At 41.3% G+C, this 72,089-nt stretch overlaps 2 protein-coding genes across 2 annotated transcripts; one reads left to right on the plus strand and one right to left on the minus strand.

The window, feature by feature from the left end:
- Nucleotides 1-1,473: 1,473 nt before the first annotated feature.
- Nucleotides 1,474-9,429, plus strand: LOC104579872 (melanocortin-2 receptor accessory protein 2). The gene is made up of 3 exons (XM_010227327.2): nt 1,474-1,615; nt 4,888-4,987; nt 9,011-9,429. Exons 1-3 carry the CDS (start codon nt 1,489-1,491, stop codon nt 9,402-9,404), a joined length of 621 nt encoding a protein of 206 aa, XP_010225629.1. The 5' UTR covers nt 1,474-1,488; the 3' UTR covers nt 9,405-9,429.
- Nucleotides 9,430-15,021: 5,592 nt separating this feature from the next.
- On the minus strand, nt 15,022-48,769 carry LOC148595729 (centrosomal protein of 162 kDa-like). Its single transcript, XM_088519754.1, is given in 30 exon segments — nt 15,022-15,509; nt 17,166-17,300; nt 18,976-19,074; nt 19,443-19,578; nt 20,289-20,959; nt 22,147-22,371; nt 23,080-23,184; nt 24,706-24,869; nt 25,710-25,836; nt 26,673-26,778; nt 27,409-27,521; nt 28,431-28,568; nt 29,254-29,388; nt 29,390-29,482; nt 30,239-30,367; nt 30,913-31,179; nt 31,705-31,814; nt 31,817-31,858; nt 31,861-31,970; nt 32,414-32,495; nt 32,992-33,183; nt 33,842-33,973; nt 34,350-34,377; nt 34,970-35,037; nt 36,237-36,289; nt 36,595-36,784; nt 37,051-37,203; nt 43,231-43,369; nt 47,785-47,888; nt 48,691-48,769. Coding segments are annotated over 29 exon segments (4,224 nt in total). The 5' UTR covers nt 47,845-47,888; nt 48,691-48,769; the 3' UTR covers nt 15,022-15,287.
- Nucleotides 48,770-72,089: the final 23,320 nt, after the last annotated feature.

Raw genomic sequence — 72,089 nt, forward strand, 5'->3', positions numbered from 1 at the left:
CTCTTCCTGGAAAGATGCAAGGTCTCTGAATTCTCTGACTCCATTGCTTGTTATATTAAGATACTAACTTCTGCTCGTGTATGAGATAGAAGAAGGAACATTTTTTGGGCTTTTCATATTCTGTTTTTTTTTTTTCCCACCTGCAGATTCCTGTTCAGCTTTTCTTGTAGTACTAAAACAAAGTGAGGAAGTGACAATGAACCCTGGTGAAGCCATATAATAATATTTAAATAGAAGATTCATCTAGAAGTCCATTTAAAAAATAAAAGCGCCTCCAAAAGAGGAATGTGCTAATTAAATTGGATAAGAAACAAACTATCAAGACAACGTTGAGGAGAAGGAGAAATAGATTCTGGGAACCTCATACAGTCCCATGTGGTCTGTGAGGGCTCAGTCACAAAAGTGAAACAAAATCTTGTAATATATTGTTTTAAAAAGTGGCAGAGCTCCTGAGCTGGGAGAAAACCAAGATGAGGAAAGCTTAATAAAAGATGATCTTTCCCCTTTCATGAAAAAAGGAAACAAAAAGTTTGAGTCACTGAAAAAGCCAAGGAGAAAAGTGCTTAACATTAGGCTTATCTTTTTCAATTGTTTTCCTTAGCAGATGGAAGTAGAAAATAGGAAACATTCTCAGTCATGAACTGGATTATCCATTATAGTCCCAAAGCTTATCTTGTCTTCTCCCCTTTTGTGCTAGTTAGTCTTAGGAATTTGAAAGTGCTTATGCTCCGCAGGTGAATTCATTTTCCTTGCTTTGTGCCTGATTCATGTTCTTTATGCATTGCCTTCCTAGTACTCGAACAATGTACTGTATTTGCATGGCCCTATTAAATCTAATTACCTCTAGCTAAAACTTCAGTCCTTCTTGTTTTGAGTGAAATGACCGTTTAGAGCCTTTCTGTTCAGGAAGCTTTATTTGTCTTTGACTTTGTGCACTGAGAAGTTTCTTGTCCCCAGAATAACTAATTGTGATAGTTTTATGAACTGCATGAAGTCTTCAACCTGCTGGATTTTAATCAAATGTGAATTTACTCAAAACTCATTTTACTTTTAGAAAAACATTGCACAGTTTCTTAGGGAATGCTATTTTGTCAGGCGTTGCAAGCTAGGTGGTTTTGGCCAGTCGTTCACCATTAAGGAGGTGATGAAGGAAGGGAAGTGATTATCTTATCTGATAGGGTAACGATATTTTTTTTAAAGGAATGGGTGAGAGAGCCTTTGTAAGAGCGAGTGAGTGGCTCTTCCTTGGAAAGTTGAAGAAGGGTTCAAGAAATGTGTAGATGGGGCTCTTGGGGATGTGGTTTAGCAGATGTGGTGATGGGTTTACAGTTGGGCTTGATGATCTTAAAGGTCTGTTCCAACCATAATGATTCTGTAATTTTAAGAGTGAATCCCATAAATAGGGAAGGAGTCTGTGCAAAATCAGAAGATGTGCTTATATTTACTATTCATACATTTTGTATCCTCAGGTATATATTCTGGTTCGAGATGTCTGCCCCGAGGTTTGTTTCTAACAGGACCTCCCAACAGGCCTTGTCTAACTCCGATTACACTTGGGAGTATGAGTACTATGAGTATGGACCAGTGTCTTTTGAAGGCCTCAAGGCTCATAAATGTAAGTTTAGTAGAGACAATATTTTAGCTGAGCTTTCTCATTTTAAAGTTTAGTCTATTCATTTGTAACTGTGAATGTTCCATAGAAATCTCTGCTAATTTTGTGAATTCATAGCTATTATAATTTTTATTCTTTTTTTTTAAGAGTATTGTAATTTGTTTTTTATTCTGTTTTTTTATTAACTGTTTTTTTCCTATGCATAGGAACACTTTTTTGTTTTCTTTTTGGGAGGGGGGAATAGGGCAGGACTTGGTAGAGATTTATACATATTAAAGAATCTTGGACTGTTACGAGCTGTTTCTAGCAGCAAATGCCACCCCTGCTGCCTCTGGTGACTACTTTGTACAATCCATGCTGCTCTGTCAAGAAGTTCTTGTAAAAGTTAAGAGCTATGATGAGATGGTGAGCAGGGTTACTGCCCTTTTTTCTTTTTTGTGATTTTTTTTTTCTCTTGATAGAAAATGTATCAAAAGTTTTAGAAAACTTTAAAACGCAACCAGGAATTTCTTTTTCAGGAGAAACTTTTGTAAATAGGTCATGCTTCAGAGGAGAAGCCTGCTCAATTCAGTGTCCTATTGATACTGGATCTGTTAAACTACTGTACAAGTAAAAAATGCAGGAGAAGGACCAGAGATGAAAAATAAGATTCACACTGGGGAAGAGGAGCCAACCTAGTGCCTTCAGTAGCCTGGAAAGGCCGAGTTCCTTTGGCCCTGTACAAGAGTCAGGAGGTAGTTGCAGGGAGGTTATGGAGGTTGAAAGAAAGTTGTAGTCCTTAACATTTTTAAAAGGCAAGACTAGAACAGGAATTACTTTTTGTGCAATGAGCTATACTTTACCACTCCAAATTCTGATTACTGCCTGTATTTTTAGAAATGGTAGGCACTTGAAAAAAAGTGGCACAGCTGTTATGTTCCTAATCTATATTCCATTCTTGCACTTAATCAGAGACCAAACGGGATTACAAAGGTTACTGATTACAAAGTTGAGCTGTGCTGCTACGTACACTACTTTTTAGCTCCATGTGTCAAAGGGTGATGGGAGAAGACAAGGCCTAAATCACAGTTAACTGGATTGGAGAAAGTCTTGTGGCAAAGCAGCTCTTGGATTGCCTGTGGAGTGCCTGTTACACTGGGCACAGCAGCTCAGCATCACTGACTGCTTGTGCCCATCCTGGAGCAGAAAGGGTCTCTGGTGTTGCACTGTCTGTGCTCTCAGGATAGAGAGTAATATAGTAAAGGTGTGAGGCAAGATGAATTTTGCAAGAAAAAGCTGGACGCCACGTTGGGATGAATGCTGATTTAATTAACTGTAACTATGTAGAGAATCCTAGTAGTTAAACACATACAAAAGAATTCAGAAGCTGAAAAACGGTTATGCAAATTGATCTCTGAGTAAAAATTTTGAGAAAACAATATGCAAAAATACACATTAAGGAAAAAAGGGGAGGACAAGGTGCCAGTGCCACAATGTTTCCTCTAATATACAACTTAAATAAATAGAAAAGTTTGGATAATTTGCACCTAAAGGGGTGAGACCTGAATGAAACTCTGAGGAGACCTCTGGCTGCTGTTTTAGTCCTAAAGAAACGCTGAGGATGCTAGCGAGGCAGCAGGCAGCTGGAAGTGCGTCAGCAGCTGCAATAAAGGCAAAGCAGACACAGCTTTAGGCCAAGTGAATGTAAGAGCCCTTTCTGAAGGGGAAATAAAACAGTCCAAATCGCAGCTCTGTGGTGGGTTTGTTATTCATGAGTTCTGCAAGAATATTTAATGCCAGCAGATGCTATTTTATGAGAATCAGGAGTTTATCAGACAGTCTTGATTCTTCCTCACTGGTGAGTTAACGAGTTTTGCTGAAAGATGTAACCTGATCGATACAATGTATGTGCATATTTTACATGCTTTAAAACACCTCACTTGATGAGTAGCACAGCTGTAAATCTTGAAGCATGGTAGGCTAATTGAGAGATAAAGTGGTAAATTGTTTAATGATTTTGCTTTTGTTTTGAGTATATTGCTTCCAAGGTAAAAAATAGCAGGTAATGCAAACTGTGTAATGATAAAAAAAGATCTCATGTGTATTAATAAAGCTAAATGCAGGATGCATCTTGAAACAGTGAGTACAGACTATGCTTATAGACTAAAACATTGTGTTTTTGGAAGACAGTGACTCTGAAAAGAATTTAGAGTTCATAAGGCACAGAATTAATACGCACAGCTAATTGCCCCTGTACGTTAACTTTGGTTAAATGGGAGAGTAATGAGTGTTGTTGTCAGGTGATTTTTTTTTTGTTGTTTTTTCTCCTGTACCCATCATAGAGAGCTGTACTCAAATGCCTTCCCCCCTTTTCTTATAAAACGATGTTGAGAGGTGGGATAGAGAGAGAGAGAAAAAAAAACCTTGCAGTGAGGGACCTGAAACTTAACCTCTTTAGCTCACCGGAAAAGGGATTAAGGAGCGACTTGATTGTGATAAAGTGTTTTCACAGGGAGAAAATGTCAAGGTGCAGCAGGCACTTCGACTTCACAGAGAAAAAGCAAATGGTTTGATTTCCAGTTTTCAGCTGTGCCTTTAACATGGAAGATACTTCACAGTGGGAGTGTGATTAACCATTGGTGCTGAGGACCAGGCAGGAAAGCTGATTCCTTGTTTTAGTCCTACACAAAACTGAGTATCCAACATACTGGCTAAAGTCTTGCCACTGAGGGTCAGAGAGATGATCAAGTAGCTTTAAAGCTCATAGGGGTCTTTGAGGATCAGGAGTGGCTGTGTAATGAGAGGTTGGGAGTGTGAGGTAGACTGGATACCTGTCCTGACCCAGACTTCCTTCTTGCTTGTCTCATATATAACTTTTTGAAATTCTACAGTGCAATTTTTGAGTATTTGCATTAACAAAAAATAAATGACTAAATCAGCTATATAGCAACAAGGGGATATTCTACCATCTCAGTTGTGCCCAAGCAATATTTGGAGATAGGTCAGTTGAAACAAAGGTAGCTGCTCTCATTTTATTAATGAAGAGAATCCTCCCCTCCTTCAGCTAGTTTCTGGTTTATCCATGCATCTGTAAAATTAGGAATTCCTTCAATAGCAGCAGCTGCTTAAAACCAGTTGAGGATAAATCTGATTATTCTTACTCTTTGCCATCTCTGTGTTTTTCATGAATAAGAAACAGTCTTTAGGAATTTGTAGTTATGCTTCACGTGGAAGAGAAATTCCTGCAAGTATGTGTGAAATATTGATCAGTTTGTTCACTCTTTTTTTTTTCCCAGATTCCATTGTGATTGGATTTTGGGTTGGTCTTGCAGTTTTTGTCATCTTCATGTTCTTTGTCCTGACCCTGCTGACAAAAACAGGAGCACCGCATCAAGAGTGAGTCTGAAAACTCTGCCTTAACAAATCCAGCCTGTAGAGTGGAGTGTGTATTCTTCATCAGCCCCCAAGCAAGTGGTGACAGTGTTGATACTGTGCACAGCGTAATATTTTCTTGTTCTCCACTGTTCTTATGAATGAGTGGCAAGTGTCTTTATTTCAAATAATCTGTGTTCCAAGATCTTCCAGGAGAGCAGTTTTGTCAAGGGTGTCTTAATGTGTTCCCCATTCCACAAACTGTCAGCAGTGCTGCAGAAAAAGCAAGGGCTGGCTAGTCTGTGCATGTCTTCATGCTAGAGGAAGGTGGTAGCTAGATCACCAAGCACAAATGGCTTTAGATTGCTCTTTCTTCAAATAAATGGGGTAATTCTGGGTTCATCTTTTGGTGGAATAGAACAGAGAAACATGGATGTTGGCAAAGTAGATACACAAATTCAGAAATTTAGGTAAGGAGGCTGCAGTCTCAAAAGTTTTGGCAGTTCTGGCATGTTTGTGTGTTCAAGACCAAAATGTAGATAGTGACAGTAGTGAGAAAGTCTTCCCTTAACCCTGTAGTTTCCCTAGTGCCTCTGAGATTCTGCTGAGAAATTCCTGTTAGTGCTGAAGTCCATAACAGCTCCACACTTGATTAATGCCAGAGCCTACTGAGAATCATAGAACAAACCTTTTTCTACTGCTGTCTGGCTGATAAGCATGTGCAGGCCATGCCTTGCCTCACCCTTGTATCTGGAAGTCTGGGCATTATGCTATTGGCGTCAGGGCCCAGCATGGCCCAGGGGCAGCATGCAGGCTGTCACGGACTCCTCTGAGACAGTTTGAACCCACTTCTCCCCTCAGGCTCACATTTCACAAACCAGAAGTGTAAAGATCCTCTCTGGGAGATGAGATTGCTCACAGGCAGACAGCAGTGATGAGAAGCTGATGTGGAAGGGCAGTTTGTGCTTGTCGCTTCCTAAAGCAGCTTGCCTACCTCTGCACATAAACTGTCTGAAATAGCATGTAATAGCACATCCCTGGAAGCATAGCCTTATTAAGGTGAGATCTACATATGTCACGAGTCCTTTCCTTGCTTCTAAAATTTTGCTTCTGTGGAAAGAGAGGCAAATGAGTCTGGCTTCCCAGAATTGATTTGCTGAATCATTTTATGGATGGTATTTTTGCATGCCTTACATATTATCATATAGTAACTAGACCCTGCTCCCAAGTATATTTAGAGCCTAGAGTGCTGCCTGTCATGGAAATCTTGCTGGTGGTCTGTGTATCTGTGAGTGTATCCCATGTGAATAACGAATGAGGGGGAAGAGATGATGAAGTGAAATATGTGACTGCATACTATGTGTAAAGGGTTTGTGAAGCCTTTGCCTTTGGCTATGCAAGTCCACCAAATGAGGCTCATCTGACCTCCTGTGACTTTGATGTTGACTTTGCTTTAAACAGGGCATTGGACTAGAGACCTTCAGAAATTCCTTTCAAACTAAATCCAATATGATTTTTGTTCAGACTTGTTGTTGATATTTATTTTAAATTTCCTTTACAGCTTTGGGAACTGTGTGCTTGAATGTGTGCAGAGTTGGCACATTCAATGCATTTGAGCACTGTTTTTTGATAACCCACTGGTCACAGTACTGGAAACAGTATATTCCTGGATGTTCTGTAAAGGCAGTGAAAACCAGTGTCGTCTCAATTTTGATAAATACTTAAGCAACTCGAGAAGAGCAATACTTACCTGTAAGGCTGTGGATTTAGTTTGCCTGTATCTTTTCTGTCTCTGTCCCTGACTGGATTCTTCATGACTCATGCTTTCATTAGTGCTGCAACCCCATTAGAAACAGATGTTCATGTTCCCTAAGGCTTGGGAGAAAGCCAGCCTGACTGGCAGACACATTTTTGATTTCAGTGAGCCAATTAGGCTGCTCTTGAAGGTCCCATTAATGTGAGAGGTAAATGTAACTGGATTCAGTTGGATGGATCCAAAGTACTCAGATTTTTCTGGTATTACCCTTTTCTCAGTATAAAGGGGTCTGATGGCATGTCTCTTTCTAAAATCGTACGAGATGTACAATGCTGAGCTCTGTACACCCTCACTGTAGAAGGAAGGAGTCAGGTTGTGGATGGGCAGAGGTAGAATTTCCATCAGTTACGGAAATAATACCCATTGCACTTTCTCCTTTCTGCTTTTGCATATTAGTGTGTGTAGAACATTATCTTAGCAATCAAAAATATTGTTTCCTTTTTGCTGTATTTAATCTTGAAAATGATTTTGGTCCTTCACTCAGAAGACAGGATGCCAGTTTTGTCTGTGCCTTTAAAAATGGCCTGAAGAAAACCGTATTTGCAACCTGTGAGTCTATTCATGTCATCTATCTGTACACAATATTGGCCAATGTAATTATAAAGCTTCTTAAAGCTATTGAGACAGGTTAAATAAGTAGGTGTAGTCATGGCAAAATGACCATTTTTAAAATTTTATTTCCTTTAATTAAATCGTTAAGTACACTGGAGTGATATCCACTTAGGAAAACTGGCGATTCATTCAAACAAGAGCTTTTGCTACAGAGATGTGTTTGTTTACTGTTACTTACTCACAAGATTTCTCAGCTTCAAGAGTAGAATTTCTGGATTAATACTAAGATCTTCTCTAGATGTCCAGATTCCCTTTATGATGTCAAACCCTGCAGGATTTGGAGGGTTGTCTGCTCATTCCCTTTTAGGTTGGCCTCTGTGCTCAAGATCACCCAAGGGAGCACTGATAGGAGGAGTATTTGATCTCTAGAAGAAACAAAATGGTCTGTACCCCCACAATGCACTCAAGTCCTGTGGGCAGAGTCCAGAGCCTGATACGGACTGCAGGGGAATTGAACCCAAGACTATAGTCTGGAAAACTCTGGCAGAAGGAAGGCCTCTTGTTGGGACTGCTTTTCTTGTTTTATGGGTGTTATGAAAAGATACAAATTGAGGTCATTCTTTCTAGACTTTTAATGATTGCTTTTTTTTTTTTTTCCTATGCTCGTTCACCAGCTCCCCTGTCTGTGCCACAACATTGTATAGACAGATTTGCAAAACCATATATGTAGCTTGCACTGAGTGAGGCTTTCTGTTGCATTAGAAATACATAAATATGTAAGATTACTGCAGTATTAGTCCATCTTTTTGTTGTCTTGTGCTGTATATACAGTAGACTATTAGCTACCTGTCTGTGTTTCATGAATTTAAATGCTGTGTTTCTACATGCTGCAATTTGAAATGCACAAGCTGAATGTTGGCTGCGTTCCACCCTTTTTAACTGCAGGACTCTTAACATTATTAGCATTTGACAAAGTTAGAGGACTGTTAGGTTTTGAAGATGGTATGTCAGTAACAGAGCTGATTTTGTGACGATATAATCCTTCTATAATGTAATGAAAGTCAGTTAGCATTTGAAAAGCAGACATCATTATAATTAGAGATGGGCTGAATGACTGGAATGGTTTGTATTCTGTGAACACAGCTGTTAGGGATTGATTCCTTGCAGGCCCAGGAGTTGCTACCATTTCAGATGCATTTAAAAGGCAGTGGAGGCATTCTGAGATAAGTAGTGAAAAATCTGACACACTTTCAGAATAGAATGGTTTTGTTAAGAGTAAGTAGCTCATACAATTTAAATTGCAACATGTAGTAAATGACTCTTGAGCCAGATACTAGACTTCTGAAGGCACGTATAATAGCTGCATTCAACTCACTGCAGTCTGTGTAGGAGTTACGTTACTCCGTCACCGCAAAGTTATGCCATCACCACAAAGCCAGCCTGGCAAAGATGCATTAGCGTCCATACAACTTGGAGCTGGTTCTCCTCTCACCCTTTTCGCCATGGCAAATTATCACAACAAGTTCAGTCACAAAGTCTAAAATAGCATAGGCTTTTCAAGCCTATTGTAGATAAAGTGTTGATTTTCTTCCTGATTATGATGCTTGATAAAACTTTATTTGCTGTGAATGCCAATAATTCTATTTTGATTCCTACTTTTTCTTTTTCTCCCTCCCTAGCAATGCAGAACCTTCTGAAAAAAGATTCCGCATGAATAGCTTTGTGGCAGATTTTGGAAGACCTCTAGAATCGGAGAGAGTATTTTCTCGTCAAATAGCTGAAGAATCTCGGTCGCTTTTCCATTTCTGCATTAATGAAGTGGAACATTTGGACAAAGGAAAGCCAAGTCACAGAGGGATGAGCCTGGAGAGTAATATTCACTTCCAGGAAGTGCCTAGGAGCAGTGGAAGACTTGAGGAGGACCTAAATTGTCTTACAAAATTTAACATTCCTAATTTCGTGAATACTGAGCAGAACTCTTCACTAGGTGAGGATGATCTTCTCATCTCAGAGCCACCTATCATTTTAGAAAGCAAATCTGTCATGCAATCTTCCCATCGGATCCTTGACTGAGGTAAAAATTGAAGGTAAAAATTCCCATTAATTAGGGTTTGAAAGCCCTTCTCCGCCTTTTGGCTCTTCTAAGAGAAGCTATTCAGACCTGTGTCCATGTATCATGCTTCTTATTGTGAATGCTGGCTGTGCTGACAGAACTGTTTAGACCAGAAATAAAATACTGAATGCTTTACTCTGGCATCTGCAGTCCCAGTCCCTTTCTCAGCATTGTTTTTGCTTCCTGTTTTTTATTTTTAAATGACTGCTCATATCCAGCTTTATAGTCCCATAATGTTTTGTGGCAACTGTAAAAGCTGGAGCCTGGCTTTGGGAGGGATGTGAAAACTCTCCTTGGCCCAGAAAAGTGTAAACTCAAATCAAGCCTGAAGCAAGGAATAAACAGGCAGCCCTTGGGGCCCTTCTGCACTTTCTGCTGCCCCCACCAAGGATGACTGAACCCATGAGCAGCATGGTGTTACCTGCCTGGCATTAGTCTCTGCTTCTGATTCCTAACTCTGTTTAGAGTTTACAAAGCACCCGAAGGGACTGCTTTGCATATTAAATTGTTCAGCTAGTGTTTGCAAAATGCTCCCACCATCTGCTGCTGAATAAAAGGAAAATTGGGGCCTGCAGATACAGTGTTTCAGCTTGATGTTCTGACAGTTGCACAGCAATGACCTGGAATTCATGTTCTGCACAAACACCAACTTGATTTTATTGTCTCTGTGAGCATCTGATTTGCTAAGTACAGGATTCCATAGCAAAGTCATGGAAAATCAGATGGAAGTTCTTATTTTTTTGCCCATAGAATACTGCCTTCAAATTGTCAGGGTATGGTAGGCTGGCATTTTGCTCTGCTTCTAGGCTGGGCCTTTTTAGCTCTGAAAAGTACCATTTTTTGAGCAGTGGTGCAGAGAAGAGTGAGGAGGCCAGTGAGGTGGTTTGAGGGCCAGCTCCAAAAATGTATTTGAGCTGCGCTCACTCCATCATCTCTTTGTGCTCAGTTGGGATGGCACTGCAAGCACAGCTGTTCTAGGGAGAGCTTGTTAAGGAAATGAATAAGTGGAGATTTTTTTTTTTTTTTTGTTGTTTTGTTTTGTGTATATTTTTAAGATGAAAGTTCTGAAGTATAGCCAGTACTGGAAAGTACTGTTCAGCTTTCTGCTCAGCCATGGAGCTGATGCACAAGTGGCTTTAGACAGCAAGCATATGGGATGCAGAAGAAACAGGTTCAAAGCCTTTGCTGGGTTGCAGGGTGTGCTACAGGAAGCTCCTAGCTCAAATCAAACTAGTGGATTCAGGATACTCTGCCTAATCTGGTTTTCTTGAAAGTAATCTGCTTTGTGGACATAACATGGCCTGTGGTAGAAAGAAAATAGTGGCCTGTGCTTTAGACCTTTGATGAATTTTTCCTTCTCTTTCATTCAGCAGCTGAATTGGGGGAGTAGCATACAGGAGGAAAGAAAGAATGCCTCCTCACTGGTTTTAATCTCCTGTGCCTACATGATAAATCACTTGCACCTACCTTTTCTGTTTTCAAGCATAATTTCTTGCAGCACTTCCCTGTATTTACAGTAATGAGATTACTGTTAAAGGAAAGCAGAGGCTATTTAAAAAAGAGGAAATCATTGCTTAAAGTGCTCTTCTCAGGGGAAGGCTGAAGGGACGCCTCATACACCACAATGTCTGGCTCTGTCATCCTTCCTAAAGTACAGAAAAGGTCCCTCTTTTACAGTAAATGGTTAACAGTGAGCAGAAAGGCTGTAGCTTTTCTCTCCCCTGATGAATCCCTGCCCCTTTCTTTAGCACTTTCTTATTCTGTGCTTTGGCTTTGGCAGATCTTGCTGTGCCACTTGCTCCCTTGAGCACTGTGCTGAGCTCCTGGTACTCGCAAAACTGTGGAGTCCAGAGGCCGCACGGCGCTGGGCTCATCTCCCTGCAGGCAAAGTCCCTGTCCTGTGCCTCCCTGGGGTGTTCTCCAGTGAAGTCAGAAAGTCTGCAGCCTCCCATTTGTGACATTCAGCACTTCATAGTGCTTTCAATCCCAAATATTTAGAATACAGTTTTGGAATAGACCTGGCCTTTCATTATGGCCTGTGTGTGTCGGGAACTCATGTTGCCAGAAAATTCTGAAACCCTAGTGCAGTTGGCCCTGTCTGTGCAGAAATATTCCCTGCTGCTTCCAGCAGGTCGTTTGTATTTGCTCAATTTCACAAATATACAAGTGTTCAAGTCTTCTGAGCAAGGCAGCTGCTCCTAGGGAGGGCGCTCAAACAAATATTAGCTACCTCATGATTAAGCTTCTGTTTGAATTGCAGATTGTGGATGATGCTTTTCTTCCCAACAAGCTCTGTTACCTCTGCTAAATGCAGCTCCTACAGGCAACTTCTGTGCATGTGATCTGTGTTCACATTTGATCTGCATTTGATCTTTTTTTTTTTTTTTCCCCCGGCCCTTTGCCAGGGTTAAGAACAGAAATACTGCTTAAGAAATCTTGTGCCAGAACAGCACCTCTTCTCTTAGAAAGATGTCTCTTGCTATCAGGCAATGAAGCGTCTCACTTTTAAACCATTCTTCCCTCTATTATAACCAAAAGCTTTGTTGTTAACCTCATCTTGGGGGCTTTGCTTTAGGTGCATAACTGCTGCTTTGGGGGATAACTGCTGCTTTGGGGGAGACAGGAAAAGCAGTAATGCAAATGAAGGCTGATCACACTTACTGGCTAGATAAAATCATCAAGGCATAACACAAACTTAAACACTTTCAAACTGTATTTTTAGTGTTCTTCTGAAGCATGGGCTGGGGCTGTGAAGGTACCTCCATGTTTAATACCTGCTTTTTTTCCCTGATGCATCTTAAGTTTCCTTTCTCACTTTGTCTTTACAAATTTGTTTAAGCTGCTTCCCCACAGGTCCCCACACCTGTAACAGCAATACAGCCTAATTCAGAGGTTGCTCTGTGTCTGCTTTAGAACAGTAGTTAAAGGCAAAACAGAAAACTTTCTGCAGTTTTCATGAGCAGTCTTTGCAAAGCTCCTTACCTATTAGCTTGCATAAAGAACAGAAGCTCAGCAGCTTTGTCTTACAGGAGTGGTGCTTTGTGTGACCTTGGAGAAGCTACTAAAGTAGTAAGAAGCCACCAAGAGGCAAAGTAATGAAAAGTGTTTTGACTGAGGTAATCATGTAAACATAATACTCAGAATTTATGCTGTTTATACCTCATCCTTGAGAATGAAATTATTGATAAGAGGTTGGGCTGTTTGCCCCTTCTTGAGGGGCCTTTCTCAAAATTCACTAATTTTAAATATATCACCAGTGATAGATATAATGCATTTAATACATAGCACAGCTGTTGCTGTTATGTATGTAACTTCAGGGGAAGCACGCCTGCTTCAGACTGCCCCATGTTCCTGTGTTCTGCATCTAGGACACCTATGTGTAATGTGTTCCTTAACAGAAACAACCTGGGAGGTTCTGTTTTCCAGTTCCAGTTTTCAAATATTGAATTTATTATATATTACTTTATGTGAGCAAGTTTTTTCTGTGTACTTTAAAAAAGTCTGTAGCAAGAACCAAGAAAGAGAATATTTAAACCATAAATTCTCTTAAAAGGTGGGGATGTGGTCAATGAGATTAAAATTCAAAGCACTGGGTATTTGTCATGCTAGTTAAGTATTCATGTATTGGAGCTGTAGAACTTGACGTGCTTTAATGCATTTTGCTACAGCATGGTTAAAAAGGGAACACAAAAGCCATATGCCTGGGCCCCGGCAAAGGAAGAGTTTAATAAATGAGCTCTTCCTCCTTCCTCATGCAGCCCTGAGCCTGAAAGAGGCACTCACGAGAGGTTGAAGCTTTACTCTTGCTAGCCTGTTACCTGTACACAAGACTAATGGTTGCACTTCAATGTTACCCCAGGAACTTTCTGAAATCTGTCCAAGAGTCAGTCTGACCCCTCTACCATCCCTTCTTCCCTACAAAATCTGAGCAGCACTGGTGCTCCAGGTACACAAAGCAGAATTCCTTCTTTTCCAAGCCAGTTAAATGGTAGATTTAATGGCAAGCTTCAGAATGTAAATACACTATCAAATAAAGCTTTCCTCCGTGCTAACCTGTTAACTTTGTTACATGAATAATCTGGAAAAGCATTTCAGCAATGTGGGAAGAAAGAGCACTGCAGGAAGCAGCTGGTGGTGCTGTGCACCACCCCTGTTCTCCTCTCTGGAGGCAAGGACCACCTCTCAAATCTAGGGCAACAATTTCCTGCACTTGAGAGTTGCTGGATGTCCTAAAAGTATCAAGTAGGATGGATCAAGCTCCTTGCATTCTTAATGCTGATGATGCGGTTTGTTTTAAACAAATGACTTCCAGCTCCCCAGCAAGGCTGTGTTCCAAAGGAATCAATGTTTTAAGGTTCTTCTCTATCCATTCACAATAATGCCTTCTGGAAATATATAATGAAATAGTATGGCAGGGCAAAAGGAAAGAAAAAAAACCTGTGGCTTTATAATGAAATTCAGCTGTATACAAGTGTGTCCAAGTGTACATTTTAAGAGGGATCTTCAGAAGAACCACCCTGAAATCCTTAGTTGAACAGAGTAAAAACAGGTGAGCTGTTGTGTCACCTTCTGCTCTGCTCCAGGGCACTTTGCCCTTTTTGTACCTTTAAGACTACTTTAGAGGACTGATAATACCCTTCTTTAGCTGTTAGCCTTTAACATTGTCCTGTTACTTCAGCTGCTCCAAACAACAACTACTCCAGCATTGGGTAAAGTAGCTTTGGGAAAAAAAAAATGCTTCAGTAAATGTACAACTACAAATGTGAGAAATAGTATAGAGCAAATAAACGAAATATGCAGGCATGAAGACACACTAAGGATTTGTGCACGCTCAAGAGTTCAGAAATGACAGTTTCCAGCACATGAAAATGCTCCCACTAGGGCTAGATGCTGCCTTGGCCTTCCTGAGGACGCACCAAGTCAGAGTGGCTCGAAACACCCACTTCTGGTTCCATCCTTTATTAAAATGATGCGCATACTGCAAACTGTACAGGAAATAAATAAGTTGAAATGATGCAATTTTACTTTGCCATTTGCAAAACAGTCCCAAATCTTCATAATGAAAATGGAGCACACTCCCTCCTAGCTGATGCTTCATATACAAAGCATTTACATACTTTATAAATATAGACTTCATTATTTGTGAACAAAATCATCCCTATTAAGAATAGGGGAAATAAAATAACAAGTAACCAAGCTTCTACTGAACCCAAATTTCCCATTCTTATTATATATCCTATTCATAGTTGCACGTGTTCTCTCCCCCTTCCTCCCCGGCCAGTCCCTGCAGGTGGCCACTACCTGCCTAGAGGGTTGAATGTGGTGGGTTTTGTTCTTGGTGCATGCGCAGCCACATGTGTACAGACCAGCAAGCTACAGTGCATTTTCATCACAGAAGGAAGAGCTCATGCCCTGTGAAATTAAGAATACTGGTAACAGTATTTCTATTAAAAATATTAGCTAAACCAGCTCATATTATTTAAATCTTTCATAAGGGAACTGATACAACATGAAGCTATAAAAAAAAGATTAGTCAGGCATGTTCTGCCGTATTTGAAAAGCATAACATGGAATTTTTCAGTAGTAATTGAGTTGCTGGAGTAACTTCAATCATTGTAATAGTTTAAAAAAAATACTTTTGTGCAGAACTTCATTACCAGCAAAATAAAATACGTACAATCCGAGTGGGGCATTAACCAACGCGAATCTTCCTCTCGCCAAACACAGTTTCGATTTCAGATGAAATCAGCATGGAACTCCACTTCCAAGTGTTACATTGGAGACTTGCAATAATGTTTTCCAGAGCAGCTTCGTACACTGAAATTCTGCTTCTCTAAATGCAGTCACGTCCTCCAGCAGCCGTCTGTGAGGCCGGCCCCGCCAGAGCCGGGCGCTGGGATCACCACCCCCTGGCGCTGCAGCTCCCGGAGCACGTCCAGCATGGAGTCCAGCTGCGCGCGGAAGGCCTCCAGGTCGCGGTTCTTGCGCTGCGCCAGCCTGCGCCAGCGCTCGGCTTCCCGGCCCTGCCGGGCGTCCCCCGGGGGCTGCCGGGCCAGTCGCGCCGCCTGCGAAGCGCAAGCACCGCCGTCAGCTGCAGGGGGACACGGCGGCCGCCTCCTGCTGCCTCCAGCCCAACACAGCCCCCGCGCACGGACAAACCACGGCATCACACGGAATGCCCACAGCCCAGTGCTGGTGCTAAAGGGGGGACAATTTGATTGGCTCCAAATTGGGGGAAAGAAAAACCAACCCACAAATGTTTTGATAGTAGCTATAAATCCCATTAAATACTTGCAGTAATGACAGCGGAGTAGAATTCATTACTGACTAAAGAGCCTCAGGAGATTTGGACTTACTTATTCTCTCCGAAGCAGCACTGAGAAGTTTAAATCTGTGAGCAAGGCTGAGCGTGAAGAAGAGCCCTCTGCATGCAAAACAAGCCTCCGAATTTGCTCTTAAATGTGTTAATTAAAAGAATACTCTGCAGCAGAAACAAGCCCCATCTGAACTGAATGTTCATGTGCAAGAGGTCCTGTGCTATTACTGTGCTTTTAAAAACCACAAAAATGGTCAGAAAATTGTGGCACATATCCTGGAGCTATTACTTATTCTAAATTATTCTCTTCATTATCAGTAATTTGGAGGACTTGTTCAGTGCCCCACTGCATATTTGCTGCCATTAAGGTGCCAAACTGGAACACACAAAACCTCAAGCTTAACACGTAACATGGCTACTATAACTCCAGAAAGATGCAATTACTTACTTAGGAGTAATTCTGCTGCTTAGAATAATAGAACAGTCCCTTTTTTTAAAATAAAAAAAAATACTTTACAAAACATCTTGGGAAACACAGGTCAGGCCTGGATTTCAGGGGAGTTAGTTAGCTTGCAGGCCAGGCAGCAGCACTTTACAGAAACATTGAAGAAGTCACCGTTCTTACTCCGCACACTTTATGCCCTTTTTTTTTTTTTGGGGGGGGGGGTATGAAACAATTAAACGTTTGATATAAAAAGCTAATTTCTCTAGCAAAGTAAAACCTCCTACCAACAATAATAATTCTGTGAAGAAAAATGAACTTCCTTGACATACAAAGACTGCAGAAGAAGCTCCACAAACTGAAAATTGCTACAGTTTCAATCATCTTCTAATCCCGCTGCGCTTTTTTGACTTCATCAAATAAATCAGAAATTAAAGCACTGATGGAAGACACTGAAATATTTAAGTGATTAAAGTGCTGAGAAAGCCTCCATGGAACATAAAACTGTCTCTAGATGATACAAAATCAGAGAGAAATCTCCAGGATGTTTCATGATGAAAGCAGTAGCAGAAGATGCAAGAATTAATGCAAAATTGTTCTGCCCATTCAAGTGATACAACTGCCACATACGTGAGGCTATGTCAAAATCTAACTCTCAAACAACTATCAGAAAATCTCCTTATCCTGCTGCTTGAAGCAGGGCCTCCTTGGGAGCAGGCTGAGGGCAGCTACAAGCAGCAGCCACCTGAGCGCAAGTCTCATGCAGCTGGTCTTGGTAACTGCAGGTAACTACACCGATTCGCACCCGAGAGCACCGCAACAGGAGCTCATCAAAAGGTGGCTTCACCAGAAAACACCTCTGTCCCCTTGAGTGTGAGCTGAATAAACCTGGAAGTGCTGCAGAGACCTCAGCTGAGCCGGCACCTCCTCCTGGGGAGGCCGAGGCCACGCGCCCCCCTTTACCTTCTGAAGCTCTTGCTCTCTTTCTGCTCGCCTGCTCTCCATGTGCTTGATTTTCTGCTCTAGGCACAAGAAGTGCTTCATTTCAGGACTCTGCCTCTCCTTAGCCTCTCTCAACTCTTCCGAAAGCTTTGCCACCTAAAAAGTGAGATAAAACACATATTGCTAAACACATGTGATTAAACTCCTTTAGTCTAATAATCTGCAGGTCAAATCAGTTTACCCAGTAAATTGTAATTTCACAATCCTTCAGAAATTCTTATACAGTTCGCTAATTTATTCTTATTCTTTGCATGTTTCAAATAAGCTAAATAAAGAAATATCAAGTTAAGTCTTTTTTGCCCAGTATCTTAATGTGTATACGTAAATGACATGGAAAGCTCTGAAATTCTCAGTCCTTTGCCACAACCCTTGGTTCTCAAAGCCCGTAGCTGATCACTGCTAACCCTCTTCAGGTGTTTGGGCAGCCTTGGCTCCTTGCTGCTGAGTTTAAGCAGCTGAAAGCACAGAGTCCTCCTAAGAGGCTCTCGCTTTTACTCGGCAACGGCTCGCGGGCGACTTGCCCGTATCTCTGCTTTAACACTTCTTCTGAAGCACGGAGGCCTCGTTGTGTCGTTTCTGCCTCTGCTTCTGCAGCAGCTTGGAGCCCATGGGCAGTAGCTGCAGGTGCCCGGGCCCTAACGCTTCCAGTTTCGTAGGCTCAGTGACAAGGGCTCCCCGCTGCTCTGCGGGCAGCACCAGCGGGCAGGAGCGCAGCGCCGGGCGGGCGCCGCCACGGAACGCTTGTTCAGTACAAGATCCTCCTCCTCCCCTTACAAACCCTGACTTGTGTAGCAGGATTTTTCACAACAGAGTTGGAATTCTGTGTCAATAAATATTGAATGAGCTTACTGAGATTCAGATTAAATGACATTAGGTACTGAATGCACACTGATGCTTCTTTCATTTGTTCCAAAGGAGGGCACTAAGCAAGATTAAACATATTAAGTACTCATTTGTTTGCAGAAAATAAGAATTCATTTTAGCAATACTTGTGGTTAACCATTATACTATAAAAATAAAGTTAAATTAGCAATATTCATACATCAAGGAGTTGTATTGTCCTCCTGAGCAGCAAGCAATAAAAATAATATTGGCAGCACCTCAGGAATGAAGAAAAAAGAAAAAGCATAAAAAAATCGAAAAGCTTGAGATAAAGTCTCAGGAAATTTTGGCAATATTAACCCCAAAATGAAAACATGAGCAAGTGTAATTTTTAGATTATCAAAAGAACAAACAGAAAATAGATACCTGTTTCAAAACAACAGAAGTGAATTTCAGAACTCTGCGAATTCAACTTCTCTTCATGGAAGACCAACTTTCACAGGCCAAGAACATAACCAAGAATACACTCACCCAGATCAGGTTTGCGGTAATGAAGGATGAAGAAAAGGAAGACTTTGTTCTGATTCTAGATGTATAATTAACAATGAATTAAAGTACCCTTTTAATAAGGTCCTGGGGGCTGTTTCTTACCCACAACTCTCAAAGAGACTGTCAGTATTTGATTTAACCTTCTGATCAGTTTTCACACAGATGTCAGATGATTTCATGGAAATCAAAGGAAATCAAAGTATAATCTCCTATGACCTGTGTCGCTTTCCTGTTCACATTAGAAAAATATATTTCATTTTCATACTCAACTCATCTAGAAACCAACAAATATCCCGTTCTTTAGACTTGTTTTACTATATAATATTTGAAAATGTAAAAGGACAAAAACAAAGAGGGTTTCTATCAGTATAAGGTACCCCCAACCCAAATTCAGATATACCTCTTTTTGTAGGAGTTCCTCTCGCATTTGTGAAACTAGAAGGGCTTCCTGCTGTCTCTGTTGCTCACCGATTTGCTCTTGGAGATGTTTTATTAATACCTGCAAGATTAAAGATTCTTCATTAACACAAATACCTACGATGTCATCTGAAAACCTATTCAGGAAAATTACACCCTAAAATGTAAGTAATGCTGTAAGAGTGCTGGTATGAGCTATGTATATTGAGTGCACAGTCACTTGACGTGTCTGACAGCAGACACGCGCACAACGCCTGCAGACCGGCCTTCACCTGCGGGTCAAAAGCCGAAGAATCCGAATCCAGCAGCTCTCACTGCTTTCTACCACCACAGGGCGGCACAAGCTCGATGGTCAAACAGCACGCCCTCCTCCCACGGGAGTCAAAGCAACCCCGCAGCTAGCAGCTTTTAAGGACGGCTGCGTAACACGCGCGCTTCGCGGCGCGGCACCTCTTGCGTGGAGATCCTGCCGTGCAGCTCGGCCACCCGCGCCGCGCACGGCGCCGGCCGCCGCAGCAGCCGCTCCACCTCGCGCTCGTGCGCGGCCTTCAGCGACGCGACGTACTCCGCCGTCTCCTCCTGCAGCCTGCCAGCGGGAGAGGAAAACAACAGGCATAACGCGGGTACGGGCAGCTCTTCGAGACGGCGAGAAGCCCCTCGCCTGAGCGCGTGTTAACGGCGCGGAAAGCTTGGTGACCGCCGCCTGCAGGACGAGCCCGTCGTTAACAAACGGGGCGGCAGGAGGGCCGGCCTCGGCACGGGCCGTGCGCCGCACGGCGAGGCGGCCGCCACGCGGGCGCCTCCGCAGGCTTTCCCTGCGGAGACGGGGAAAAGAGGCGCTTCCCAAATCACAGCCCAGCAGTTAGACTTAAGGCATCTCTTTTAGGATAAAATGTGTTACAGATGACCATTTCCTCTGCTTTGAGTGAAAGGGGAGCTAGACAGACTAGGTGAAACAAAGTTTCTGCTTGGCCAGGTAAATCCCAGGAAAGAGGGTCCCAGGTTGCAAGCAGGTACAGATAACAAATGCTAGCACTGCACAACACATGAGATGCTTTTACTCAGAACTGTGACATTTTGGAGCATTGATAAACAGGATGAACACAAGCCTGCCTGGCAGAAGAACCGTGACAGCACACTGTGCTGGAAAAGCAGAGAGCAAAACATGAAGTTTACGGAGACCATCAGCCATAAATAAGCTACGTTGACACGACTGGTATGTTAACATGTCTCACTGCAATCCTGTCTCAGCCAGTACTCCACCGAGGTTTTTAAAAGAACACATCAAACATTTACCTTCTTATATTATTTTCGGAATAAGCCAGTGTTGCTTGAGACTTTATCCTCTGCTGGTTCATTTCCAGAGACAGTCTCTCCAGGTCGTCTTTTAGCTGTTTATTTTCCTGCAGAACTTCCGAGATATCGGCATCGGGAGAGCCCCGTGGCCGGCACACGCTGCCACCACGGAATGCTCCTGCCGAGGACTCGCTCCTGCTGGGACTCCTCGCGCCTCCTGCTAAGCTATTCTGCTTCAAGTTCTCTGTAGGGTTTTCCTTATTAGCGGCTTTATTTCTGAAATTATCGTCAGACAGCATCACCATCCTTTCTTTCTGAAGTTTCTCTACAGTTTTTGTGAGGTTTTGTATTTCTCTATTCTTGGTGATCAGTTCTTGATTTAGTTTTAACAATCTCTCTTTTGTATTAGCTTGTTTCACTTGAGAATCTGTTGACTGCATGTCTTTGTTTTCCTTTTTACTTCCAAGTGTTAGCTGTGAATTTTGACTTTTAAGATTTTCAATTTCGGCCTGGAGGTTTTTAACAGTGACCAGATGGATCTCCTTTAGGTTTTGAAGTTCCTGTTCAAGCTCTGTAGAACTGGCTTTATCGCTGCTCAGTTTTGGTGATTCACTCATGAATTTATAGGCAAGTAGTTGCTCGAGCTCTACAAGCCTTTGCTCGTACTGCACCTGGGAGAGGGGAGCAGAAAGCACTTTCCTCAGCCACACGCTCCGTGCTACCTTTTTATATTATTTTCTAAAGGTACTGCATGGTTCTGCAACACAGGGTACGTATCAGCATTACTAGCAACACTACGCTCAATTAGTTCAGAAATTAATGCATTTTAGCCAATAAACTACAGCACATAAATCAGCTGTAAAAACAGCATTACTCAACACATTTACTACAAACTCATCCTGCTCTCACAATGAAAACAGTAGCTATGAGAATGAAAATTAAATTAGCATGGAACCCTCCATTTCATTTTTATGTAATTTAGTCCTGTTCAGATGGTAAGAAGTTGGAGATCCAAATTAATATCTCACTTTGCTGCCAAAAGAAATATCAAAATAAATCTTTATCTTTGTTTAAAAATCCATTCTGCATCACCCATAAGTCCGCTTGCAATTATTACTGTCACATACTTTAAAAGTTACACTTCATATTTTTTACATCATCAATAAATTTAACAGGACAGCTTGCTGTTGTGGTCATTTCTTTTCCCCCTCCTTTCTGAAAACAGAAGTGTGAATTCAGAGAGACAGAGTCTTTCTTCCAAGAAAGCTGGGGAAAAGCTGATGGGATTTTACCTCTTGTAAGCCTGGAGAGCCTCTGGCAGGTCTGAGAAGTTACCCACATGGGAAGAAAGAGCAACAACTGACCAAGGTTTTCCTCTCCTTTTCCCTAAGAGCCTATGCAGTTCACCTTGCCATAAAGTAAAATGCCAAATTTAAATGCTTCTTAACACAAATTTTAAGACTTGCTATCAAATAATTTATGGATAATAGAACGATTAGACATTCTTTGTAGAAAAGAAAAAGTTTATACAATTTTTGAAACAACAGCCTTTGATACAACAAGGAATGGAGCAAGCTGCTTCTCTGCCTCACAGGATGAAACCCACGTGTCCTATCTGTAAGGATATTTTAATGCCTTTGGCATTAAACGTCCTCTCGGTCTCAAGCCTCTACACTAAGAATTTTGGCGCTATTTGTGTTTCAGAGGCAGCAAACCATTAATATTCTGGTCACAAATTTTTCTGAGCATTTTTTCTTTGAATATGGTCTTTGCCTTCAATTTTCACCACTGGTCTGTTTTAAACTCCACTAACCTCAGAGCATCTCTTGTGGCTACTGAATACGACTGCAGTTTTTACCTTTATTTTCTGAAATTGTTGTTCCATAGCACGGAGACTCTTTTTAGCTTCATCATCTTTATTCTCCAGTTCTGTTTCTAACTTTTTTATTCTTCTCTCCAAAAAATCAATTGTGTTTGTTTTAGCTGAAAGATCATTGCTTTTCTCAGCAGCAGCCGCAGCATAAATCAAAGCAGGCAAAGAATTTGGATACCTTCTTTTTAGAATCCCTTCCATTTCTTTGATCTATCAAAAAGAAAATTAAGTTAGAAGTCAAAAGAGAAAATCCAGATGAAAAGCAAACTGAAGAGCACCCACAGAATGCTAACAAAGGTAACCCACCTAAAAACTGGGTGAAGACTGGGCACCAGAGATGCACATTTTAGGGCTTTTCAATATAGTGTTTTTTCACACTGCTTGCATTTACATTCTAAAAAGAGAACTTTAAGATCAAGTTTTTAAACTACATGTACATATACAGAAGAGAGTGGTAAGACTAATGAGTGTTTTGGAAAGGATCTTATAAAAGTAAGATTGATTAAGCTCAGCCTTTTCAACATTAAATAAGCAGGACTTGCTATCTCTTACTGGCTTTTCCAACATCTTCTATTTAAACAGAGTATGGTTCTATTTTATAATCAGATGGATCTTTTATTTACCTTTTTTAAAAAAAAAAAAAAAAAGTATTAACAATATTAAAGGTCAAGACTTAAAACATTTACTGTTTCCTGAAATTAAACTCACACTTCCACATTCCACTCCAATTTTCAACTATGTTACAGAGATTTCATAATGTTATTGAAATTATTCCAACATCAGATTACTGTATGTTATTTTATTGTGTTCATTAATTTAAAGGAGATATTAATAAACACTTCATTAGAACATCGAGTTATTTATGAAGTACATTAGTAAATGTTGAGAGAGGTTAAGGCACGAGGAGTAACTGCTCACTTGTCGCTCGAGATCCTGAATTCTTTTAGCATCTGCTGCTCTGTCCCTCAGACGTTTCTTCTGCTGCACACACTGATCTCCAGCTTCAGTTCTGAGCTTCTCGACCTATCCAGTTTATGAGAAAATAAACTATAATTTATATTCAGAGATACTTTCTTCTAATACAAAGATACAAAAGTTTCAAATCAACATAGTATAATGGAAGCACCTACAACTTAAGAACTGATAACAGTATTTTTTAAATAATTTCTAATTTTTCTTCAGATTCCTAGCTACACCTTAATATCAAAGAAACTGAAACAAGCCACAGGCAGAGAACTTCAACTCAGGGGCACTCTTGTTGGAAAGAGAGTAAATCTCGTGCTCCTTTTTCCCACCCTCCCAAAACACGGGTTTGGTTAATATGAAATAATGTAATGGACATTTGTCTTGCTTGAACACAGCATCAGGTAAGGAAACAGTTTGAGTTATGCAGGGCTATGCTCCATGATAAAAGAACAAAAGAAGGACAATATGTTGTGCCTAAGTAAATGCTGACTCAGGATCAGGGGAAGAAGCTGGATATTTGCAGTTTCTGCTCTCCCATAAAACCTGGCCATGAAGACTCAAAGCTTCAATCTGAACTTGGGCATGCTACATGTATCAGCCACTGCTGCCACTGTACAGGCCCATTACAGGTTGTAAAACCACAAATATTCCTATCCTGGCTTCTCTCTGAGTGATGCTGGATTGGAAATGTGCCCACAGCAAAACTTGGGGGCCAGCACAGAGGTTTTGACTCTTCTGCTGCTTTCTATGATAGTACAGCTCTTCACACCATTTTCAAATATTGGCCTGTCCTGAGGGGAAAAAAAAAAAAAAGTGCAGCAAAACTATTCTCTCTAAAAGCCAATGACCTATTGCTGAGATTTGAACGGGCACCTATCATACGGGAGTACAAGCTTGATGCAGTGGCCTTTAATGGACCTCCTCTCCCTGGCTTCTCTTTCAGAAGCACCTCCTTGAATCTGATCTCACCCATAACAAGCCATTAGGCAGCCTCCCAGACCAGTGATATTTAATTGCTAGGAATATTCTTTATTTCTGGGAACTTTAAGTCAATTCTACTAACAGGCAATTCAAATCTCAGATCTATTCAGGAATAATTCACTGGTTTCACTTGCTTTTTATGTTATTTCTTTTTAGCTCCCTTCTCTTGTAAACAATCCTGTCTGAGGAGCTTAGAGCTGATACTTGAGAGAGGAAACGTTGCCTGCGCTAAATGGGGGAAAGAGAAGGGCAGGAGGGGTCTTCTGAATTCTTCATGTAAAAATGGATTTGCTCTTTGAGGGCAACAAATTTGCAAGTCTTAAGGAAATGACATTGTAGCTGTTTCCAGAAGCATCATCGAAACACCAGCATAAGGAAACTGGTCCTAGGCAGGAGGCACTGGCAATTCTGATTGCAAAGGCATCGAGCGCTCATTTTGAATATAGAGCCAGGCACGTTTGATTGGAAGTTATGAATTCACATGTGTATTCTTAAAAAAGCTGGAAGCACTGTGAAGCACAAAGTTCCAATTCTTAAAACTAGAAAGCTCCTATTTCTTAAAAACAAACAAACAAATTAAACACTTGATATTATCACCTCTAGCTTTAGTTTCTCAATTTCTTCTTTCGCATCTTTAAGACGGGCTGCATCTTTATCCAAAAGATCCTGATTTTCTGCATACCATTGAAGTCTTCTTTTTAAATGAGCAATTTCCTGCTTGTATGAGTCTTCCATAATTTTCAATTCATATGATTTCTCACCTACAAGACACCTCAGTGAATACTACTGAATAATTTTTAGAAACAATTAGTCAACACTATCCTTTTGGGGTACTTTCCATACATTTTTCGCCTTCACAATTGGTAAAATTTTAAGACCAGAGCAAAACCAGATTTTTTATGTAAGTGTATTTCAAAAAAACTCTCTCCCCCTCATATGCAATAGTGTTTCACAATCTACCACAGAAAGTATTTAAAGCAGGATCTCAGATGAACCCATCCTTGGTCAAGTTATAGCAAACAAATCCTCAGTAATCACGTGGACAGCAGAACACACGTATTACATGTATTAGCCACACTTGTTTGGGATCAAGCTTTTGAGAAGACACAGGGTGGAAATTAACTTTCAGCACTGTGATGTCTGATATTGGAAGATGAAGGAGTCCAATTTGGGGTTGCCCTCTCATTAGAAGGCTAAAGTCAAATGGGAAAGAGTTCAGAGGAAAAAAAAAAAGAGTTGCACAGCATAAGTTATACGTAAAACTAGTCAAAATTGTGGTAAGCAGATCTAAAGAGGAAGACAATGTTCACATTAAGTCCTTCCATATGAACACAGTTGTCTTATTCCAGTTGGCATGAAAAACAGATTATTTATATGAACAAAGTCAGTAACCAAGAGTTTGGCTAGTTACCATAAAATGTTTTCTAATAGATTTGCCAACGAAATACTCTGCTATCTCTTTCACTGTATGTTTTTGAGAGGTTTAGACAGCACCTGGAAGTAGTCTAGATATATTTGATTCTGAGTCATATTTTAATAGCATATTTTAATTAAAGAAATATATATGAAGCACAATTATTAGCAAAATAAGGATCCTTTACCTGATGTGGAAGCAATCTGCACTTTTGCTAGATCTCTCTCTTTCTTTGCTTGTCCCAAGTCTACTTCAAGAGCCTGTTTTTCTTGTTTAAGCCGTTTTATCTCTTCATGTAATTTAGTTTCTTCCTTCTTAATTTTAGAGAAAGTTTTAAGGCAACAAAAAATACACACATTATTTTCATACAAAAAACGAACATACTTTTTCTCCATAGAGAGACTGACTCACACTTGTTGTGTCAAACTACGGTAGCAATTAGATTTCTAGGCTTGGTATTATTCTCAGTTCTGGCTACAGTACGACACAGGAAAACCGAAGTCAGACACAGGGAAACCTGCCACCTCTTGTAGGTAAAGACTCTCTTAGAAGTGTAAAACATTCCAGACCTCTCCTTGGAAAAGGTCACTGAAGAAGTTTTATTTTCAATACTAAAGAATACAACTTCAATGTCCTATCTTTTCACAAAGCCACAAGCTAGATTAAAATGAAGCTCTCCTTCCAAACCTTTACATCTCTCTAGGACTATACAAAACAACAAAGTCTCAAAAGAGCTGTTGCCTTAAAAGCTTTTTGCCTGCTTCTACACCCACCACAATTTACTGCCTTGCCACCAAATGAGGAGGTTTTGCTGTTAGGAGCAGGTGGTATTTGGTGGGGAGCAGGGATCCCTTCAGGACCTGGCTCAGCAGCTGGGGAGTTACAACCCCCCCAGGCCGCCCCTTCCTGCGGGCTCCCACCAGCCATTTCCGAACTGCCAAGGGACACGGAGGAGCTTCCAGTGCGTCTGTGATTACTTCCGAGTCTCCCTTTGACCAAGCATTTGCGATAATCAATTGTGGAAAATGGTTAACACTGGAAAAATATCAGCATGCTCCACCACTTTATTTACTTATGTTATTGCTCCACTGTAGGATGGTCATGCACTGTTTGCATGAGCAGGTTAAGAGCGTGCAGGGCGTGGAGCTACCTGTGCTGCTCGGAGCTCTGAAATCAGCTCTGTGAAACTCTGATTTCTGGCTGGTTCAGGAACCTGCATCACCCGTGGCTGGATATTAGTCATATTCACCTTTTCTCTAAAAAACAACCAAAAAAAGACAAGAGCAAAAAGTTACACGGTGTGGCAATTTAGCGTATTACAGTTGTTTATTAAAAACAGAACAAAACAAAAAACAACCGAACTCCAACATCAGCACAACTCGCCTAGGACTTCTCACAAGCAGACACCAACAAATTAGGAACAGAGCAGCTGTTCAGCTCGTTTCTGGCTTAGAAAGCAAGTCTTACAAGACCTAGAGCTCTCCCAAATATCCCTTTGTCCTTCAGTGTAGTGACCTCCGTATCTACCACATCATTTCCAACGATATCAAAACATTTTGACACTTGAGCAGAACTGTAATATCAGAATGGCTACAATATATGTCCTATACATTCTTGTAAGAATAGGAGGGATATTTATATTTTAGCACTGGAATAATCTGACTATGGAGAACAGCCTTCCCCCAGGTCTGTAAGATCAAAAGAGAGAGTATGAATTAAGTGCCTGTAATCAACAAAATCAAATCTCACAGAAGGGTCGAGGTTAGAAGGGACCCCTAGAGACCATCCAGTCCAACCTCTGGCAGACTGCGGCAACTCTCTAGAAACAAAATAAGCCGTGACTGAAAGATAGAGACACTTTAGATTAGATGCTTAAATAAGCCTACCTTAGAGCTATTAATTCAGACATTAAACACTGATTCTCCTTAAACATTTGTTCCTCATTTTTCTTGTTTTGAATTTGTAGCTCTTTCATTTGTTTGTATAACTTTTCATTTTCCTAAGATGAGACAAAGAAAGTTCATAAATTATTCTTTCACCCATTCAAAAATCACTCTCTGTTTGCCTTCTGAAACCCTGCAGCAGTGAAAGCAAATAACAGTTTTATTACCACATTTCTAAAATAGGCATCTACTTTCATTAGCTTTTTTCCTCAAGTATTATGTAGTGGCCTCTGCAACCTAGGCTGAGTGCTCCATGGGTACTAAGATTAACTAACAACAGGAAGAAGTTATTTCTTAAGTGATTAAGTTATTTCTTTCCCTGCAAAGCTACCTAGCCATATGGTTAGAGCACATACAGGATGGGTGCAGACAGAGCACAGCTCGGCTTGCCCACCTGCCGCTCCTGGGGGCAAAAAGTGTCACCGATCTGGGAGCTCCACAGCCCTCAACCAGCAAGATTTTGTGCCTCTGCTACTAAAAGTTGCTCAGCACTAGCCCGAAAAGCTGGTTAAACTGACCAGCAGCAAGTACTTCCAAGGGTCATTTAAGCCTGCAACATCTATTTATGTTTTCAACTAAAGAGAAATACGTGAGGCACCTTGATATGGTTCCTTGTCTTTCACATAACAGGAGCAGTTCATTGCATCTCAAATACAGAATCCTCCAGAATTATAATCCTGCTAAAAATTACTGTATTTTTCTACTACATTTTAGAAAAAAAAAAAGTATCTTCATGTTTCCATGAGGTGAGAGGTCACCTTATTTTTACAGTTTAGGACAATCATGTGCAGTTGGGGAAATAAATATTTTTAATGTGCAATATATTTTGTGCCCTTCATACAGAAAACTTCTTCCACCCCGTAGATACCAAGATAACTGTTTCAAACAGAAAAGTAGTAACCACTGTCAAAGTTGGGTTCTGAAACACACAACTAGCACACAGCACTCCATGCCGGGCAGCATACCTGTTGATAGCCTTGAATAATGACCTCTTGATCTTCAATTTCTTTTTTAATTTGTGTCAGTTTTTCTTCAGTGACAGGAACTGTTGCTGTACCATGGATCCATCTGTTTCCTTTAGCTAGCTCTTCCATGCTTCTTAACTTTAAGAAATACATACACAATTAACAGGAAAGTTTTGTTACCAACACAGAATTCTCCCCAAGATTTTACTTTAAACTCAGAGTATATTATAAATAAATCAATGTACATTAAGGCGTGAGCCAATAATAATATTGGCTCTTTATTCTGCTTTCATGATAAATAGGAACGATATAGGCAAGCTGGGAAAAATTAACAATGGAACTAGACTTCCTTTTTTTCCTAAAGTATTTAGGCAGAGAGGTAGAGGGGAATAATCCTGTGAATACTATTTTGCTATATAGCCAAAATGCAACATAGAAAAATGCAGCAAAATAACAAACTCTATGTAGAGAATTTCTCAGTAACAAGCTGTATCACTTAATCTGGTATTTTTTTTTAATTAAAAAGATTTATTAATATAAAATGTTAAATCTTTGCAAAAAGCTTGCTGCAGAACTGCCAAAACAGCTAAACAAGAGAACCTGGGATAACAAGATTTTAACAGGATTTCTGTAGGAAAAAAAAAAAAAAAAAAAAATCACATCTTATGAGGAATAACTCCACTAGTCAGCACACACACACAAGCCAGCAACAGATGTATAAAAATGCATTTTCTCCTCATTTGCAGTGAACTGAAAACAACATGACTGAATGTTCGCGCTGCCCCTGTTCTACAGCAGCAGGAGAGGAGATGGGATCGAGCACCTTGCTCTGGAGGAGGTAATTCTCTTGCCCCAGCTGGGAGAGCTCCCTGTCGTGCTGCGCTTGCAGCCGCAGCAGCGCGGCCTGCGCGTCCTGCTCGGCGCGCGCCGCGCGGCGGCCGAGCTGCTCCATGGCCCCCGCGCGCCGCGCGCAGCTCCTCCTCGGCAGCCTCAGCTCGGCGCAGCAGGCGCAGCTCTCGCTCGCAGCCTCCGGCAGCAGGAAAGGGCCAGTCCTGCTGAAGAGGAAAGCAGGGCAGCGTCACACCGAGCTTACCGGGGGCTTTTGTTTGACCGGCTTGTCTGACTCTTCGTAATGTGCTTGAGGGGGAAAAAAATACACTACCAAACCAACACCAAACAAAACCACCCTCAACATTTTCACGATTTTCTCTAATGATCTACTTTCCCATTTCCTAAACACGTATGGGGGAATAAAACCCCCAAGCACACAGGAAATAAAGCACTCTGGGAGCCAACAGCCACTAAACAGCTACCAGGGTTAATCTACTATGCATTTTGCCCACTGAAAAGAGCAATGATCAAGGGATTCATTAAATAAATGGTTTTCTATTTATACTAAGGCAGAAAGAAAAGCCGTGACTACAAATTCAGTCAGCTGAGAAAACTCACAAGTTTTTTTTTTTTTTAAACGTTCAATGCAACAGAAGCACAAAACCAAACAGAACTACTAGTTAATATTCTTGACAGAATACTTATACTTACCAGTTTCATTTAAAATTATATCCCCCTCCAGCGAGATAATAAGTTTTAAGAAGTTAAACATAAGAGAACTAGCCAAGCAACTGAAAGCAGTACATTTATACTGGCACATGTAAAAGCAAAAATCAGTATTTCACTAGATTTTGTATTCAATATTTCAGCATTTGCCAATCTTGTGATTATTACATAATTATTAAAAGAATATGACAAAACAGGCTTGCAAATCAAGCTATAGGGACTACAACTAGCAGCAACACTAACTTACTCACATGCTGATACTGGCTGTGAGAGTCCACGACCTGCTGCACACCATCACCAACAGCCGAGTCGTCAGGTGTAACTTGGTTAACCCCCTCCTTGGGCGCAGACCTGATAATCCTAGTAGCAAATAAGCCTTCCTCATTCAGACATGAAGAAAAATAGAACAAAATTACATTCAACACTTTACTCATTATAATGTTCTTTAAAATATATTCTCCTGACCCATCCCTGTGATCCCTTGAGAATGCAACTAGAAAACAGACCAGGACTGTGAATAGCTGGATAATAAATCCTTCATGAAACAAGATTAGTCAGTTGTCTGGCCAGCTATCTAAGTATACACAGATACACATATTCCAAGCCCTGCTGAAGATCAGACACAGCAATTTATGAAGGGGACTTTGGAATGGAGATGGCATACGAAGAGATGGAACACCTGCTTGGGGCAGCTATGCCTCCTTGGGGCAGCAAGCAGCAACCTGAACAGGTTTTTAAAAAACAAAAAAGAAACAACAAGGAAAAACCCAAACAGGGAAGTTCACCCTAGAGAGCAACTAACGTATATGTTAACTGTTTATAGTTTAGTTTTCTCATATAAGGATACTGAAATAGAAACAATGAGATGGTGATTTTGTTTTTCCCCACGAGTCCATTTGAAGAGAGAATTACCTTTAGGTCCTGCTTTATCTGCTGGGCTTTTGGCTTTCAGGCTGGACTTCTTGAAAGTTTCTTTCAGTGTTTTCTTTTCGCTAGACGGGGAAGGCTGTTTGGAAAGTGAAGCTGACTTCCCATATCCCGAACTCCTAACCAATCCACGAGGACTGTGCAATGGCTTCTTTTTATGTAGGGGTGTTGTACTTCTGATGCTCTTGTACGTTTGTTTAGTTGTCACTGATCCCAGTCCTTTGCCCTTCGAGGACGGAGACTGCAGTGCCTGTAACAGAGCATACTTTTTAGAAACCAGACTTCAGTTTTTGGTGTGGCCTTTGCTTGGAAAGGGTAACCTTCGCTTCTACAACAGAACACAGAGCCAGTTACTAGGATAACACAACAATAAGAGCAGAAAAAAAAATGAGAGTATTTTGGAAAGTGTGCCTAATATAAACCAACACGAACCACTTGTTCAGATGCCCTGGGGAGTCTGGGCCCTTCCCTTGATCGCTGCAGCCTATCCTCTCTATCCTTGCCAATTCCATCGGGGTCTATCCTTGGCATGGGGGGGCTCTCCAGCCTGCACCTCTGCACATTCACACGAGGGAAGGCCCCTGGGATGGGGATGCTGGAGCTGGGCGCACAGGGCTGCAGCAGACTCCAATGCACTGGGCTGGAAAGCCCCAAATTGCACTAACAGCAGCAAAGGTAACTTGAGCGTTTCAAGAAAATACAAGCTGCTTCTTGACTCCTAAGCGTACGACAGTAATCTTCAAGTTACAGGTGATTCAAAAATCAATATTTAAGAGCTGTTTGATATGACCTGGTTATTTTTGCTGACCAGCTGTGAAAGCAGAGAGTCGTGTGCCATCTTTTCCTTCACTGAGCCAGGCTGTGTTTCATCCATCTCGGCTTCCTTCTCCGTCTCCCACAAAGGTCACCCCCATTCACAGCTCTCCGAGGAGAGAGGCTCTCTCTCTGCTGAACTTTTCGAGCAAGTTTGTCTCCCAAACTGTGTTACTCTCATGCACCTTGAATGGCTCGTGGCCGATGAGCTCCTTTGCTGGGCTGCCTGTCAGTTCCACAGGGCTATGACAGAAAGGAATAAAGTCACATAAAACAAAACTCTTGTGTTTTGCACTTCTGTTGCTTCAGAAAAATAGGGCGATTTTCCCCTTAGGTATGATCGGTAGAGACTGCTTGAAGCTGAATGAGATTCTAGCTACTTTTAAGAATAATACTCCACCTGATCCAGTTAAAAAGCAAAAAAGACTAGGCTAAAGATTCACTCCCATAAAGCAGGAGCAACTGCTTTTGTGGTACTGAACAAAACCAAGCACAGAATTAACGCTAGTGAAACAACGAATGGGAACTTCTGCTGGGTGCAATCACACGTTCAACTCCCAAAGCTCATCTGCAGAGCATAACCTGTTCCCAACAGCTCCACGACCTGCATGCCATGCTCTGGACACAACAGCAAAGCAGGACTTAAGTTATTACAATCCTTAAAATACATATTCTGAGATAAGTACCTTCCAGGCTCCAAATTGAAACCTCTGGCATCATAGGAATCTCCTTTAATAGGTTTCATCAATTCTTCAACAGTTGGTAAATCTAGTAAATGCAGAATAAGTTAAAAACCTTATAAAATGCACTTGCAAAAGGCTAGTATTAAAAATATTTAATAAATAGAATAACCAAGATCACTCATTTTCATCTTTCTCATTCTACATCTTTATATGATAAATGTCTTCCTTCTAACCACCCTGAGGCTGTTATTGCTGAAACAGGCTCTCACTTTACATGTTTAGATACCATTTAAAAATTTTTCATTTAATACAGAGGGTGTCATCAGTGTACAGAGTATGAATGATTAGCTCATTTTAATTTCAAGGATTTTTTGTTTGATACCCATATCATCATTACACACCCCCAGCTTATAAAAGCTGTATGTTTGAAGTGAGAAAGCCAGATCACAGCACGCTCCTGATTCTGTCCTGCAGCTCCTTAGCAACATAACCAGAAGTATTACAGCTCTTTTTAACCTAGACAGAAGAAAATGGGAAAACAGCTTGGAAATCACAGCTTTGTCTTGCTCTGTGACATTCACCTGACTCAGTAGTTGATACATGTCTGGAGCAGATGTCATTGCTCTGTGAAGCACCTGGCACCACGCACGGTGCCGCTGCCCCTGGAGCGCCGTGCGCTTTGTGCTCCTCGGCGTCTCCCCAGGACTGCTGCACGTGACGGTACGCGTCGTGCAACGCCTCCACGTCGCTGCTGGCTTGCCCATAGGAAGGGCCTGCAAGGTAAAAAGAGAACAAAAGAAAAAAAACCAAATGCAGGCTCACAAGGGACACTACAGAATTTTCTCTTCTGGAAAGTGACCCGCCAGAGCCCACATAGCAGTTTCTAGCTTTGTCTATTATCAGGTAAGAACAGCATTTTCAGTTCTGAGAACAACAATAACAAAATCCTGATTACTGCCACAAAATTAAGCAGCTGTCTTACTAAGCAGCACGTGCTACTGTACCTTAAATAGCCTCATCTCCAGTTGGCATGCATTTGTTTACAAGTACATTCTCATTAATAAACTAAGAGCATATGAGTCTACTACTTTAACAGATGCCGTCAGAGTCACGTTCTGGATGTAAACAGGGAACATTCTCAAACTGATCTTCATACAACCATTTATTTTATAACTGTGTTCAAAGCAAAGTTCTAGATATGGTCAATAACACAGGGAAACCACACTGAAGTCACCAACAGGCTGCGATGGCAAAAGCAACTTTACAGTAAATTTCTAGCAACCCACAGAAGTACCAGTTCTCCCCAGAATATTTCCTTCTCAAGATTTGTTACTAAAAAGTAAATGCTTTATGTTCACTGACAATCTAAGACAACCTTTTTTCCATGTTGCTAATACTCCAGAGCCATCATTAAAAAAATGACAACTTTACCTGTTTCATTCATTGCAATTCCAGTAACTTCTTGAGGCAGACACTGTTCACCCACATCTGATGTTTCAGCTGCATCTGATGTTTCAGCAGCCTTCTGAACTTCTGTAGTTGAATCTTGTGAGTCAAGTAATACTATTAAATGCAAGAAGAAAGACGTTAAAATTCTCTCATTTATACTTTATCTACAGTGGAAGTAGGAGTTTATCAAACCTTATCTTAATTCTCTAATCATGAAAATAAAAATAGATACATTATTCCGGTGGCATTAATGGCAGTAAGTCCATCTGCAAGCATCAACATCTGAGTACTGACTGGATGTAACAAAACAAAACACTACATTGATGATTACTGTAAAGTGCTGACATACTGATATATTTTTAATCACTTCAGTCCAATGGACTTTCAGTAGAACACACTGAAATCAGCTAAAAAAAGGTAATAAGATTAGATAAGAATGTTTCAATAAGGTACAATTAGTGTTCTCCTACTAGTTGATGTCCATACTTACCTTTAGCCAGCATGCCAGTATTTGCTTCCTAAAGAAGAAAAAAGTAGTATTAATTTTCAAACTTCCTTGAAAAAAAACTTCAAAAAAACCCTCAAACTTCAAATGTTGGTCCAAAACCTAAGAATCAATGCAGCTTCTGGTGCTCTAAGAACTTGTGCTTCTCAAAATCTGCCTGCAATGCCAACAGGTCCTCGACACTCTCTACGCTGGCACCTCCAGTCACCCAGAGGCGCCCACCCCTGCACCCCAGCCCAAGCTGGCCTGTGCTACCTGCCCCAAAGCACCCTCAGAACAAACACAGGGTCTCCTGACCAACTGCTTCTCCCACAGATCTGCTCCCAGCAGCCTGTACCACTTGCTGGTATAGAGAGCACCTCACCAGCCCCAAAGTGAGAGACCAATCACCCCCATCCCCAGGCTCCAATGGGAGATCCTTTTTCTGGGCTGCCCTCTCCAGTTCTTTATGCAAAGAACGAGTAAACAGGCAGCTCTGTGAAGAACTTAGACCTTTCAAATATAAGATCACTGAAAAGTATAGGCACTTAATAGAACAATGTAGTCCCAGAAAAGTTGTACCTATTTACATTTAAATCTACTCCTGATTTCATGTTCTGATTTACCTGATTTTCTTCAGTTTTAAAGGCAAGATTAACATCTGTCTCCTCTTCAAAATCTTCACTGTAGCTGCCTGACAAGAAAAATAAAGCATCAAATAAAGTGAACATTAAAAGAAGATAAAGCAGTCAAAGGCAAAAGCTATAGCATCCTGTACTCCAGTCCTTCCACTAAAAACAGCTACTGTTGCTACTACTCCTTTCACAAACATGACAACAAAAAAATGTTTCGAGATTGTGAGGTACAAAAAAAAAAAAAAAACACAATAAAAGTCATACACAGTGTCTCCAAATTCAAACGAAATTTGTCTTACAGACATTTATGCTGTATTTCCAAGCCCTCAAGGCCTCCTTATGTTTGTGGCTGGTGTTCAGTCACTCTCAGTTTGGTAGGAATCAACGCAGTTGCCCCAGCACCAGATGAGCAGCAGCTCTACATGTCTCTTGACCACTCTAGCAGTTTTTAGGCACTGAATCTGCAGCTTTTGCACTATTTCAGCATTCACTTTGGAGTGAAGAGTTTGCTGAGAGTGCTCACAAAGGAAAGAAAACTCTGTGTGTTGAAATAACTCTTAACATTTGGTGTTTTTTCAGTATTTTAACTCTGTCATCTTGCTTATTTTTGTTCAGTTCTCATGCCTTCTTCAGTTTCTGGGGGACAGCTTTTTTGCTGTTTGTCTTTCAGACAAGAGCCAACAGTTAAAATTCCCTCCACACAAAACACAACCCCCACCTCCAAAACCCAATCTTCTGTCTGCACAGCAGCTCCACAGCCTTCACATAAAAACAGACCAAGTCTGATAGAAGAATTGCAGATAAATGTAGATAAATGCAGATAAATCATTATGGGGGGGGGGAGTCACATTAGCATTCAGGTATGGTTTCATCCTCAAGAGTCGAGGTGATTTGGGATAAGCCAACTTTAGATACTACTCAGAACAGAAAATTTCAGAAAAATTAGGGATGCTGTACTGTTAGAAGCTGAATCCCAGAAAGAGTCACGTTTCCAGACTAGTTCCAAAGGCAACCTTGAGAAGAGAATAATGTATGACACTGTGGCAGGATTTCCTCTTTCCATCAAATTACACCCCACTGTGGTGCATCCCCCATGCCCTGGTTTGAAATTTTCTGAAGAGCCTGCACTTTTACTGGAGCACTATTTCTCAGCGTTCATTTGCGTTATTCAGTTTAATAAAGTTCTTCCAATTCTCAGCATGCACATGGTAAAAATAGGCAAGAATTTTCAAATGTATGATTTAGAAAGTAGTATTACCAGATTTCTCTTCATGCGCAGATTCCTCTTCTCCTTTTTCGTTTTTTTCATTTCTGAGAAGTAAAATTAAAAGGTTACTGTCCCCTCCTGGCAGCAAATAAATATTTTTAGCCAATAAAATGTTGATATTTCTTACAATCAGCAATAAAATTAAAAGCCTGAATTTTTCTATCATATCAAATCATATATAAAAAAGAAACCAAGTGTCAGCAGTGATAAAAAAACTCATGTTTTTACAACTGTCCACAGTTAAAATTGTCAAAGCAATTCCTAAAGTCACCCCCTTTCTCATCTTCAAATGCCCAACTCACACATGCCCATTAATAAGAGTCTGTAACTTTCCTTCTCTCTAAATTACCGTAGTACAAATGGTGCTAGTATTACAGAATCATTGGAATCCAGCTCTTTATTTAATCTTGAGTAGTCAATAGTAGATGATGCTTCTTGCTCAAGCTTGGCAAAGAACTCTTCTTTCTCTTCTTGCTCCTCCAAGGTATCCAGGCCAGCTCCCAGTATACTTTGATTAGGCCCCGAAGCGACAATTGAATCTAAATTTGAAAACACAGAACAAACTCATCGTAACTGCATAGTGCATCTACACAGAACAGCCGTAACAACATAACAAGCACTGCTAGATACAGCTCATAATACCTGGCTGGTATTAAACACCAGCAGCACGCAGCTGAAGCCATCAGTTCACCTGACAGACCTGAACACCCCTGACGTGCAGCGTAGGACTGTAATGAAAGAGGCTGGTGGGGAGAACCAGCCTCGCTGCGGCCAGCCCCACGGCACGGCTGCTCCCAGCTCTCACCGTGTGTCTCCAGGCTGTCCCTGCCCGCACACACCGACACGCCGCCGCCGCTCGGGAAGGGCCCCTCTTCTGCGTGCGCATCCTCCTCGGCTTCCCCCGCGGGCTGGCCGCTCCTCGGGAGCCTGGCAAAGCTCCCACCGCTCCCCAGCATTCCTAGGAAACAGCCGCTGCGTTGCCGACTGCGCCTCGCGGCGGTCGCAACACGAGAGCAAGACTGATGGTCCTGCAAGAGCGCTGAGACACCCCAGCACCACACAAACAGCTTTTACATGACAATCTACAGGTCACGCACAGCCAGTTATTTGGTTTCTCCTGCGAGACATTCAGAACCACCTTAAATACAGTATTTTAAATTACTTTGTTACATACCTTTTCTTTACATCCTTCATACTTGCTCACAAGCCTGAAGTTCACCATGGGGCAAACATAACATTTGGGAAAATTGACTTGAAGACAGTCACACACAGAAACCTTGCACAGAAATTAATATTTCTTATCTGAATGCAAATGAAATACTCTTAAAAAAAGAGTAACCAAAATTACAAATATACAACCTCAGCTCTTCCAAACTGCAGTGTGCAATTTCTTCCTCATAGCAAGAGTTCAATGTCACCTTAAATAACTCTGTGTATGGATTCTCCTCAGGCAGAGCACCGCCTTCCTTTAAGAAACTTCCTTTAGGAAACAAAAATTACAAGCCCAGTACTGCACTAGTTGAACAAACAACACCAAGTCCCTTCTGCTTGCCCCTGAAACGCACACTTTTAAGCCTGGATTCTTTAGAGGGGCTGTTCGGGAGAATTGCTGGAAAAAAAGCTCTCATGCATTTAACCATAGACTGGCATAGAATAATTTAATAGCTCTCAGACGGGAGTACAAACGTTTGTCTTCTCCACTTGCTCTCTGCCCAAGGGATGTTCAGATTGAAACTGTGCAAAACACACCAGGAGGAGGAAAAGCACTGACAAAGGCATCAGCCCTACTGACTCCTGAGAGGTTTTACTGGGGTATTTGTTACTTATGAAAACAAGTTCTTGAAGCAGCAGTCTCCTTAAACTCCAAAGATTTCACTGCCCCTATCTTGATATTGCCAATCCTTGCAGCATTTTGCAAGGCTCAGCATACATGGCATTCTTCCTTAAGGTCCTGAGCCTTCAAACCAAATACAATAAGAACCTGATTTCATTTAGAAAGGGATTTTCCAAACATCACAATTGCAGAGGAAAGTTTAAGAATGTGAATACAAAAGAACTCAAACATTAAGATGTGATGACAAGTATCTATTAAAAACCTTCCTAACTGAGCAATTTTCTTTTTGTAATTCTATGAAAGACACAGTAAATTTGTTACCCTCAGAATTGTCTGGACTGTCAGAAGTGAGGCTTCCTTCTTCTTTGTTTAAATATGCATCTTTCTTGTCCATATGAAATTTCTCCAACATTTTGAATTTGGACAAAGCCTTGCTGCGAGAGGCACTGGAAGAAGGTTTGGAGGGAACTACTTTTAAGTGTACACAAAATATTTGAGTGTTTATATACAGTGGACAGGGAATAAAGAGAAAAATAAGATGTGAGAATACAAATGACCACTTCTGAAAAAGTAATACAATCCAATTCCTTGAAAACTGAATTATCTACAATTTTGTAGATTAATAATTAAAAATTAAAATAATTATAAAATTATTCTCAAAGATGAAAATTATTTTTAAAGCTAAGTTACTACTTATTCTATAAATACACTGTTCAAATACATTGCTCTAGGAGCTCAAAGTATTATCTGAGGACAAAGAAAACTAACACTGATACAACTGCTCCTACAATTCTGTACTAAGAATTTTCAAAGAAAGCATCTAGGTCGGTTCCAAAAATAGGCAGAAAAAACACAGATACAAAAGATGCAAATTATTGTGTCTCTATCACTGTTATTTACAAGACTGCCTATCGCTTCTTAAACTCTTAATAGGGCTTGCTTAATTGCCACTGAAGTCAAACACAGTCTATTCACACTATTGGAATTTAATTGCAGATGACAATTACCTCTGCTGAAAATGTCTCTCTCACAGGACCTAGGTGGCATTCACAGAATATGCTGTACATATAGTAGGCAACAGCTGCACTGTAGGAGGCTTCTCACTGTTCAAGCTTTGAAGTCAGGGGAATAACAAGTCTTCTAAATTGACTGATTCAGAGAGACCTCTTAGTTACAGAAATTATGAATTTGCCTTGACACGGGAAGGAGCAAAGTGTGTCCAGAGCATCTTGCCACGGCCGGTTGCTATCTAGAAACAGGACGATGGGGAGACGTGACCAGGGGCTACTGCAGCTCAGGAACATACAAGGTGACTAAGGAAGCTGTAAACATGTGGCAGACGCCAGCTGAAGGACAGAAAGAGAAGAGGTACGAAATGCTTCCCGACCCAATACACATGGGCTTTATTCCTAGACCAGCACCCAAGTCCTCCACTGAGGCACTGCTCATCTGGGAGCTTTCTATTCTGCCAGTGGGAAACCAAAAAAGTTGCCTTTCATTAAAAATAATGCAAACACCAGATTACCATTTTTTAAATATTAATTTAAAAGGTAATTTCCAAATTCCTCCTATTGCTCATATTCCAAATGTTAAGCCTCACTTGAGAAATAAGCACAAAAACTGAGCCTATCTCCCAGACCGAGATGCTTTATAATCATCCTGGGTGAACGAAGCTTATGAGAACAGCAAAGCACAGACCCCTAGAAAGCCAACACATGGGAAATGGTCTATGGGCTAGGGAGTCATCAACGCTGCGCTACCGACCAAGAGCCAAATACTTCTTTGTCACAGCTCTCCAAAATATTGTGGGATCTGCTTGGATTTGAAGCCAAAGCCACATTTAACCTAGTATCTACTAGGTTAATCACTGAGGTTACTAACATTTAAATAAAATAATCACACTTCATTAATTATGAATTATTCCCTGAGTCTTCTCTTCAGATAACTTTAGGAAAAAAAAAAAAAAAAGAAAAGAAAAAAGCCCCAGCTACAAGGTTGAGTCTAAAGTTGCATTAACCAAAATCATCCTGCAGATTAGATAGAACAACCGAATCTGTCACTATGACAAATACTTCACTGTTTCTATTCCAGAGGCAGGATGCACAGAGCAAGGTACTGCTGAGCAGAGGGAGCAGAATCACATCAGTATAAAGTATCCAGAACGCTTAGTGTGACTGGAGACTTTGAGCTTACACAAATAGATCAAAAAACATTAATACTTCTCGAGTTTGAAATAGAGACAACTAAATAAATTATTATACAGAAAACCTCTTACAACAGTACAGGGCTTTCTTTAGATTTTAACAATCTTCCCCTCTACTGGCATTGGCTGGCATTTAATACAGTCTATCCTCCTGCATCACTACAGCCAACGATGTTAGAACAAAAGCTGACATGGCAAATGAAGTAAGTGACAAATGAAGTAAGTGGCAGCTTGTTTTTATAAGAACACTAGGGCTAAATGAACTAAGTAAAAAGGATTTTCTAACTAAGTAAAAAGTAAACACAGCAATACCACCACACTGACATTAAATAAATTGACCTAAACATATTTAACCAAATACCAGATTGGAAATCTGAATGGGGAATCTCTTGTTCATTATTTCCAACTATTTCAGCACGGCTTCCCATCATTTTCTTCTTTTTTCCCAGTTTAACAAATCTGCTTTGAAAATCTTGAAGAGAAAAAAAACAAACAAACAAAAAAAAAACAGCAAGAGCAGACAAGCAAGAAAAACAGGACGAGAATTCTTACCATCTTTTTTTTTGGAAAAAAAAAAAAAAAAAGGCAAGTAGAAACAATATTAGTTGGAGGTCAGTTTCTAACCTATCAAATATGGAAGACACTACTTCGAATCATGATTTAAACATCCTAATGTAAACCCGGAGAAACAAGAGTTCAAATGTGTCTAGAAACACAAGTTTAACTATTTTATCATGTGCTTTATTTTTCTCATCCAAATAGACAGAAATATCCTATGCTTCTTACCATGAATCTACAAAACTAGTGAAAACTGTCTCTTTATATAAATCTCATCTTCTGCAGTGAGATGCATTGGCAGTAAGAATCAGATAACAAATGTATAGTATGCATTTAGTCTTCCACTTGTCTGTCTAATGTCATTGAAGAAAGCACGAAACAGATGCTTAAGGAGGTCAAAATGAGAATTTCAAATGGCAACAGCTTACCAGTACAGTACTTTGTTCAGACTAACTAGCCAGAATATGGACTATATTAATACAACAATTCAAGTAGTATCTCCGTGCAGCGCCACCCAAATGCATCAGCTCACGTGCATCTACTGTGGGTGGAGGTGGGCCTTGGACAGCGACATGACCTTGATTCGTGATGACAAAACACTTTGAAAATAATTCTGTCAGCTGGGAGCTTGTGGCACTAAAAGATCAACCTTGTGGATCTGCTGCAGAGGGAGCTTCTGAGGCCTTAGTAACAACTGTCTGCAACTGCCCTCAAGGGTCAGCCTTAGACAGACAAAGGGTCTGCACAGGATTTTCAAGAACACTGCTTTTAAACTTCCTAGAAATTACGTTTATTTCCATATTTGTTATCAGCACAACAGTATTTATTTTTTTCAGCAGAACATATTTAATCTTATCAAAAGCTACAAAAGCAGTTTTTTTTTTAAACTGATCCCTACTCTACTTATATTGCAATGATATTCTGCCTTCATCCACTAATAAGACATTGCAGTAACATACTGTGCAACATATATATGCTGAAGAATTAGACGTGGTAAAAACATATTTTACAAAGTACTTACAGGCATGTAAAGCAGGGAGACACTTACAGAGAGACAGGAAAAAATGACAGTTCCAGGGGTATAGCTGCACTGAATTACTTCAGTTGTCTAACCTGTCTTTCTAAAATATGGGAGGTGTACCTACATGAACTAAAATCACAGCGTGGTTTGCAATGTGCAAACATTCATACCAACCCTCGCTTACATGCGGGGATCCATCATTCTCAATTACAGACACACAAAATTATCCACTTTAATAACCACAGAGGAAAATTCGGTTTACACAGAAGAGGCCACGTTGGACTCTGCAAGTGGCTCTCTGACTCTAAGCGAACTCTGTGACCACTACGTTTTAGCTAGCAAAATGGCATTCCTCATACTACTTGTTGCCTCTATGCTATGTAATTCTTAATCTATCACTAGACAAGTTAATGCAAGTGGTCATTGCTGCCACTTACGCGTGTCCAGTGTGACAAATACAGCCCTTTCCTCAGAGGATCAAGCAATCCCAAGCTATGCTCCCACCAAGGAATCCTCTTTGTCTGCTAAGGAAGCACCTGGAAAGCCCTCTGGGAAAGCTTAGTGGCCTCTCTGCTCTGCATTTGCACAGTGTTGGGGTAGGATATGGCTCACTGCATGTGTCACACAAGTGGGGAAGTCTTTGCACGCACCAGACATGATCAGAGGAGTAGGTGAAATAAAACTAATTCTTATTATCTATTTGGAGGCTTAAAAATAAATAAAGTGTTGGAACTGGTTTGGAAAGGAACAACCTGGAATGTTCACATCAACTCTTAAACTCACATGAACTTTGAAATATATATATTGTATATATATATAGAGAGAGAGCTACCAACAGGGTTACTAAGAAATAGAACACTGGAAGTGGGAAGCTTGCAAACCATATTGTATTTTCCTCCACAACTACATAACCAAATAAGCTCTGATACATTTTTGAATCAATTGCCATTGAACATTTTCTGTAATTTCCCCATCTATCAAATTTTGTGATTAGCATAAGATTATACAAGTTGTCTTTTCCTCTAAGATTTTTTCCCGTGTTTTAAAAATGGATGAAACAGATTGCTTACAAAATACTTTAATATTTCACTACAGTTTACCACTTACATTTTCTAAATACCCTTTTATTATTTATAATGTATGTAATTTAATAGTTTGAAGACTACAGAAAAAAATAGCAGAAAGCTTGCTTACAGCTTGATCTCTTTTCAGAAGGAGAACCACATTAGACTTCATAATTTGCACATTTGTAATGCGCTAAAGCACTTTGCAGGGCACTGATTTAACCTGAAAACAAGCATATATGAAGTAAGAGAAAGAACTAGTCTGACACCCTGTGGCCAAAGAATTGCAGAACTGTAGCACTTACCACCATCGTCAGAATCTTCCTCAGATATCCACCACGGTGCAGAATCTTTTTTCTTTGATTCTTTTTTCCTGGGCTGCCCCAATGTTTCAAGAACGCTGGATTTTTTCTTTGAACTTCCAAGCGAATCATCTGAAAGAGACTGAGTAAATTGCATGAGTTTGAAGACAGCTTTCACATTTTGACATTAACCATCTTTTAGCCACTCGTTTCTAGACTTCTGAATTCAGATGTCTTTATTCACCAGTATCCAACTTTTTTGTACATTCATGACAAAGCTGTGCAAGAGACAACATCTGTATTTATATAACACTATATATGGTAACTCTGCTGCTTGAACTTGCATGTGTTACAAATTAGTAGAGTATATATTAATTTAAATGTACACTCTAGTTTCTCAATTAGTCACAACGTTAAGAACTTCACAAAATCCTGACTACATCCCTTAAAAGCTTAACAATAGAGCAGAAATTTTTGCTTGGTCTGACTTGATAGAAGGCAACATTATGAATATTCTAAAGGTAAACCTTCATAAGCAACATTCTAGCTTCCAGCAAATGAGATTTGAGAAAGTCACTCTAGATCTTGTGTTCACAGGAATTAACAGATGTGTCAGAGGCATTCCTCCCTCACTTTGCTTATGGAGCTTCCATACGTATCTGTTAGTCACCCACATTTAAGCCATCAGACTCAACCACGGGAGGGAAAAAAATAATAATACAAAAGCCTATAATATCCTATCTATTTAAGTCAGTGCAGAATCGCAGTAAAGACTCATGGACGTTTCATACGACAACAAGAGTTTTTTTTTTTAATTGCTACTCCTCTCCTTCAATAAAATTGTGTCACTTACAGCAGGCTTAGAAGTAAAATTGGCTGAGCGGACACTGCATAAGGCAATATACCCATTTAGGAAATATATGTTAAGATCAAGGTACACAGGAAGTCCCACTTACCCAGACCTTCTCTTCCCTTGTTGGGAACCTGCATTTTTTTTCTACCTCCACCACAATCATCCAAGAGACTCCATGTCTCATCACTAGATTTAAACTGGTGCTGTGCAGTTTTATGTGCTACTTTACTTGCTTCCTGTGTTTGATCTCAGCAAATACTGGGTTAAGGAGAGCAACTGACCTTCTGACGAAGCTTTTTAGCCATAATTCTTGAAACCAATTGCCCTGGTGTCTTAAAGAATATAGTAATCAATGTTAGCAAGAGGCATGAAGTGCAAGACTTTCTGAAGCACTCACAAATCAAATGCATCCTACTGGTAAACTTCAAAAACTTCACTTTTATAGTAGCCACAAATAAGAAAATTTAACAGTAGAATCAGAATATTAGAGGCAAAAGAATTCTGTACACTTACTGTGAAGAGTCCTACAAGATGTTTTATTAAAAAACAGTCAGTCTGTTTTATTAAAAATGTAGTCAGTCCACTGCCCAATTATAGTTACATAACATACAGTAACGTAAAAGTCCACCTCTAGTTTTAATCTACAGCTTAAGTGTACACGGGTCTAACAGGAAAATCCCTAAATACGGCCTAAATTTACCATTTAAGAAAGGAATAATTTTAAGAAAATATTCTTGCTGATAGTTCTGACCAAAAACACCTTCAGAGTTTACAGTTACCACAAAACTAAACCCTCTGTCACAGAGCCTCAGAAAGAAAATGGAAGTACTCTAAGCCTTTCAATTTAACAACATAGTTTCAGCAAGCTATGAAGGGGCTGGACCACAGGATGTATTGCAGCTCCTTTCTGCTAAGTTGGCTCAGTAGAACAGAACAGCTTCACATTTTAATAGATTGAGGAAATTGTTATTTACCAAACAGCACTGGCAGATGAAAGCTCTGTTACCACTCGCTGCGCCTCTTCTGACTAAGAGCATCCCCTGCCCAGCAAGCAGAGCTTGGACGATGCTCCTACGCCTCGGAGCACCATAACTAAAGAAACTGAAACTCCCAGATGTTGCTCTTGAGTTCTGGACACTTTCTACATCCAGCCATCCTGTCAACTGCAAACAGCAAAGTTGCAGCTGCTGGGAAAGTAATGCTGATACAAAACTACAACTGTGTCAGGAATCTCTACAGTAAAAGTTAGATCATCTTTTTTTTTGGATGATTTTTTCCAATACCAGTAAGTAGCTAGGACTTCTTCCTTTCTCTCCCCCAGACAAGAGTCGGTCTTGTCTTTTAGGAATAGCCAAAAAAAAAAAAAAAAAAGTATCAACTTTTCAATCCCATTAAACAAAACCAACAGGGTCAGTTTTAAGGCACGGCACATAATCAGCCATCTCCTCTGCACAAGGGAAGCTAAGAACGTAGAAACCGCAGGACTGGATCTGAAACAAAGGCTTTCATGAATGGCTGTCCAAATCATTGCATAAAGCTAAATCTTTTTGAAGAAAACAAGTCTATTTTTAATTAGATTTCTTACTGTGAAATAGTATCTTACTACACATTCATCTTTAAATAAAAATAAACCAACTTAAGTATTATTCTACAGATTTTCTAATTAAGAAGGTATAGCCTTTCCTTTCAAAAGACTGTCTTCTGACTTCTTCAGGCACATGATAAATTAAAGTCACCAAAAATCAACTTAGCAGTTTAGAAATAGATAATAGCTTTTTCAGAACAATTTGCTGATTTTTTTTATGGCACTTCTAGCAAAGGAACTGGAGCACTTGCACATCGGAAAAAAGCTCCTCTCCAGGGAATATCATACTCAAAATACTTGTATGAGCTATATAATATGTAAGATGATACTTAAGGGAAATTAAGGGGAGATTACGGGTTGGGGGAAGTGCAGTGTGATTAAATGGATTGGGGAGTGGAAGGATCACAGCCCCATGGATAAGAACACAGCAGGATTATGGATGACAGCAGACCGTGCTGGCAAGTGTTGGGAAATTAAGTGTAACCAGGCAGGTTCATTAAAAGACGTGCTGCGTAGGTAGTAAATGTTGCTGCACAGAAGAAAATCTAAGTGAGCAAAGGTGGGAGCGTAGAGAATCCTTTAACAGCTTCTAAAGTTCAAAGCTTATGTCAGAAGACTTCTTCCCTTTCATATCCCCACTAAACACCTAGTCTTTCATTTAACTTTATATGTTTTCACCTCAAACACACCATCACTCTTCCCAAGCAACAGCAGTTTTTGTTTGCAATGATAAAATAATTTAACACATTGGTTATTAAAGACACATTCTCTGAAAAGTGCCAAATGCTGCTTAGGATAGCTTAACACAGCAATTTGGATTTTTTTCCAACTCAGTTTGGCAGTAACTGAGGAGGGGGAAGAGCATATCAAATGAAAAACAAAATACTTGAGATGATCACATTGTCATCACATCACATTTGCCAAGCGCAAAAGCTAACTAAATCAGAAGAACAGACCTCTCTCTTCTCCTCCCCAAAGCAAGTGCCTTCACACCAGTAAGAAAACACTTCTGAGAGAAATCCAGAGCTAGGTGTCCACGTTCACCTACACTAGGAATGCCAGTGAATTCAATAACACGCAATTAAGTCTACCTCTAATTATCGCTGTATCTTAAGTTTCAGACAACATTGCTACTCTATTCTTTCAGTTTAGTATTGCTCAATGAAATTACACTAGCTCCATGTTCCTCGAGTTACTACAGTTCTCTACTACACAGTAGAAAGTACAATTTTTTTCTTGTAGGAGCACATTTTTCACAAGTAACAAAATTGCAGCAGTCTCCATAACCTAGAACATTTAATGTAGTGATGACTGACCTATACTCTTGGCTATCTTTAGCTATACTTGTAATGGCAGACAAAAATGTTATAGAAGACTACCGAGACTTTGAATTAAATAAGATATCCTTATGTAACCATAACAGCATCCAGTAAAGGTGGTATTTATATCTTAACCTTTATGCATTGTGTCTTTGACAGACCAGAGAACAAATTTCAAACTTGTAGGTCTATATGCAAAGAAAAAATAAAAAAGTTATGGTATTCCTGCTATTTTTGCTAACTTATCAGCCATGTATTTAGATGACTTTGGAAAAAAATAATTTCAATGCCTATATTGCAGATGGTGCATGCTGTTTCTGTGTAAAAGCATTCAAACTATTTTTTTTCAAATCATTACAGCAGATTTCATTTTATTACCATTAAGTTTTTTTTTTTTTTTAATTAGCTGTTTCACAGAAAATTCTTAATGTAACTTGAAGCTACATAAACAAAAATATTTTGTTCTCCTTACTTCTATTTTCAGGTACTAAATTTGTTATTAATTATTAGCAAATTGAAATCTCTGCTACTATTCCTAAGAAAATATGTAAACAATTAAATTAAAACAAAACCAAGATAGAAGGGGTCTTTCTGAAGATATAACCCCACAGAACTGTCCTCTTAATTTCAATAGAGCTAAATAGTAAGATTGAAGTTTAGTAAATAATTTAGGACCTTGCAAAGACCCACAAAGAAAACGTGTGAATCTGCATCTTTATTTCATATCCTCTACAGTCAATTTTCTTCCTGTATTTTAATGGAGAAAAGGGTGAGAAATGTGACTTTCTTCCGAAACATACCTCTTTCAGAAACTGTTCAAACTGCTCATCTAATTCTTCTTCTGAAAGTCGATGGGCCATTATATGCAACCGGATTTTCCTTTCCGAACAACTGGATTTAAACACTAATATTTAAAATGAAAATAAAAGTTAATTAAATGCATTATGAAACTAGAGGCAGCCTAGAGGTCTTGTTTCCACATACAATACTAAAAAAAGATGCTAAATTTCAGCCCCTTCCCTAATGCCTGCCCCCCCCAATCTATATTATTTATTGAAAACAACAGAATAAAATAGAATAAAAGTACTAAATTCCAAAACAATAGTTTCAGCCTTAAAATTTGGGGGATAAAAATACGAGCCCACATATACCATCTTTTCATTATCCTTAAAAAGACAGCTCTTTTACTCACAAACAGTTAAGAGTTCTGTCAATAATGAAACAAGAACACTGTAGTCACATTTCCCATCCATTTAATAGGCTTTTAATTCCTTTTTGTTTTTTTCTCCTAAGTTATGAACATATGGCACGAAAAGCTTTGTCTCATATTCTCTGTTGTGCTTAGGACTCAGTAAACAAAAAAAGTGCATTAAATCTTTAAGATGACAGAATTGTATTCAGATTTGATCTGCACTGAAAGAGAAAAACAAAACAACTGCCCTGGCCTTCTCCTCACACCCGTAAGTCAGCATTGGTTAATCAGGTATAAAATACACCCCACAGTGCTGTGTAGCTTTTGCATATCATGGCACATATGGCTACTTTCAAAAACGCGTATGCACAGCAGCATTAAACTACCCTGCAATCCTCCAGGCCGAGAAGTGTTACATAAAGATAAAAGGGCTAAATATTTGTAGAAATGTTTTTACCATTAAATAAAACTTCTCCCAAAGCGGAGCCCTCTCAAGCACAGCCCCGTTACCTACCTGGCAGATTGATTTTGAGGGGCGAGCTGTGACAGCCGCTTCCTACTTTCACTCCTTACTCATCCACAGACCACCCGTCACTTTGGCAGTACAAAAAAAGAAAACGAAACTGTTAGAGCAGCTGCCCAGACCCAAACTTTGAATTAAATAAGATTTTCTTACACAAGCACTTGGAAAATATCTCTTAAGCATGGTAAGAAGATTAAGAATGTTACCTCTCATGACACACATAATCCAATAGCCTTTTATATTTTAACAATCAAAGAAAGAATGTGGGCACCGACAGGTTAACGTTTTATTACCCAGCCAACTACTTAAACAAATGGAAAACGTTAATTCCAGGCTGATTTCCTTATTATACGCTTTTAAGTGTCCATGTCATAATCACAGGTCTCGCAAAAATTCATGATATCAAGCTCTACCTCCTCAGACGGAGGCATGCCCCCTTATTTATGGAACAAAGCGCGCCGTATAAAGCTGCTGTTGGCACACATGGCACTTTCCAGGCATACCTGCGAGGCGTGACGCGCGCAAAGGGCCCTTTTGGCGGGGAAGCGCGGAAGGCACCGCCAGGCACCGCGGGCAGCGCGTGGTCCCTGGAGGCGGCGGCGCCCGCAGTCCCGGTGCTCCGGGCCGGGCCGGGCCTGCTCGCCCGCGGTTGCCTAGGAAACCCGCGCGGCCACCGTAGCGCCCGCCAAACGGGCGGCGGCAGGAGCGGAGTCACGTGACACCGCCCCACCTGCCGCCGCGCGTGACACGTGACACATGTTCCCACCCAGCGGCCATTGCTACCGAGGCACAAGCCGCCCGGGGGGAGGCGGAAGAGCCCCGCGGCGTCACGTGGTCCCGCCGAGGCACGCGCGCGGCGGCGCCACCTACTGGGCGGCTGCGGCGGCGCGGGCCGCGCCGGGGCGGGGGGAGGCGGCGCGGCCGCCGGGGGGCGCCGCGCCGGGACAGTGCCGGGCTCGGTCGCTTGTTCCGTTATTTCATTGTATTTTATTGTGTTTTATTTTATTTTATTTTATTTTATTTTATTTTATTTTATTTTATTTTATTTTATTTTATTTTATTTTATGTTATTTCTCTCTGGAAGCCCACGGCTAAAGGGGAGGTTGTGAACCGCACGTGGTCTTTCCCTATGGTGCCAATGCGCACTTGGGCACTATGTTTTTCTTCTCTGGCAAAAGCTGCTAGACGAATCCTGGCTGATTTTATTTCTCCAGGATCTGTTCAGAAGACGTTTTACAGCAGCAAGATGGAAAGGGTTGGAAGTGTGGATGAATAAAATGTGCATTCTGCCTGAATTCTGCATAAATACACGCTCGAATGCAAAACTCCTGCAAAGGCAAAGGACAAAACCAAACTATCCATTCTCTCTCTCACAGAGACCTTCCCCCCGGTCTAACCCTTTCCTAATGTTTCCACGTTAGATGCCAGCTGCTGCGCTTTTAATGCATTTTAGCACATCCCTGGAACTGTTTAAAATATGTGGAGAAATTAATGACCCCTGTTTCCCTGGCCACTGTCTCTGCACCAACCGCAGAACAATCGCAGCCTGTGCTCGCGTGTGCGCTCCAGCGAGGGCTGGCGGTCGTGTTTGTTGTGAGAGTCACGTCGCTCTAGGAATTTTTACGCCGGCGTTTAGTAAATGGCAAAATAAAGCGAGCGCCCTTAGGAACACAAATGGACGCTGTTGGCGCGCACACATGCCGGTTCTCTGCCGAGCAGACTCCGGAGGAAGGGATTGGAGAGGAAGTTTCTCTTCGGTGGGTATTGGGTACTCATCGCAAGTGAGAAACTAGTTAAAATTCTATTACTGTCTCTCATTTCCTGTTAGTTTGAGAGATGGATGCTGTGCTCTCAATATGGCCTTTATATATCCCAGATTGTTTTATACAAGAGTAAATTACAGTTTAAATTAAAAGAAGCAAAGAAATATGGGCTCTCTGTAGTTTCCATTGAAGTCTATAGAAATTACTTTGCTAGAGGTGCTGCTGTATCCCTTTGAATCGGGCCTTTTGTCTGCACATGGAGTATTATATTTCCATTTGCAAAGTGGGGGCCATTTATTTCATTTTGTCTTTGCCTGTAACTCCTGCTGCTGTCTATGGGAAATGTGGGAGCTGATCAAGGACAGGATGCCCATATAAACTAATATAGTAGAACAATTTGTTAAGCATGACAGCCTAATGCTGGTAAAAATACCAGTTTCCAGCATTTGCTCTTTTGTCTCGTCTCATGAAAAAGCACAGAGTGAGACACGAGCATTTAAAGAGAAAAATGGAAGTTAATTACGAGATGTCAGTCTGATGCTGCCTGCCTTGATCAGACTTAAGCCAATGCAAATTTTGCTATTAACTTCAAAGTGATAACCATGACATCATTCATTGATCACGAGAATTGCTTCATATATAATCAAATCACATCAAGGGCTCCATCCTGCAAGCTGCTAAAATGCTGTTGCATATTGAAGCCTTTCTGTTTGCAGGAATATGTTCAAAGAGGGTTGTGCAAAGTATAGAAGAATGTGCAGAGGGATCAATGGTCTTGGAAACCTCAGTGCTCATATGGGGGGAAAAAAACCCAAACCACTCCTGATGAGTGTGGTGGAGAGAAGGCATTGCCTAGTGCTGAAATGTCATCCAGCGCATTCAGATGACATGCGCAAGAGCCACTTAAAAGATTTTCCTTTCCTTCTAATGCCAACCAGTTGTGGCAGTTTTCTCGAGCGCTCTTCTCAGTGGATTTAAAAAAGCAGAGAGCAGGGATTGCAATGAAGTTGAGCTAGGAATGTGGCAATTGGTGTGTGGGTGCTAATAAACCTGAAGTATCACTGCAAATTCTGAAACAGACCCTGCTAGAGAGATACCTTAATTACAAGGTGAAGTTCTGGCCAACTGACATCAAGGGGGAAGCCTCTCTTGACTGCTATGAAATCGGATTTTGCCACTGTGGACACTGGTTTCTTATTTAAATGTGTGGCCTGTACACACTTAGACACTGTTTTCTCCAGTTAGCAAAAATAGAAAGCTTCACATATTAGTATAATAATTTTGAACTATTAATGGTAAAAATAAAAAGGATAAAATATCCATAGTTTTGTTTTTGCATGTCTCATTTCAGATTCATATCATCCATAAATGTCAATGGGGAAAAAGACATCAAATAAAAAAGAAACAAAACGTCTGCCACATCCACTTTGGCTGAGGCGTTGCATTAGATAGTATTTCAGTACTGAACTTGCAAATATGTGAAATATGAGATTATGATAATAAATATTTAGCCTTATTCTTGGTTGTGTTTTTTTAAAGGTTAACAGTTTCATACTGAATGAAAAGCAAACAAACAGTGCTGAATTAAGAAGTTTCTTCAGACTGCATTCTCTGTTGGTGCCTACTGTGATAATGCCTCCTCACATGTCTATGCAAAATACTGTTCAGTATATTCACCAGAAAAAGAAAAAGCCTTGCATAAAAGTATGAGTTGCGTAGAAAATGGAAAAACTACATGGAACTCTTTTCATGAGAGAAAAAAAAAAAGGAGTCTAGCATTATTAAATTAGGATTAGTTGTAAAACAGTTGACCTGGCTATAATTGCAGTTTAAAAGATCATTTTTAATGCTTATGTTTTTATTTCAGTGCAGATCTCATTTTGCTCCACCATTGATGAACCGGAGTCCTCACAGCCCAAGGTCGGTCTGATCAACATTACAAGTTCCTGAGGGGTGAATGTAGGGAGGATGGGGCCAAACTCTTCTCGGTGCTGGCCAAGGACAAGGGGTAATGGGTACAAGTTGAAACATGGGAAGCTTAATCTCCATGTGAGGAAGAACTTCTTTCCTGTGAGGGTGACAGAGCCCTGGAACAGGCCGCCCAGAGAGGTTGTGGAGTCTCCTTCTCTGGAGATCTTCCAAACCCGCCTGGATGCCACCCTGTGCCACGTGCTCTGGGTGCCCCTGCTGGAGCAGGGGCTTGGACTAGATGATCTGTACAGGTCCCTTCCAACGTCAGCCATTCTGTGATTCTGTGTTTTACGGCAGACCGTGTTGTTGCAGCCAGGCCGAGCTCAGCTCAGCATCGCTCGTGCCAGGCCTGGCCCTTTGGGCACGTTCTCCACTAGCTAAGAAGTCAGTTCTATGTGGTGTTTTTGACTTACTTATTCTAGAAGCTTAGGCTGAAGATTATGCACAGCCCTTGAACTGAGCTACAAGTTTAGGTGCTCATCGTTCATCTTGCTATTAGGCATTTCTGTATATAGGCCATTTTGTGGGTTCCCATGTTTCTGTAAGTCAGTGGACAAAGTGTATCGCACAATTTCACACATTTTGAAAACAAATCTCCTTCTCGGCTTATCAAAATGCTTAATTGCCTTAATGTTGTGCGCAGTGCTGCCGGCACTGCGGTTCCCTGGACGGGGGGAGCATAAAGTGACTGCAATTACAGAATCAGCGTTTGCCCGTCAGAGGGGAAGCAACGATACCACCAGCTAAAAGTTCCTGCAGGAGCATAAACCTTTGCAGTCACTAACGATTGCCGCCTTTCACTCTCTGAGCTTAAAAAACAGTGCATTTGCCAACCTTTAGCACTACTTTTTCAGCTGTTTGCTGATTCTCTATAAGCCTGTTGGGAAACATTTCTCTACTGGGTAATATGGCCAGCAGAGCAAGATCCTTCCTCTGTGAAGTTTTCCCTTTCAACAAATCCTGGGAAAATTATTTTATGAGGATAGATGCAAACAAGGTTCATTCGACCAACCTTTAGGCTAGACTATCAATCCTGCTCTATGACTATTGCAGCTCCCTCTTTGCCAGTGAAAATTTTCAGTACTTGGCATCAGAAAAAACTCCCAAGACTTATTATGCATGGGGACTAGAGTGACAACTTGTGTTATCTTCTTCCAAAAGCTGTTTGAACTGGAAATTCTCATCTATCACGAATATTCTCCTTTTGTATACAGAAAGCTATAATAAATTCTTCCCTTTGCATGAAGATACTTCGCATATCTTTAGTTCAGTAAAAATTAAGGTAAATATTTTTATAATAAATTCTTAGTGGCTTAGCAAAGATTAGACTCAGAAAACTCTGAGGAAAAATTAAGTGCGCTCACTTATTCAAATTATTTAGATCTGTAAAATCGCTCGTTAATCCTGACGACATCTCCTCTTAACACTGGCAAGAATATTAGCTTTGCATTTCAGATTTTCACTCGGTTATTTTTAGTTCTTCTGAAGCCTGGGAAATGAAGAAATGTAACCGCTTTGAACAGGCTGAAAGAGCCAACTCTAGCGGGGCCTCTGAATCTGATTAGATAAAACAACAAAGAGGTTCTGTTAGGGCAGCGGCAGGAAGGACTAAGGTGGGTGGCAATATCTGTCATAGCTCAGGGGAAATGTAGCCTCAAAGCACTCAAAAGTGGGTGAAAAAAATAACATAAGCAATGGACAACTTTCCCACATCTTAGGTCAGTCTCCAAATGCAGTTGGAGGATTTTTCTCCGTGCTCGACTTTTTTTTTGGTGTGTTTTTAAAGTACAATAAACAGCACATGCATATGTGTTTATCTTAAAAAAGCTTATTCAGGGAACATCATTCCTCTGCCGATAAGCATCTGAACAGGCCCAGCATGGCAAGTGCAGTTACATCTGCTGGTACAAAAACAGCATAAAACCTGAAGCGATCTATTGGCAATTTAAAACATTTTCCTTTCAAAATAAGGTTGCTGTAGGATTACCGCAGTAGATTTCTCCACAAAACATAACTTGTAGTAACACTGCGTCTTATCCTATGGACTGAGGAGTGAGGAAACTGCTGTGCTTAATGCAACTGGGAGGTCTTCAGGTTTTTTGGACTTGATTTAAAAATGATCTGTTATTAGAATGATGGGAACCTGGAACACCCACTTGGCCAAGAAATTTATTTTCCTAGTTTCTACATGAGATGGCAGCTGCAGATGTGCATAGTACCTCACGCGATGGTGGCACCAGTTTGCTCCGTTCCGGTGGCTGTGGCCGGATCGGAGCTGCAGACACATCATGGCAAAGAGCTGCCTCCCCGCGCAGACCTTCCCCGACAGCATAGCAGGGAAAAAGTCTTGAAAAGCTGGTGCTTTTGGATTGACCGTGAGATAATGTTAATTCTTTTTATTCCCTTCATAACGCTTCCAGAAAATATCTCACTTGAAGGGCTGAATTTCAGAGCTCAGGGTACTTAGTGCCTTGCAAGTCTTCATTGGCCATGGAATCCAGTGGGTCCACTGGCCAAGTGCAATTTGTGGCAAAGGGCTCGCCGAAACTACCCTAATGAGCTATTAATTTCATTACACAGTTAATTGCTGGCTAGGATGCTCTTTGCGATTGAAAGGTGGTTGCTTTATTAATGGATCACTTGCTTTTCTCTATGCTAGCCTGCAAGTTTAGGAAGAGAATTTGGAATGAACATGAACTTACGTGCCAGAAATTTGATTTAACTTCTTAGCAATAATGTATTCTGCAGTTTTCCTGACTTCATGTCTGTTATAAACAGTATCTCTGTGAACAAATGGCTTGTTAGTGGTACTTCTATGACATTTTCAGCAGGCTAAAGTGGTTTTAGGTGTACATTTGGACAGGAGAGCTGAGGTATAAAAGTGATTCCAGCTCCCTTTTTTTCCCAAGCTTTTTTTCTCATTATAATCTCACCCTAAATTAATCTTCTTCGCATATTTATTTTCTTTTAAACTGTGCTGTAAGGTTCCTGCACAGGGGGTTCTAAGACTTCATATCAGTCTTAAAAGCTAAGGGGACAGAACTGGAGTTTTGCAAGGGTTGCTTGGGTTGGCTCCACCAGCTCATCCTGGGCTGCCAGTGTAGGAAGTGCTTCCCTCCAGGAAGTAGATGGGTACATGGGGACACCCCTTCTCGGAGGCCAGGGACGGTGGCACCCCCAGAAAGGAGGTTTGCAGGCAGCAACAAAAACCCTCTTGTGGGGTATCGATATATAGTGGGGGAAAAGGGGACTGTAAGAACTCTGCACAGCAACCCTATACGGCTGTCCAGTTAAGGTAGCCATCTCACTGGTTGTCCCAGCTGTCACGGGGATAGAGGCCACATTTGTTCTTCTTTCTTTCCTTTTTCCTCTAAATGCACATTAAAATCCTATGTGTGTTTCTGTGTACAGAAAATAAAAGCCAGCCAAACACATACCACTGAAAGGAAACCCTCTGTACTCTGAAACTCTCAAGCATGGTCAGGGAAAAGACTTTTTTTTTTTCTCCTTCCCCAACACAGTGCCTTGGGTAGGGATATGACCTGTCATTGCCTGGGGATTTGGGTCAGCCAGACACTTGATGCCTGCCTCTCTGCCACCCACCTAGTAGCAGAAATGCCACCAAGAAATCAGCTTGTTGAAGTGCTAAGATAGGCCTTAAAGCTTAGGCTCCAAGGACTGCGACACCTGCTTTCCCCCGGCTTCCCTTTCCCTCCCTATCTGTCCTGCTAATCACCTCTTAACTCGTAAGGTACAAGAAATAAACACTAGCAGCCGTGGGGTTCAGGCCATGTATATCAAGGCCTGTGAAAACTGCCTTTTGCAAGCATTTGTCTTGAAAATAATACCTAGCTTAAGGATTTAAAACCCAGTGAAGTTCTTTGTTGATTCAGGATTTTGGAAAGTGGATTTTTCTTAACGTGATAAGAAACTGAAATGTTTTCAAAGAAAGAAGAAATTCAGCCGTGTAGGCTGCCTGGATTAGTAAGACTGGAAGCTGCTGGTACCTGAATCCCTTCATTACGATAAACGTTCTCTCTTGAGCTGCTACCTTTACTTAATAAAATATTAAGTTACTATTTTTTACATGTATTGTAAAGAAATTTAAGCACCATTATTTTCTTGCAGTCTAATAATATTTGGTTTGATTTGATTTTGCTCAAGTTTGGATAGGTTCGGACTTGCTGTTAATTTCCTTCATGCTGAGGGATAAAATAATGGGGCGCTGAAGCCTTTGGAGATTCAGCGATATTGGTTAAGCGCGGCATCTGCAACCAATAACGGGGACTCCGAAACTCCAAATGAAAATCTGCCTAATTACCGTGGCATGGCGAAGACGGTTGACTCATCTTCAGCAGTTTGGATTACATGTGTGGGATTGTGTTTGGGACGGGGCGCTCCAGAATAGCAACACTCCATCACAAACACACTCATGCACCTGTACTCCAAATGGCGGAATAAGGCGAAACACATGTCAGGAGAGCACTGCGAATCAAATTAAAAAAAAAAAAAGAGAGAGAGAGGGAGAGAAACGAAAGCTGGAAGAGAAATAAAGACAAGTACCATAACATTGGTGTGTGTGAAGACTTGTTTCTCTAAAGCTCCCCGGGTGATTTATTTATCGCTAAACCTCTGTTCGCAAGCCATGTTTGATTTTGCTTGATGCTGATAGAGACGCTGCAACCGGATCTCAGGGAGAGGGCTGCCAGCAACTGTTTGATCCTGATAAATTACAATAGCAGGCACAATTTACAATGAGAAGCTATTGCTGCTTCTGGCCCTAATGTGTGATGAGGTTTGAAACATGGTGGGCCCAAGCGCTCGTTACCCCGTGGTCCCCTCCGACCACTTCCAGCAGAATGTAGGAGAGCCACGGAGCGGGAGAAAATTACATTCCCAGCAGGAGCCGGGCTCTAAGGTATGTGCATATGTGTGTGTATGCATGTATGCAGAGTGCAAGGGATGGTGGAGGGGAAAAAAGGTGCAAGAAGGGTCTCTAAGCCACGTGTTTGGGAACTTGTGCGTTGAGCGGTTTGCCTGGTTCCCGCTACACGTGTGCTTACAAATGCACACACACACTCGCACACACACGCGCACAGGGACATTGAGGCCTGTCACACACATGGGCTGTGAATATCGGTGTTTTCTCTTTGCTCAGCTAAGTGGTGTCTGGCTGCTTATTTGATCTCCGCAGTGTCGAGTTCAAAATGTAATAAGCTATAAAAAACACCCAGCAGTTGAACATGGAAGAGGTGCAAATTCAGAAAGGGACGTGAAGTGATACAAATTAGACCCCTGTGTGTATTTTCTTTGCAGTAGCATTGCCGGACACCTGTCCCTCATTTCAGAAATGTACACAAGCCATGGTCCACACCTGGGAGAGGAAAGTCAGTTTCTGAAGATATTGCATTGCCTGGAAGCTTTTGATAATCCCCTCAGATATTCCTTTGCCTTTTTAGCAGGCTTTGAGTCTAATTAGACTAGTATACACATCCTTACTGTTGTGCTAAGATTTGGCATCTTGGCAGTAATTGCTAAGAAGCCTCAAAAGATGCACATTAAAAAAATGAAGTGGAATGAAAGGGGTGTCTCAGGAAAATTAGGTACCATCTATCTATATATATAGAGAGATATATGTAGTCCAATTGCATAGAAACTTGTGCGTTACCTGTGAGGTTCACTGTGCAGGTTCTTCCTGTAGGAGAGCATGCAAAGGCAGAAGTGGCTGTCTCACACATTTTTTGTCAGTGAGATGCCAAGGAGAACTGGACCACTGGAAATTTGCTGAGGGAGATTTAAGGAAGTCTCTAACTGGGGTGGCAAAATCAAGAGTGGCTCAGGAATTATTTGCTGCATGTCTGCAAGACTGCATGCACGTCTGCCGCTGCTGGATTTTAGCCTCCAGGAAGCTCTGGATGAACCAAGCTTGTTTAACAGCTCTCTCCTGACCTCTTTGTCTTCTGGTCACCCCATCCAGCTGCTGCTGGTCTCATACAGGCTACATCCAGAGAGCACTGGGAGATTTCCTCAATTTCCAGAGTGATCCTCCCTGTCTCCCACATACACGCCCTCTTGCATATGAACAGCGGAAGCTATCCCAAATTCTCCTGTACAAGAACATCCTCCAACTCAGTTAACAGGTGTCCTGTGCCCTATGCAGCCTTTGAAAAATAAACCTTGCCACTCCTTTGCTTCTGCTATTTTAGCTCCCATTTAAATGCATGCATATATTGCATTAACCGTGCCTGTAGGTGTACCTGCACCCATCGCCCCCTCTCCCTGCCTCGGCTCCTTGGCTTTTGAATAGGACCAGTATGTCCTGTGTCAAGTGCTGGAGACAGGCAGAGCTGCTGTGGGTATCTGGAACGTGCATGCCCGTGTTTGCACACATGTGTTTCGGTGCAGCCCATTGCAGCAAGCGGGTACGGAGAGGGGAGCGTGGAGCTGCATCGCGCGAGCGCCTAGGCTGGGTGACCTTAGTGTGGATGAAACAGGTCTCGAATGCAGGGAGGGGGCATGAAGAAGAAAAAAGAAGGTATATGTTTCTGCAGTTCTTAATGCAGACAAATGTTCTATGTCAATTCTGCCTTTTTGTGAATAGGGCAGATTATGCAAAAAAAAAAAAAAAAAAAAAGGAGGAGGACTGTGAAAAAGAAACTGAAAATCATTTCTTGAGAGCTGCCTATTTGTATTAACTGTTCTGTAGGGAACTGCGGAGCCAAAAGTTAGATTGGATAATTCCAGGCCAAAAGGAGGCCTGTATTAGAAACTGGATTTAGCCCGGAAAAATAAATCATAGGGGAAAAAAGACTTGAAGTGAAAACACTCTGACAGAGGGAACGGCCTGAAATTATGTTAATGGATGTAGAGAGCAGCTCAATTGGAAATGCCTTGAATGGGTCTTGTTTTCTGAGAATGGCTGCTCAAATTGCCGAAAATTAGTCTGGTTTGAGGTGGTTTTAGTTGGAAATTGTAAAACTGAAGTATTTGTATTTGCTGCTTTTGTAAACGTATTCCAGAGTTTTTTTTTTCTGTAGACTTCTGCTCTTACACCGGAGAAGCACTTGAGTTTTGTGATCTCATGTAAGTGAAAAGCCTAGGGAAACGCTACTTTCCCTCCCCGCAGAATGGATGGGGACTTCCTCGCATCCTGGAGTGGGAGAGCTGCCGTAACTGCCACTTTTCTACACTTTTGTGGAGCTTAAGTGATCCCCAGATCTCTGCATTCCTACAATACGAACGGTGAAGGACAATGGACTGTGCAGTCTGATCCGCTGTCAGTCCAAAGCCGTCACTTTTATCCCGAATTGTGGCACTGGGACTGGTAACTTGTTTGATGGTGGCCTGCCTTCTAGGAAGGCAGCCATAAAGACTTCCCCTCATAACTAGCTCCAGTCAGCAATAGTGGCTAATCCTTTTGTTGAAAAACATCTGATTTATCCCTGAAATGTGTTTGGCTTGAACCTTTAACCGGATGGAGCTTCCTCTGCTAGACTAAGGAGCCCTGGAGTGCTCTCTCTATTTTGTCTCTGTGAAAGTACAAATATATTGGAGCCAAACCACTTTTTATTCTTCTTTTTGACCAGTTTTTGACTTGAAGCACGTAGATGTGCTTCATAAGGCTGCTCCTTTCTGTTCAGCATTTTAAAGCAGCATCTATGGTAATATAGGAGCAGGATGTGAAAGGGGATGAAGTTTAGGTTTCCACCTGTTGGTTTGGACTCCAGGCAGCAAATCCCAAGGAAGAGAAAGCAGATGATCAGGGACAGTAAAGTGGCCAAATCAACTTTGCTTCAACTGCACTGGCATTGCTATATGGGATTTTCAGAAGTTTTAAGAGATTTTCACATGTCCCCTCTGCCCTCTCTCTTCACTTGGCAAAAAAACCTACCTTGCATAGTTCAGATTTCCAGTGATTCGTGTTTAGTGAGTTGTTAGAGATAAACCCATCTCTTTAGGCAAATGTTTGCACGAGGAACAGAAATGCCAGCAGCGAGCACATATGGCATTGTTTTTACTCTTTAGCTTGAAAGAACTGAACAAGTTAGCAAATACAGATGTTTAAAATCACTAAGAGTGTTTAATGAAAACAAACAAAATACTGTAGTCTATAAAGCAAAACCTGTTTTCCTTTTGCTCCTTTTGACCAGCTGGGATTAGTGTTTTCTGAGCCTATACCTTCCTTTGACATACGGGACATTTTCAAGGGACGTTAGTCTCAGCAGATGCTGGGTGGTGCTCGGGTGGATGCCTCTAATTTTTAGTTAGTTAATAAATCAGCTTTTACAACCATGTGTATCCTATGATTTACAGATGCATAACAATAATACTGGATTAGGAAGAACAAACTGTTTCACTGCAAAGGATATTTTATTTCTTAGCAATATTGCATACAGTATGAGTTTTTCTGTAAAATAAACAAAGGATTCATGCTATTTTTTTTTCATTTAGCCAATGCCCTTCATCCCCATGGGTCAAATTATGCTCAGAATTGCATTAGTACAGATGCAGAGTACCTCCGCTGAGCTCAGTAAAACTCTTTCCATTCACTTCAAAGAGCACTGCTTCAAGCCTCATGGAGAGTGCTTTCCTTAGGCATCAGGAGCCCCTTCCTGCCTAATAAACTCCTTAAGCGATGGTCCTTCAATTAGAGACTTGTGCAATACTTTACCTAATCAGAAGGTTAAATGGAGTGTCATGTTGGCTTCCTATGGAAACCTATTTTTCTCTGTATCCTGTGTTGTTGTTTTAGCCAGTAAGACTTTCTTTTTAATCTTCTGCCTCCCACTTCGGATATGTGCTAAACTCCCAGAGTAAGTGACATCATGCTTGGCTCCAGCGTTTGAAAGTGAAATGATATTTTAAAATATGAAATTCTGGTAGCAATGTCACACCCGACATTGAATTTTAAGACAAAACTGACAATAAAATCACCTGCCAGGAAACTGGCTATTTTTTAAATGAGACATCTATCGTGTCAGCTTTGGGTTAATCTTTGGAGCCAGCTCAAGGATGGATGAGGTAATATTTGCACATGTTATGGATAAGATAGAATAGAAATGGATTTATTTTTTTTCTTTTGGGTAATGTGCTACAAAGATTATGAACCTGATGGTCAGAATGAGTACGAGCTGTGACTGAGGGGTTATGTGTGAAGCAGCAGATTAGAATGGTTTTAATATGTTGCACTGATGCCCTCTGAAAGTCCCGGACTGCGCAGAGAGTGCTGTGAATAGGGGCATTTGCAGGAGGCACCAAGATAAGTGGTAAGTGGAGGGCTGACACATCTCTGGAAAAAGCTCTCAGAGACGACACGTTGAGGAGATAAGTTTAAGGACTTGGTCTCGTTGCTTAGTTGGGAATGTCAGAGATCAAGGCTTCAGCAGGGAATCACAATCGGTGACAGCCAGCCAAAAGGTGGCTGCAGGTATGTTATAGTGCATAAAAGAAAACTGAACATTGAATCCTAGCCTGCTATAATCCACTTTTGCTATTACAGAAACTATCTGAGAATTTGTTTTTGTCTGTGTTAATAGTGTTTAAAACATATATGAATTACAGTTGGAGAAAGGATTCACTAGTTCCTTCTCTGTGAGCTTTCTGTGAGAGTCTCTCCTAGCTTTGTCCGTGTAGTCTCTAAAGCATATTCCTGGCAAAGGCCAACATTTGATCAGCATTTGCACCAAGCTGCTTGTGAAAAGTTGACACGTGCTGAAACTCTTAAGAGGCACTCTGGAGAGTGCGAGTCTTGGGTGGCTTCAATCTATCCCGTTCCTCCTCTTTTTCAGTGGCCTTAGTGGTTTTTTACGCAATTTTGGCAATTCTGGAGGCCCAGCACAGTCTCATCAGTCTTTCCTAAGAACCTTCCCATGCTGCAGCCTCGCTTCCCACAAACTCCCTTCCACTGCTCAGAGTCTGCTAAGAGCTTGGAGTCCTTTGGAACATGGTCCACCATTTGGGTAAGGAAATGGTTCTTTGGATGCACCAACAGCTTTTGGAGGCACCTTCTGTTTCTCTGACTCCTGCTGGCATAAAGGGATCCAAGTGGGAGTGGGAGTGCCAGTAGTTTTTAACATGTTTTAACATGCATTACCCTGAATTTTAAGGAATCACTATGAATTGTTGGTCCTTCTAGTCTTGTCCCCCATTCCACTGGAGCCATTTTGCACTCCTGAAAGTGGCAAGTAGCAGGAGGTGGAAGAGAACTGCAGGATAAGGTAACAACAACAGCGAGAGTTTTGCTGTAAGGCAAAGAAAAAGTTTTTATTGTGTCTTTTGTGCCCATTTTCCTCATGTCCTCTGGTGAAAGAAGGCTGAGGAAATGCAGAGGGCAAGGAAAAATGCATGAGTTACCCTAAGAAGATGAGTGTCAGAGTGTCAGAGGGATGAGTTGGTCATTACTCTCTGAATCAAAGAATCAAAGATCTGTCCCACAACCATCTCTGCTCCTTTTGAGAGTTAGGCAGACAGAAGACAGATTAAAGCCCTCTAATACCACATCTGTGAGGGTAAGAGTTGAACTGTTCCTTTTTTTTTTTTTTTTTTTTTCACTGGGGCAGTCATGAGTTGATTTTTTCACAAACTTCTTGTAATTCGGTAGTCAGGAGGATCAGGTTGTAGTCTTCACATATGACTCTTACATATCCAAGTACTGGATTTACATGGGTACTGTTGTATGCTTATCCATGAAAGACTTATCTAGTGTTGTGTTATTTTCTTCAGAAAAAGACAGATTGATGGACACATTGACTTTCTTGTACATCCTACACTACCATCTTTATTTCAGTCTCTCAACTGTGAAGAAATTAGAAGAGTTCCCTTTTAGAGCTATATTTGCATTATAAGATGGTCGTCATCGTCACAAGAGATTGCCCAAAATCCCCCAGCAGGGCACAGAAAAGCAAGAGTTAGCCCAGACAACAGCAGGACTAAAGCCTTTGTTTTAATGTGAAGAATATGAATCCTAAGTATCATTTATTTAATGCATCCAGCTCAGCAAAGGGTCTGAAAAGCAGTTAGCTGTGGTTGAGGCAAAGGCATGGAGCTAGGCTATGGTGGTGACATCCTCTTCACTGAGCAGAAACTCTCATGGGAAGCACTGTAGGACTTGTGTCCCTCAGGTGAGCAGGGGCTATGGCTGTTCCCCTTCTGGCTGTTCCCCTTTGTTTCCCCTTCTCTCAGCCCTGTGAGGAGCTCTTGAGGAATTAGAGCTAGCAGAGGTGATGGTAGTGCCTGTTCCCTTGGTGGAGGTGTTGCCTCTTGTCTCCTTGCTGGAGGGCTTTCATACGTGGGGATGGAGAAGCCTCTATCCGAAGCATTTGTGCTGCTCAGGTGAGAGCTTGGAAAGCCTAAAAAGACGTATGCAAGCCTTGGCTGCAGACACTGCTCCACCAAAGAGCTCAGCTTTCTCCTGAAAATAACATATTGCTAAGAAATAAAAACTTCTCATAGGACCACACAGAACAGGACATGACACCGACCATTTTCACAGCCAGCAGCAACTCTGCAAATGGGTAGAGAAGTAAAATCATAAATGGAAAAATCACTTGCTGGGAAGTTGCTGGGCTTTTCAATAGAATGTAACATCAGTACACCATATTCCAAAATGCTATTTCTAAAAAGAGAGTAATTTCAGAAAAATATGAAGTCGTCACAATTGGGATGTTACTTTCCTAAGGCTCCCAGCTTTTTCGGCATTCATTTTGGGTGAATGCAGAATGAAACAGTGGGAAGCTGTTTGCATGTTATTTGTGCTGTATACCTCTCTATGAAAAAAGGTCAAACACAATCTGCCATCAAGCACATCATGTATAGAAATGGCAGAACAATTTTACTGACAATAGCATGAGAATCATTATGAAACAGATGTGAAACAAAGCAAATATTAGCAGAAAGAATAGTTTCCATCTAACCGAGCATGACAAATCTATACAAAACACTTTGATACTGACTGGGTTTATAATGAAAATAAGTGAGTGATGCTCTGGTTGGAGGCTGGAGTTCTGGTCGAGCAATAGCTCACTAACGACATGTCATCTGTGCGAACACTAGCCAAATGTCAGACGTCCTTTCAATCAGGTTTGAGCTTTTCTTGCAACTCCAGCATGACCCACGTGAAGAAGAAGAGACGGCGTCCGACTAGGGGGAAAGATGACATTAAAATCCTCAACTATTTTCTGCTCCACAATCTCTGCTTGGTAACGCATGTGTATGGAGCCGGATCCCAAAGGTTTTTCTTGAGAATGGGGAAGGGTAAACTGGTATGTTTACCCAGATTATAATCTGACACACTTTTATTTACCACTTTTTTATTTCTCACTTCATAGGAGAACTTCAACAGCCCATCTGGCCTCAGCTGGTGGTTTTCTATCTTGCCAGATTTGCTTACGTGATAATATAATTTCAAAACAGTCCTATCACCAAGTATCCTTCGAAACATTTATAAAAGTATATACCTTTGTTTTGAATTATACAATCCCTGCCATCCCTTAACTAGCAAAATTGTGGCATGGAGCTTTTATTCCATTATTAAAAGGGAGATGTAAAGTCATGTGGCTCTACTATCACAAGCTTCTGCCAGCTGAAAACCTCATCACAGTTCCTGTAAAGTACATTTCCACAGATCAAGTTACTGCCAGGGAAGACTTTAACAATCTTCTACCCTACTTTCAACCAGCAACAATTAGTATTAGCAAATGGTCCAGGCCACTGCCTGGAATCACATATGATTTCTATTCAAGAAAGACAGACTTTTATTCAAACCAGACCCATAAGCTAAACACATGAGTTTCCCTGCTTAGAATAATGAATCTGAAGTAGTTTCTATCATTCATTTTAAAAATCACTCTCACATTTGAAATCAAGTTGGCTATTTTCCCTTGTCTGTATTAGCCATCTGGTAAGGGTGGCTTTTCTAACACTGGTGTCTAGGGCTAGGATTTATTCTTTTTTTTTTAATACCTTTTTCTTCCCACTTCTTTTTTTACTTTTGGAGGTTGTCTGTCCAATGTGGGCAAAACTCATGCTATCTTGAAGAGAAGAGAAGAGAAGAGAAGAGAAGAGAAGAGAAGAGAAGAGAAGAGAAGAGAAGAGAAGAGAAGAGAAGAGAAGAGAAGAGAAGAGAAGAAAAAAAACATCCCACACATGGCATAACTTCCTCTATAAGTTTCTTAATATATTTTACAGTCAGAATGTAGTTTTGTATGTGATGATTTAAGAAGGCACACACATGCTTTCAGGTCATTAAAGCTCATTGTAAAAATAATAGAGACACAAAGGGCTTATTCTCAAGTAACGATGCACACCCTCTTCTCAGTGGAATATTGAAGATCTGTTTCATTTTTCAATATAAGGCGAGTTCAAGATGCTGTTTCCTTACCACATACCTCAGCAGTGCATGACCCCCAAAATAAAAAGTGAGTGGATTTATACGCAAAATAAAATTCTTGGCACTTCTTAACATTTTGCTCCTCTTCCTAAACAAAAGACCTTGAGAACATATCCTTTTCTGCTGCCATTATTAGGTGCAGGGCTTATCCTATCTTACAGCATATGCCTTATCTTCTGTGGATGCCAAACTGAATGAGCCAGGGAGTATAAATTTGTTAGATGTTTCTTTGCAACAAGCAATGGAGATTCAATATGTAGTGTAAAACTGCATTTTATCCATAACTGATAACCAGTTAGGCACGATGAGTATGAATATCAAGCAAATACATAACAGTGAACAGTTTCTGATCCCAAAATTCATGTAAATACGGAGTATGAGCCTCCGAGGTAGGAAGAATCTACAAGACAAACTGAAACCAGTTTGAGGTGGAAGCACCCGGCATCTCCCAGAAAAATAAATGGTTTCCAGTGAAAAAAAAGCTTTCCCTGATTTTATCTAAGATTAGACTTGGCCCACAGCTGAGTCAAGGCAGCCAAGTAAGAGCGGGATAGAAGAGGCTGTGTGCAACTGGTGGAGCACCAAGGTCCCTCAGGTTGCTGCTGGTGTTTTCTCTGTGTTTCACGAGTGGCAGTGATGAACACTCACAGTGGCTTCATAGGAACATGGTCCACCCATGGCTGCATTGCAGCCACCAGCTTAAGGCTGGTATGTGGCAGAGCCAAGCTCGCTCAATACCACGAATGACTGTATCTCTTTGAGAAAACTCCTGTTCCCTGTTGAAAAGAGGAGAAAATACAGATATATCAAGAGCACAATAGACTTGCAAAGACATGAAAGAGAGATCTTACCTGTTGTATCAAAGGACTAACTCTAAAAGAATTAGAAGTAAAGTCCAAAAGCCTGTTGAATCAGAATATTGTTCCAATTAAATACACTGCTAGATCTCTTACAAGGCAAATTTGAGCTGAAGGAGGCTGTCTGTATGTTTTGACCTCCTTTAAAAGATATGAAATCTCTTGATACACAGAAATGGGGACCAATAAATTTCTTCTCTGTTATAGTATATTTTGCATGGTATTGTGATAGCTGTAAGTCTTGGTTTATTATCTGTCCTTGCAATGATTCAGGTCTGCGCCCTGTGAAGGTGTTGGTTCTCGCTTGAAATAGAGCTTGGAAATGAATGGGAAAGAATTCAGTTTATACCACATTACACATCACCCCCGCCTTTACTCCTTGCCTGTTAACAGCCGATCGGCAACATAAATTCTGTCATACGATAATCCGAAGGAGAAGAACGTGATGAAACTTGGTAACAGCAACTCTCAGAGGCATCCATGGAATGGCAGCAGACTGTAAAGACACTTGGTATTAACTTGGATGTGGAACTGAGCTGTACATGTGAAGGCGTCTGTGATGGTGCTTTCCTCTGCATGACCCGAGTCAAAGCAGCTTCACAGGTCTGGCCACCTGGACATGTAATGCCACTAATGTCTCCTGTTGCTGATTAGCCAGCGACCTCCCCAGTGATGAGGAAAGCAAGAAGGGGCAGTGTGGGTCTCACAAGTACCAGCGCTCTCCAGATGAGAGTGAGGAAGGAATAAGTGACCCAACAACTTTGGTGTGTTTGGAGGAATGGGCAGCTGGAGCCTTGGCTAGGCAGAAGAACGATGGGATACTGGCCTTGTGCATGCCATAGAAAGGATAGGACACAGAGCCTCTAATGGCCATGTGCATTTCCACCTGGTGCAAAACTGGGCTCCCTGTGCCAAAGACCGGAGAAAGAAGTTACACGTTTCAGGCAGGAGACTGTCAATTTGGTTTCCAGTTAATGATGACATCCCTCTATGGGAGGTTTCAAAACTTGCCCTTCTAATCTGAAAAAAATGAAGTACTGCTGGAAAGAACATTTGCAACATTACGGTCAGTCAGTGAGGCAAAGTTTGTAAGGGAAGGCAATATCTTTTATTGCAGTAGTCTGAAAAAACAGGCAAGCTTTCAGCACATGAGCTCTTCCTCAGATCAGTAAAGGCAAGCCTGGAGAGCCATTAAAGTTTTGGTTTTGTAATCACTTCCCTGGTAAAAAATGGCCTGAGGCACAAGCAAAATGCAAAGTAAGGTGATCTTGCACAGCACCATGAAAAACTTTGCTGAAGCATTTATACTGTCATCTACTGCATTTTTGGGATCCAAAATAATCAGCATTTGAAAACTTCTAAAGAATGTTTGGAGCACTGTTAACTCATGTGCCAGCAAATAATTTTAATATGATCCAAAATATTTAAAAATACATAAAAAATGTGAAATTGTAAATAGATTTAATGTTCATTAAAATAGCTTTGGGAAGAATAGGAAGGACAAGGACTCACCATTGGTATTTTTGAACTACAGACTGGTTCTTCATTGAGTAGCCATTGCTAGTGATGCCAAAATTGCTTCTTTGCTTGTGATGATCCAGTCAATATTTCCCTACAGGAAGTTGCTGTGCTACTGTTTTCACCATGACGTCCAGAATTTCAAGCTCCAGCACTATGACGGCCTGCAGGAGAGTTGAAGAAGACCCATCTGGTGCATATTCCTCTTAGACAAAACCCTTCTCAGATGGTGACTAGTGGCCCATAACATCAATCCCATATGTAGGGAGCTATCTTTCACAACACAAATACATTTGCCCACATCCTCTTCTGCGGTCCTCCCATACCTGAAGTGAATTAGGAAGAGGGGGAGAACTCCATCGCACTCAGTGGCCTATTTTCAGGTGTCGCTGTCTAGACCGTTTCCTCGTGACTTTGGCTCACAAAGAGTCTTTCTGGCGTGATTGCTGGAACATGCACATGAAAAGAGCTGCGCTTGCTTCGAGCGATGCTCCGCACGCCGATGGCGCGTGTGGGAGCCGTGAGGACTAGGCCATGTCCGCTGGAGCCCCTTTGCTTTGTGCATTGCTGTGGATGTGAAGTTATTTGCCATCAACTGAGTGCCTTGCCCCAGTGCCAGTGAAGCTGGGATGGCCGTCACCCTGCCTCGGGGCTCCCGTAGCCCTGCTCTCCGCGGAGGAGTCAGCAGAGGGGGCTCCTGCAGCGAGGCAGCTCCCTCCCGCGTACGCACACGGGTGTTTTGAGCAGTGAGCCCGATAGGAAGTATTGGTTTATAAATTTATTATCCGCGGTTCTCCGACACGCCAGCAGGCGCACATCTGTGCGCGTTTTATGTAAGAGACAAGTAATGGGAGAAGGTGAGATCTTCAAAGTGTCTCGTAACTCAAGAAGGTCGGTATTATATAAGTGCAGAAGGCAGCGAGGGATTAGAAGAAGTTGTGTTTGGGCTACGGCGCAGAGCCCTCTGCTTCAGGCACTGTCGGTTGGTTCCTGGGGCCAAGGAAGGCAAAGGGTTGCCCTGTGCGTGAGGACAGAGAGGAAGAGAAACAAGGCCGGAAAGCCCAAAAGCATCAAGGGAGAAATGTGCAGTGTCCCCACACACCTGCCGGCTTCACTGCATTTTTCGTTTCATACTGTGAAAGTTATTTTTCCAGGCATTTTCAAAACTAAATAAGAAGTGCCCTGTGTACACATGCAAAGAGGAAGTTGCACCAGTCCTTTGCAAGGGGATCCTAGAGCCTGCCAGGTTGGCTTGGCTCTTTCAATTAATCCCGCCTTGACTACCTGGAAGATTCATTTTACACTCCAGATACTTTGCCATCTCATTAAAAGAAGCTAATGTGCCTGCTGGCCTGTAAATGCTTCTTTCTGGGTGAGGTTTTCTGTTTAATTATTTGCAGGTGTTCAAGAGATTGAGAGCTGAGGAAAACAACGTTTTTGCTTCTTAAATAATCTTTCCTGTTAAAATTCTCACTCAGCATGTCCTCCTCTTGTGATGTTGCAAAAATCTAGCGCAATTACCAAGCTTTTGGGTGTAGGCAATAAAACAAAGCAAAATGAAAGCATTTTTGTACTATCTCACACTGTTCCCTCCCGAGGGATGCTCTCATAACAATGAGGAGGGAAACACACATAAATTAGGCTGCAACTACAGCTGACTAAATAATAGCCAGAGCTTTTTGTCAAGTGAGTTGGTCAATTAATATTTTTGCCATCCTCAGCAGGAAGAAATTACCCGACCAACATTGCTGATGTATTTTTTCTGCTGTTAAAACAACTTTGATAAATACCGTCTCTTTTGTCCAGAGTGACTGGCCTGCTCTGCCTTCATATTCTTCTCTTTCAAATGCTTCCTTAACACACATATACTCTAAAAGGTTTCTCTGTCTTCTTTTCCAAGAGGCATTTATAGGTCAAGGGAAAGTATGCTCTGAAAATTCCAAACCACCTTCCCGACTAGTGCTGAGCAAGGCCCATTCCCGCTTCCTCTTCTGTCAACCCGAGGCTCTTAGCGAGGGTCTGGCTACACCGTTTTCGCTCTGCGCAGGTAATTCCCTCTCCTTCTTGTGGAGCCCCCTGACTTTCAGGGAGGCTAAGGTGTGTGTGAAAAGACGCATCTGCCTTTATAGACAGGACCTGCCATCTGAAAGCTCTTTGGGCAGTGACATCTCCTTCTGCTTGACCCTGCTCTGTATACGGCAATAGCCACGGGCACCCAAACCAGGGTAGCTCAGCACTGACATGTAGCAGCCGGTAAGGAGAAGTAGCTGCAAGTACAAGGATATGCCATAGTTTGGTAAAAATCAGAATGGCCTGGTAGATCATGAGGAGTCTCAGGTCTCTTATATCCATTGCTGATGGCAGTCTTTAGGAGAGCAGACCATTTTTTAAAAAAATAACAGGGTGTAACGTCAAATATCCATTAAGTTAGGAACATTTCAGCCCCTGTTTACCTCTGAAAATCCTTTGATTATCTTCACTAGTACCCCTATTAACTTCTCCGGCCTTCAAGCAATGGCAAATCAGAGTGTTTCCTCAGACCTAATTCCTCTGGATATTGCATTATCCAAAAACTAGACAGATCTTGTGAAGTGGCTTTTGGTTCCCTGGATCTGTAGGATTAAGTAGGAGGATGTGTATTGTGCAGAGCTAAGAGAAAAAGGCATCTTAAGCCTTTGCAAACACGCGACGCCTTTAACTTGAATTATTTCAGTTTTTACCCAATGAGTCACTTTTGTAGTGGATAATTGAAAACAAATATACGGTTGCTCCGAAATCTTTCACATAACCTTCAGCAGACCCTGCAGGCCTGTGACTGTTTCAGCATCATCAAAATCATGCTAGGACATTCTTACCTAGTGGCATTTGGTACTTGAAAAATCAGTTTACCTTCTTCAAGAACTGTAAAGAAGCAGAGAGACCATAGTTGTAGCATTATTGAACACAAATCCAGATTTTGCATGGGGGAAACTTCTCTGCAGCAGAACAGCAAAGACATGAAAAAGCTTCTTTTTTGCCTCCAGGTTGTTTTAGAGTCCACCCAGTGATCATCTGCGCTTCCCTCCTCACAACTAGTGGAATTCAATGGCAAAATTCCCACATACCTCAGCCGGACGAGGTTCATGAAGCCCTAACGTCTCCATTGCTGAAGAATTCCCACTGAATCTGAGCACTGCTCGCATGCATCCAGGTCTGCCTCGCGGACGGTGTTAAAGGACTGCTATGCGCGCTCAAGAGATTGCAGGATCAAACTGCCTGCCAAGTAACGAATGTGGGATCACAGCTGCTCCTCTCAGCCAAATCCAGAGCAGACCGAGAAATGGTGATTCCACCCTGGGGAGCCTCTGGGCTCCGACTCACGTGCAGCAGCGAGTTAATGCTGGATGGCTGAGACGCTCCCCAGCAGCCCATGAAGTGGCTCGCGCCCGGCCCTGGCTTTCGGTTGGGCGTATTGATATGGCCCCCAATTTGGACTAGTTCATCCCTGCCGCGTCCCCCTGCACAGGGGCCTTAGTGGCAGGGGATCCGCCGGGACAGGGTGGCGCTCCTGCCAGTGAGTTTTAATCTGAGCATTAGCAGGGACCAGGCCCATACAAAGAGAGAGGAGATGACCCCCATACGTCTGAGCACATTTTTACAGATTCTAAAAAAAAATAAAGAAGGATATTTCCTGAATGAAACATCCTTCCAACTAGGAAAATTTAAAATGTTCATTTTAAAATGTTGATATGAACGTTTGGGTCTTTTGTTTTTCCCAACATTTTTAACATAAGCATTTTGGTGAAAACAAGATATATTCATGAACTATTTTGACATTATCAGGTCCCTCCACATAATTAAAGAAAAAAGAATCCTCTCATTTGAAATCAAAAAAAAAAAAAAGGAATGTGGGGA

The sequence above is a fragment of the Tinamus guttatus genome, unplaced genomic scaffold (assembly GCF_059628265.1).
Source record: "Tinamus guttatus ecotype Peru unplaced genomic scaffold, ASM5962826v1 Tinamus_guttatus_pri_ptg000070l, whole genome shotgun sequence".
NCBI lineage: Eukaryota > Metazoa > Chordata > Aves > Tinamiformes > Tinamidae > Tinamus > Tinamus guttatus.

What these genes read in the sequence shown, in the direction of transcription:
- LOC104579872 (XM_010227327.2), top strand. Translation starts at nt 1,489, where the DNA reads ATGTCTGCCCCGAGGTTTGTTTCTAACAGGACCTCCCAACAGGCCTTG. An exon ending in AGGCCTCAAGGCTCATAAAT is followed by an intron (nt 1,616 to 4,887) that starts GTAAGTTTAGTA and finishes TTTTTTTCCCAG; the next exon opens with ATTCCATTGTGATTGGATTT. An exon ending in ACAGGAGCACCGCATCAAGA is followed by an intron (nt 4,988 to 9,010) that starts GTGAGTCTGAAA and finishes CTCCCTCCCTAG; the next exon opens with CAATGCAGAACCTTCTGAAA.